We start from the raw sequence: 72,089 nt of genomic DNA, 5'->3' as shown, positions 1-72,089 counted from the left end.
TTGAGTATTATGTGAATGAAGTTTCTCTCTACAATTCTCTTACTCTGCATTTCATTTTGCCTGTTATATTCATAAACCTATCAGAGTCAAATTTGGATGTATGCGAAAGCTTCTAGGAGTCAACGACTTATGCAAACAAGTTTAGATTACGGGTGAATTTGTTGGCAAGTAATCTAAACTTATTTGTATTTTGTATTTGAATTATTAGTTTTTATTAGTGTGTGTATATGAAAGGCTTAAAAATAGTTATATGAATAAGTCAGCTGATAGTTTAGAGTGTTTTTAGGATCGTGGAATCATGAGTGGAGTCGTAGAGGTCATTCATGAGTGCCTGTTTTAGTTGGTCCTAGTTAGTCACTTCCAGTTTTTTGGATAGCTTATTTACTTCGATAGTTTTTCAGTTAATAGTATCATACTTTCTACGCATTTATTTTTCTATCAACATCACATATAAACACAGATAAGGTTACTAGATTCAGCTTATTTCATCAAATACTTATAACAATTCCCATGAGTTGTAGCACAATTTTTTCGATAGACATCTTCACACATGCATCTAGATCATTTTGAAGTTCTTCTGGCATATCTTTCCCTATAATATAGTTGAATGCCTTTCGTTAACATTTTATATAAAAGCAGTTTCTACATAATATTGTAATTAATCCATTAAGGTATCTATTTGAAAGGAAAACTTATATAAGTATTTTCCTAGTTGTTTCCTTTTTAGTCTTTGAACGAGATGATGGCTAAGACTATCTGTCTACTTCCTCTCATCCAGTAAAATAACTGGTGGCGTAATCAGAGGGGTCGGGAGCGGCTTGAGATCCCCCTGAGCTCAAAAACACCGTGAAAATGAAATTTTTATTTACACTTAATTACACATCAGCACCCTCCGAAAAAAATAGAAAATACATATATTATATATATAAAAGTCATAACATACTCATCTTAAATTTCATAATAAGATACGAAAAGGGACTTTTGGGTTTTATTTTGTGGTATAGAAATCACGAAATGAAAGTAAACTATAAGTTTAAGGTCTGATACAGATTTTCAGGTTTACATTAAAACATATCCGATCATCGGTACCCTTGTCAATTTTTCCAAATAACCAAATTTTTTTTTTTAATGTTTTCTTTTATCCACATAAATTTTGACATTCTTTCTTCACAAAACACTCCGCTGATTGGCTGTAACACCCCAGTCACACATCGAGCAGATTTGGAACTTCTGTTTTGTATATAAGGCAAAGTACTACTACTAAGTGCACCAACAAATCATGATCTTTTGGGGGCCAGTGGTGGGCTAGTCGTTACCCAAGTTGGCTGTATTTGGGACAGTAGGCTTCGGTTTATTTCAGACTTGGAATCGGGACTTGACCCAGTTTTAGAAAAATGCTCGGGATTTAATCCGGGTTGTCATATATGGTATCAGAGCCGACTCTTGAAAATTTGATGCGTCAAGTTGCCGAAGGTGGGGACACGAAAGCTGATTGTATTATCCCAAAATGGATAGAGGTCCGAAGGTGAGGACACAAAACCAACTGGTATTATCCCACAATGGCTAAAGAGGTACGATCTTGGTCCTATAAACTGTCTGTTCTAGCCTGCCGAGGACGTGAGAAGTTTAAGTTGGGGAGTTTGTAACACGCTAGTCCCACATTTAGGAGATTTGAGACTTTTGTTCTATATATAAGTCAAAGTACTACTACTAAGTGCACTAACAAACCATGGTCTTTTGGGAGCATGTGTTGGGTTAGTCGCTACCCAAGTTGGCTGCATTTGGGACAGTAGCCTTCAGCTTATTTTGGACTCAGAATCAGGATTTGACCTGGGTTGTCACATTTTTTATTATATCTAAGACCACAACCGAATGCATACCGGACCCAACAACCTACCACAAATCGGTCCAAAAACATAGCGATTTGGTACACATTAGTTGTTGACTTGTATCTCTATAAACGCTCCAAACACTCTTATTTTTATCGATGTGGGGTGTTACAAACACTCCCTCTTATAGGATCGACGTCCTCGTGGATCTCACAAACACACATACGAAATTCGGGCAATGCCTCTGCACTTCCGGCAGGGCAGATCTCTTATACCATTTATAACATTCAAGCACACAACCGAATGCGTAAACAACCCGCCACAGATCGGTCCGAAGAAACTAACGATTTGATACACATTATTTATTGACATGTATCTATATAAAGGCCCCAAACACACTTATTCTTATCGATGTGAGATGTTACATTGGCACCCCTAGATTCGAGTTTCAAAAACTTAAAATGCAAAAGATAAAAATAGTAGACATATAGGTTATGTCTGTTAAAAAAATGTAGTGTTGTTGGAAAAGTGGGTGTAAAAATCAGATAAATATTTGGTAATATTTTTTATACGTATATGTTTTGATGTAAAAATTTAAAAAAATACTTTTTCTGAGGTTTGATAACAAAATCAACAAGTGCTTCCCATAAAAACTAAAAAGCAGTTTTTTCCAGAAATATGGGGGACGGCATGCTTTCTCTGAGAGCAACTTCTAGGCAAAAACACTTTTCCAAAAAGTATCTTTTAAATCTTACCAAATAACTTTTTAACTATTTTTCAGCAAAAAACTGTTATTGATGTCTGCAACAGCAATACCAAATATACCCATAATTTTGACGATAATGGGGGTGCCAATGCCATTTTTTTGCACCTTATGGCAACTTACTTGACATCCAAATGATATTCCAACAACTCTAATGGAGTGCGAACAAGGGTGTCAAGCCACGTAGTGTCACATAACGTTGGTTCTTACACGTCAAGAAAATACTTTTAATATATAATATGTTCATGTAAAGATTTACATTTGTATATAAAAAGTATACATATTTACATTTTTTTTAAAAAATTGCGTGTATACATTTTTTTTCATGTATCTCAGTACAAATTTACATGAAAGTTCATAAAATACCCTACTCATGTTTTATAAAATTATACTAGCAGTTACAGAGAGGACTTTTAAGACTTTAGATTTATACTCTATAATTTCACTTCTGAGAAAAGTGAAATAAAGGGTTTTTCATTGATGTCATCTCTATAATTTACAGAAAGATGTTTTTATTATTAAAAACATCTTTCTATTTCCACTTTTGTCTTTTTGTAAATTCAAGATGTTTTTAATATTAAAAAATAGATTAAGGAGTCAATTTAAATAGTATTGTTGGAGATGAGGACATATTAAATCATTACGAATCAATAATTTATATTCTTTATAAAGAGTGAGCTAATAGTCTATTGAAAATGCTCTTAAGTTGTTTATGATATTGTTTACTTTGTTTTAAATACATTTTTCTTCTCGAAACGTTGCTAATGTAATACAGATTAGTTTTTTGATTACATATTTCTGTGTATAACTTTTACTTCTTTTTCGAGGCAATGAGACCTTTCATCTCATATTACAAACATTTGATAAAGGAATTGCAGTCTCTTGACCTGGTCATTCTTGCTAAAAATAAGTATGCAAATTTATTCAGGTAATTTTAGTGAAAAGAAGGCATATGAAAGATCGTTCTTATGCTTCAATATATTTATGTTTTGTAGGGCTTAAAACAAGCCCTACATGAACGGTATAACAATATATATAAGTATTTTGTGAATGAGGTATTCAAGAAATTTCCATTTGAACATACACTTTACATCGAGGAGAACAAATGTAAAATTTTTATCATTGACTTATACGTGAATGATTTGATCTCACGGTAAATAATTTAGATGATTTTAAAGAGATCAAGAAAAATATCACCCAAGAATTTGAGATTACAGATTTGCATTTACTTTACTAATTTCTTGGTATTCAGGTAAAACAAGATGAAAAATGATTTTTTTATCTCTCAAGAAAAGTATGTAAAGGATTTGATGAAAAAATTTCGAATGGGAGAAGCGAGATCATGTTGTACACCCGTTGAAATTGGCTTGAAACTAAGGATGATGATTCTAAATATGTTGATTTTGCATAATGTAGAAGTCTTGTTGGGAGTTTGATGTATTTGATCGCCACTCGGTCGGATACCATATACGATGTTAGTTTGATTAGCAGATTCATGGAACAATCAAAGAAGACACATTACCATACCAGAAAAAGAGGTGGAGATGGACTTTATTATCAAAATGCAAATGACACTAAAGTGCTTTGGTATTATGATAGTAATTGGGCCGGAAGTGTTGATGATAGTAAAAGTACTTCAGGAAATGTTTCCTTCATTGGCTCTAGTGCAATCACGGAGAAATCGAAGAAATAACAAATGATCCTCAACGGTTGAGGCGGAATATATTTTTTTATCATTAGCTAGTTGTCAAGCTCTATGATTCACTTGGGTGTTGTACGATCTCAAGCATGTCACGGAAGAAAGTTCAATCATATATTATGAGAGCAAGTCCGCTATAACACTCACGAAAAATTCCGTATTTCATTGGAAAAGCAAGCATATAAGAATAAAATATTATTTTATTTGGGACTTGGTGAAAAAAGTTGAAGTGGTGGTCAATTGCAACACTCAGCATTAGAAAAAGTATAGTTTAAGGAGGTTGTTAAAATAATTATAAGTTAAAGTTTGATTATTATTTTAATCATATAGAATGTTCTTAAAGACACCTAAAATAGACCTTTGAAATTCTAGAGTTTTGTGTTCATGACATTTTATATTGTTAAAATAATAATCAAAGTTAAGCTTATAATTTTTTTTCACACTTATTCCATGGAGTTAAAGATGACATCAATGAAAAACCCTGCTAACTAATGGAAAATGTTTTATGGACATTCTCAGAAGTGAAATTATAGAGTATAAATCTAAAGTCTTAAAAGTCCTATCTGTAACTGCTAGTATAATTTTATAAAACATGAGTAGGGAACTAGCCAGTAAACTAATTTACAATGTAATATATTTATACTAAACCAAAAAATTAATATAGATCAGATAAATATTGGAGTTATATCAAAATATAAAAGTTTAGAGATAGTAGTGTACACAAATGGTCTTGATGTCATGACACTTATGGTGCATCTGTTATATATTTAACTTATGATCTGTGATTTACGATACTTATTATTAAGGTACCCAAGATACTTATGGACATTTCGTTATATTACTACGTTGGTGATTAGGGTACATATGGTCTTGAGTCATAATACACACATAAAGTTTAATCTATACTCATGCACATCAAGTTATTGTACTTATGGTATGTATGGTCTTAATAGCATGTTTCTAATACTTAACACTATAAGGTATAAATCAATTCAAAATGTGTCATGTACTTTATGCTAAAGAAGATATAAATAAGTAACAATTTTGCATTAGTGAGAACATGTATTTACACTAGTGATACAACCCTAATATTCTAGCAGAAGCTGTACAATAAATGTAATTGATGTACTAAGGTACAATATATATATAATACAGAGCAGTAATTTAGGAGTAATTATAGGAAGATAATATTTTAAAAATTGTGAAGATCACAATTAGAATGCTGACTGATCACTCCTTATCATATGAGTCGTACTTTATGAACTTTCATGTAAATTTGTTCTGAGATACATGAAAAAAAATGTATACACGCAATTTTTTAAAAAATTTGTAAATATGTATACTTTTTATATACAAATGTAAATCTTTACATGAACATATTATATATTAAAAGTATTTTCTTGACGTGTAAGAACAACCAACGTTATGTGACACTATGTGGCTTGACACCCTTGTTCCACTACAAGAAATTTCATTATTACCAACGCCAAATTCGGTTGGCAAATCAAGCAAATCCGTAGGTAAAAGACATTCCTAACGGAAAGCCCACTGAACTAGACCGTTGGAGGAAACGTCGTTGGGAAGCACCTTACTAACCGACTGAGTGTCCGTTACTAAATTAGTAACAGATTAATAACAAACTAATAAAACACCACCTCTTTAGAAACTAACAAAATAAACACCATAAACTAACAGAATATTTCGGTTGCTAAATCTAGCAACAGAATTCTAATGGAAATCTGTTATTAAAATTAGTAACAAAATACTATCGGAATGACTGTTGTTAAATTTAGTAAGAAAATAAAAACCAATATATTGGTTGCTAAATCTAATAACAAAATTCTAATGAAAATCTGTTGTTAAATTCAGTAACAAAATGCTATCGAAGCATCTATTGTTAAATTTAGTAACAAAATAAACACCAATATTTTGGTTGCTAAATCTAGCAACAAAATTCTAATGAAAAATCTGTTATTAAATTCAATAACAAAATAGTATCTAATGGAAATCAGTTGTTAAATTTAGTAACAAAATACCCAACAAAGAATTAACAGGCTATCCGTCGTTAAATTTGGTTAAAAAGAACCAAACAAAACGTATGTTAGTAAATTTACAAACACACAACAGTTTCCCAACAAAATAAATACCAAAAGAAACACTTCGCTAATATCGAAATTCCAAATTGGGGTTAAGAGGTTAGTTATCTCAACCCCTTGGACTAGTACAACAACATATCCAAAAGCAGCCTTTAATTCTGAGGCTTGAGGTACTAGTTATACTATCACAATTCACAACCAATTGTTCACCCTTGCAGCACTATTATAGTGTCATACAACAAAATACAGTCAAGTGCACAAAATGTAGTCAAGTGCACCATGAAAAGTCTAAACTAGTTACTTAACATACTAAACTAGTTACTCGTCATCATTCTCGCTTTCCAGATCAGCGTTAGGAGTGGTAGGGGACTGAACAACTTGAGCAGAAGTAGCCTCGAGAATTTTGGCTATTTGATTCACCATTTCTTTCATTTTATCCTTCATCAATTTTTAATTCCTCTTGCAATTTCTGATTTTCTGCTTTGGGAAAGGATGAACTGCAAGTAGGAGTAATCTTCGACCCATAAAAGATACTTTGCGATGAACCAACTCCATAGACCCTCTTCTTCTTGTCAACGCCTCCTGCTGCCTCAAGAAATATAGCATTCTTATCAACAGGCTCTCCAGCTTTCTCATGGAGCTCACAAAGTCTCACACTACAAAAAAACAAGGCTAAATACAACCGCGTAAATACAACCGGAGTCAAATTCAACCGATTTTGGTTGAAATTAAGGGCGCGGCTAAATACGATCGAAAACGGTAGTATACAACACCGGTGGTATTTAGCGCGGTCGTATTTAGCAATAAATTCGACCGCCTGTAGTTAAATTTAGCCGTGCTCGTAAATTCGACCGTATGTTGGTTGAATTTACCCTTGCCAAAAAAATAGAGGGAATTTTCCTGCCTGTTAAATTATTGGGCACTCCTAAATACAATCGATTTCGGTTGAATTTAGTATTTCCCGCACTTTCCAATTTTGGGGGCCAAAATAGGCTGAATGTTCCCGGTTTTTTGTAAAACACATGCTCCTAAATTCAACCGAATGCAGTTGGTTTTAAGGTCACGTCATTGACGTACGTCAGCAATTATAAATACAACCGGTAGCAGTAGAAAATAATTTACAACCGTCCGTGGTAGAAAATTAAATACGACCATGTGTCTTAAATTATAATTGTGATATGTAGGAAGTTTCTTGCGGGAAATTTTTGGCTTTTAAAAAAATTAGTTGCAAAAGTGAGGGGAAGTTTCCCGCCTTCCTGAAAATTATATTTTTTGTAAAAAATAGTTGTATTTGTCTATTATAACTGCATTTGATTATATTTATTATTTTCAGAATTTATTTATTTTTAAAAAAAAATAATTGAGTAACCTGGTAACTTTGTACTCCAACTGTTGGATCAAAATGAGTGCACAAAAATTTCATTAGAGTTGTTCGTAAACCGAGCTGTTTGGGAAACATATATTAAAATCTATATATTCTAGTGATATGATAAAGAAAATAGAAAAAAATAAATAAATTTAGTTTGCTATATTAATAATTAATCAGTAGTTTGACTAATACTTCTTACTAGTAAAAAGTCCCTATAAATGATCCACCCTTACAGATGCAATATCTATATATTTAGTGATATGATAAAAAATTTAGAAAAAAATAAATGTATTTGGTTTGATATTTTAACAGTCAACTAGTATTTTAACCACTACCTAGTGTTAGTCCAATATCGATGTTTCGATTTTTCTTAAAAATGTTTATGAAACATCTAACCATACAGATGTTAATATTTATATATTTTATTGATATTATAAAAATTTTAGAAAAAAATAAATGTATTTTCTTTGATATTTTAACAGTCAACTAGTAGTTTGACCATTACTTCTTACTAGTGTTAGTCCAATATCGATGTTTTGATTTTTTTTTAAATGTTTATGAATGATCCAACCTTATAGATTTTAATATCAATATATTTTACTGATATTATAAAAATTTTATAAAAAAATAAATGTATTTAGTTTACTATTTTAAAGGTCAAATAGTACTTTGGCTAATACTTCTTACTAGTGTTAGTTCAATATCGATGTTTCGATTTTTTAAAAAATGTTTATGAATGATCCAACCTTATAGATGTGAATATCTATATATTTTGGTGATATAATAAAAATTTTAGAAAAAAATTAATGTATTTGGTTTGATATTTTAACAGTCAACTAGTAGTTTGACCAGTACTTCTTACCAGTGTTAGTTCAATATCGATGTTTCGATTTTTTAAAAAATGTTCATGAATGATCCAACCTTATAGATGTGAATATTTATATATTTTAGTAAATTAATTAAAATTTTAGAAAAAAATTAATGTATTTGGTTTGATATTTTAACAGTCAACTAGTAGTTTGACAGTACTTCTCACTAATGTTAGTCCAATATTGATGTTTCGATTTTTTGAAAAATATTAATGAATGATTCAACCTTATAGATGTTAATATATATATATATATGTATATATATACTGATATGATAAAAAAATTAGAAAAAAATAAATATATTTAGTTTACTATTTTAACAATCAAATGTACTTCTTACTAGTGTGAGTCCAATATCGATGTTTCGATTTTTTGAAAATGTTTATGAATGATCCAACCTTATAAATGTCAATATTTATATATTTTAGTGATATGATAAAAAAATTAGAAAAAAATAAATGTTTTTGGTTTGCTATTTTAACAGTCAACTAGTAGTTTGACCAGTACTCTCACTAGTGTTAGTTCAATATCGATGTTTCAATTTTTTAAAAAAATGTTCATGAATGAATAAACCTTATAGATGTGAATATTTATATATTTTGGTAAATTAATAAAAAATTTAGAAAAAAATTAATGTGTTTGGTTTGATATTTTAGCAGTCAACTAGTAGTTTGACAATACTTCTCACTAGTGTTAGTCCAATACTGATGTTTCGATTTTTTGAAAAACATTTATGAATGATCTAACCTTATAGATGTTAATATATATATATTACTGTTATGATAGAAATTTTAGAAAAAAATAAATGTATTTAGTTTACTATTTTAACAGTTAAATGTACTTCTTACTAGTGTGAGTCCAATATCGATGTTTCAATTTTTTAAAAATATTTATGAATGATCCAACCGTATAGATGTCAATATTTATATATTTTAGTGATATGATAAAAAATTTAGAAAAAAATAAATGTATTTAGTTTGCTATTTTAACAGTCAACTAGTAGTTTGATGAGTACTTCTCACTAGTGTTAGTCAAATATCAATATTTCAATTTTTAAAAAAATATTTATGAATGATTCAACCTCATAGATATTAATATCTATATATTTTACTGATAAGATAGTTATAATTTTAGAAAAAAAATATACTTAGTTTACTATTTTTAAACTAAAATAGTACTTTGACCGGTACTTCTTACTAGTGTTAGTCTAATATCGATGTTTCGATATTTTACAAAATGTTTATGAATGATCCAACCTTACAGATGTCAAGATCTATATATTTTAGTGATATGATAAAAAATTTAGAAAAAAATAAATGAATTTTAATTATTAGATCTCAATTATTTTAACAAATAAAATATAATTAAACATAATTCTAAATTTCACCGCACACTCTTGTTAATGGAATTTATAATAAAATCAATCAAAATCACAATTTTAATTTTTTATTAAAATAATGAGTTTTTAAAATAAATTATAGTATTATAAGAAAAAAATTAACAAATTACAATATCTTTGTATATAAATTATCAGAATTTTAATTTTCATAACAGAAAATACTTAATATTAATTGACACTCCTAAATTCAACCGAATGTGGTAGAATTTAGCCTTGCCACATCAGCGATCCACATGACTTAGATCCAACGTACCAAATTCAAGTACTAAAATAAAATCCAACGGTTAGTTTTTGATTTTTTAAAAAGACTAAAAAATCAATATTTTTAACATAAAATCACCCCACCCCATCCCACCCCACCCTTCCTCCTCCTCCTCCCCCGCTCCCCTGTCCCTCCACTCAACCGCCCTCCCCTGCTACAATGGTACCAGTGATTATGTACTAACCCCAATCTATTAGTCAATATATCAAACACCTGCTAGTTTAAAAAAATAGGTTTCGCGTGTTTGGGTTTAAGCGTGTCACTCCCTCGTTTATTTGCTTCCTACGTTTGCCCTTGGTGTGAAATGTGGTGTCGCGGTTCGTTCAGGCATTTTATCGAATAAGGAGAGTGTGTTGACGGAAGTGGCGTTTTCAGGTAATTGCCAGTTATGCAAATACTAAGCTTGTTTGAGTATGTCACAATTGTTACATGACCAACTCTACCTATTTAAAAACCAGAACATGTAGTAATATTGCATATTCTGAACACTAAACTGATATATCATCTGCAGCAGGCAAAGCCCACAAAAATGGGACGAAAAAGATGCAGGCCTCAATAGAAACATGGAGGGAATGGATGGAAGCTGAAGGCAGGGCCTGACGGAAGCGATACATCCCAATACTTCACCATGGATTATTCTCGTGTGAGAAGACGAGGTCCTATACATAACAAATCGGAATGAAAATGATTTAGACTGATTTGTTGTGTGAAATTGAACCGAAAACCCCACATTTTTTGTAACATCGGATTTATCGGAATGGTTGCCGGATTTTTTGAAACTCACCGGAATCTGAGAATTTTCCGGCGAGTTTTTTTCTTTAAAATTTGGTGCTCGTAAATTCGACCGCATTCGGTTGAATTTAGAACAAAAATTTTAACCATATACGGTCGAATTTATATTTTAGGCAGACTTTTCAAATTTTTTCAAAAATTCAGGTTTTTGGGCGGGATTTTCAAATTTTAGGTGAAAAACAAATACACCGCTTTCGGTCGAATTTAAGCAGTCGAATTTAGTCGCTCGTTTACTAAATACGACCGATTTACTAAATATGACTCGAGCGAATGCGATCGGTCCAAAAACCGGTAATACGACCGAAAACGGTCGTATTTAACTAAATACGATCGGTTTTTGGACCGGTCGTATTTACCCGTTTTTCTTGTAGTGTCAGGAATGTTTCCTGCACCCATCCACAATATTACCGGCTATTGAACATAAAGTTGATAAAATTACTTGTAACCAAAGAAACAACATATCCTTCCTACATAAGCACATTTCCCCATTACAATAATCTTCATAACATACCCAAGGTCAGGTATAAAACCGCAATTCTAAGAAATCACAACATGCATAAAAATTCATACCAACTTAAAAAATATGCCAAAATTAGACCAAATTACCTTTACTGCTATCTGTCTCAAATTGTCTTTCATATGTCGGGTATTTCATTTTTTTCATGTTTAAGTGACTATGTTGTATCTCCTACACTTTCTTTCATTTAATTAATAATTTTTTTATCAAACTAGCAATCTTATTATTATTATTATGTTGTATTATGATAATTGTTGGACTCTAATATTTTAAAAAAACCGATATAGAAGTGATCAATAATGATTCTAAAAATTTAATCCTAAGGAAATCTAAATATTTCTAAAAATATCAAAGGTTAAATTTAAAGATTCGACCAAAATATGTTAAACATATAAATCACAACATAAAGAATCTGGTTGCATGTACAGTAATATCAAATAGATGATGATTTAATAATTATTGGTCACATTGAATTCAAATAATTGGTAGAAAAATATGCATCCCCTTCACGCAACAACAAAATGGTCAAAAAGCGGAAGAAACACATAAGATGATACTGACATAAAAAAATAATTAGGCGGAGGAAAGGAGGAAAGAACTGAAACTACTAATTTATCTTGTACTTATAATTTATCTTGTACTTGTAATGTTTTACCATTTTTGTATGTGTCTCCGACCTAAATTCTCACATGTCCCTGCTTTTATATTTTTTATAAAATATAATTAAACTATTGTACTTGAGAATATGTGCACTACTATTTTGATTATATAAATATATATATATATAAGTATTTTGATTATAACTCAAAATATTAGATCAAATATTCAGAAAAAATTTACATACTCGATAGGCGGAAAAATTTATTCGAATGAATCACTGTTATTATCTTCACAAGTATTACTACTATTTTCGGTATTTTCGGTTGTTGAAGATTCGTCTTCTTCGGATCCATGTTCCATTTCTTCTTCCAGAGTTTCATCACCATCATCTAAATCTATTTCAATCCCACTTTCGTCATTTAGATTTAGATGTATTGGAATATCATCCGTACTAATATCATTTAGATGCGTAAGAATTTCATCTTGGAACGGTTCTTGATGCGATGTCGAGTTTTAAGGAAGTTCAACAAGTGACCGAGCCTTTAATTTGCATACAACTAGCCAATCAATCTTGTCTCGTTTAAGACTTGGATAATTACAAAAGTACACTTGCATGGCCTACATTGCTAGTACAAATGGTTCATACACGCAATTTCTTTTTTTATTGACCTCAATTATGTTATAACGTGGATGAACTCTTGTTCCAACATTGGGTGTAGGATTGAACCATTGACACTTAAACAAAATTGTTTTCTTTATCGGTGAACGTGGATATTCGACAATCAAAATCTCTTCAACCATTCCAAATTAATCATTAAAAGCCTCGCTATAATTCGATCCCTTGATACATACGCCACTGTTGAACGTTGACCTATCAGCCCCATATTCTCGTGTATGAAATTTATACCCATTCACATAGTAAATTGGTACCGACTTAACCAAACGAAGAGGTCCCAATGAAATATCGCGAACATATTCATTTGGTACCAGTGATGAATTTTGAGCCTAAAAAAATATAATGACGACTATTAGAATACGGAAAAAATAGTTCACAATTATATAATATTAAATATAAAAGTATCAATTTAACTTACATAAGCTTTAAACCACATCGCAAAATCACTTTCCAAGCACCGGTCAATTTTAACACTAGTTATTTGTGGATTATGTTCACGAAGCTTATTTATGAAAATCCTGATTACACGAAAATAAACTAATCAGATAATAGGGATTAACGGGGGAATATAAGTGTGTGATTATAGCAAATTAACTTACTAGATATATGGTGCAACCTCAGGGCAGTTAAACAAGATATAGTTGTGAGCTACCATGTACTCTCGATCATCAAAATAAGGAATGCTGACACTCCCATGTGAACATCCAGGATGAGAAAATATAGAAATATTTCGTCCAAAACTCTCCCCACCTCCACTAGGATCGTTTCTTGGAACTTTTCTATGTTTTGTTTGAACATGGGGCTTAAAATAGTGTGAGCAAAAAGTGGAAGCTTCCTCAACCAAAAAAGCATTGCATATTGATCCTTCAACCCGAGCTTTATTTTTCACATTACTTTTCAAGTGACGTAAAAATCTTTCAAAAGGGTACATCCAACGATACTTTACAGGACCTGCAATGCGTGCTTCATATGGCAAGTGCACTAAAAGATGTTCCATGGAGTCGAACAATGACGGTGGAAATATACGCTCTAATTTGCAGAGTATAACATGAATTTGTTCTTCAAGTCTACGCATTTCACTTGTCCTCAAAGTAGCTGAAGTGAGATCTCTAAAGAAAAGGCTTAATTCTGTCACAGCCTCCCAAACATTATTCGGAAGAAATTCTCGAAAAGCAATCGGAAGAAGTCGTTGCATAAACACGTGGCAATCATGACTCTTCATCCCAAATAAATTTTTTTCTTCATGTTAATACAACGCCCCATATTTGACACATATCCATCAGGAAATTTCAGATCTTTCAGCCATTCACACACTTTTTGCTTTTGCTTTTTGTCTAAGCTATAACATGCTTTCAGATACTTTCGTGTCAATTCATCAATTGCTAACTCTGGTCTTCGACAAATCATTGCAATATCATCTCTTGCCTTAGAATTATCTTTTATTTTTCCTTCAATGGCCATGATAGTGTTGAAGATATTTTCAAAGACATTTTTCTCAACATGCATGACATCAAGATTATGTCTAATCGATAATGTCCTCCAATATGGTAAATCCCAAAAGATGCTTCTCTTTTTCCATCCATAGTTTTAAGTTTTAATGACTTTACCATTGTGCTCAGCACCTCCCAATTCCTGTAATTTTCATCAAACCAAGTGGCTGAATTTCTTGAAACACATCTTCACCTGTTTGGACCGGAGGGGCAGATTCAGTCACTATATTTCCCTTTGTAAACTAGTTTTTGTTCTTTCGATCAAACCATGTAATCTTTTCACCATGTGAAAGATTATATGCATCATGATCGTGAGCACAATGAGGACAAGCTAAATGGCCAGCATTTTTCCATCCAGACAACATTGAATAAGCAGGGAAGTCACTAATAGTCCATATCAATTCAACTCGCATACGAAAATTTTGTTTCAAAGAATTATCCCATGTCTCCACACCAACTTCCCACAACATTTTCAACTCAGCAATCAGTGGTTGAAGAAAAACATCTATCTTCTGTTTTGGATTTTTTGGTCCGGACACAAGTACAGCCAGAAACAAGTATTGCTCTTTTGAACACATCCACGGAGGAAAATTGTATGGGGTCACTATAATTGGCCAAGAAGAATATTATTTACCTGTTGCGCCAAATGGTTGAAATCCATCAGCAGAAAGCCCCAATCTAACATTTCTCGTCTCTGAGGAAAATGAGGGATGTGCTCTATCAAATTGTTTCCACTTCTCCGAGTCTGAACAGTGACGCATCACACCTTCTTCTTGATTATGTTCAGCATGTCATCTCATATGGGTTGCTATCGTAGGTGAAGCATACAACCTTTGTAATCTCGGTGCCAATGGAAAATAGATCATCCTACTAAAGGGCACTTTCTTTCTCTCCTTCTTGGATCTGTTAAGTCTTGTTTTGTATCTCGCATGTGAACAAAATTTACATGACTCCATATTGATGTCTTCACCCCAGTATATCATGCATCCATTAACACAACAATCAATATGCTCGGAAGGAATCCCCAATTCTTCCATATACTTCTTCGTGTTGTAAAAGCTATCCAGAAACATATTAACTTGGGGCAAGATGCCTTTGAAGAACTATGACGTCTGATCATAACATGTCTCTGACCAATGATGATCAGATTTTAAACTTAACATCTGAGCCATGGCGGACAACTGAGAAGTTTCACAACCTTCATATTACTCTCTCTCAGAAGACTTTAGAATATCATACAACTTTTGTGCCTCTATATTTGGAATCTCCGGATCAAAACTTGGACCAGCAGCATCCATCACCATGTTATACATTAGGTTGACATCATCTCTTTCACCTTGGGTATTGGAATGATGTGTGGAGGACTGTTCTCCACTTTGTCTAGCAACATATGGCTCTCCATGTCGGTTCCACACATAATACCCCTCACAAATCCTTTTTTTAGTATATGTAATTTCACGGTCTCCGCATTTCAGAATTAACGATTCTCACACTTGAAACATGGACATTGAATACTTGTCCCATTCATGGACTCTTCTCGAGAAATAACATATTGCATAAAATTTTCCAACCCATTAATAAAATTCCGGGTTAAAAATCCCCGACTATCTTTTCTTTGATACATCCAATCCCGATCATTATTCATTTTAAACGTTTAGTAACCTGCAAAAAAATATCAAATAATTATACGTACATACAATTTAAGAAAAATAGAACATATGTTAATTAAAACCCACATTCACCAAATATATAAAGCTTAAAGTACATGTTTCATTTTTTAACAACATAACATATCAATGTACTGGGTAACTAGCAAGATAAATGAAATATCTATTGAAATTTACAATAATAAGAAAATTTAGAAATTCCTAAATGAGCGGATTAATTAACATATACGGTATTTTAATGCATAAAATTAACAAAAACTATAATTCATTTCATTATTGCTAACAACCTATTCCGTTGGCGAGTAGAAAATCGGTTGGTAAAATATATTCGTAACAGAATGACCACAGAATTGCCACCAGAACATCGTGTAAACTTTGTCAAAAGACTTGCAAGCTATAACAATTATAATGCATAATATATAGCAACATCAGTAAAAATTTGTAAACCAGCTACTGAAAAAATTAATTAATAACGCAAAACACAGTTTAATTAGTGAAGTTAAAGAAAAATACTGACCTTAATTTGATTTTCATATGAGAAGAAGAATGTTGTGAATGTTGAGGTGCCGTTTATATTTTCAGATGAGAAGAAGAAAATAATTAAAGTAAATCTGAACTCAAAATTTAGAAAGGTTGGTTGAGAAGGTAAGTGCTGGCATTAAATTTAATTATTACATTTACTAACGGAACAATAACGGATATAACGTCAACCGATCTACATTTATAACAAATTAGTAACGGAATACTAACGGAATACAGTTTATCATTTTTGTGAGCAAACTGTTAGCTTTTGTTACTAATTAGTTGCTATTCCGTTACTAATTCGTAGCCAAAATTCTGATTGTAATCCATTGGCAATTCTGTTGGCAGGTTTTGGCGGGCTTTTTTGGCGCCTATTTTTCCCACGAAAAATTCCGTCAGTAAATAATTTCTTGGTGTTCAATTGGGTTTCCGTTGTTATTCTACTGATTTTTTAAAATCTTAAATTCTGTTGGCAATTTGTTAGTAACTACCAACGGAATGTTATCTGCTGTTAATTTTCGTTGGCATTATCAGGAATTCTTGTAGTGATTGTCAAGAATTTATAATAAAATAATAGTTAAGATCATCTCCAACAAACTCTCTAAACAAGCTCCTAAGTTAAAAAAATAGAAAGTTTTTGTATAATTAGATGCCCAATAAACTCTTAGACCCTCTTCAAAACCTTAAGAGCATCTTGTTTCTCCTCTCTTTTAATGGCCTACTACTTGCTCTTAAGTCATATTTTATTACAAAGTAATAAAAGCACCTATTTTCTCTCAACTTTGTATTGTACTTCTATTTAATAAAAATAATTTAATATTGAGCACGGTTGAATATCTCAAGTAGTTAAAAGTTTATACTATGACATCTCAGATCATGTATTTGACATGAATGTACATTAAATTACTAAGAGTCAATATTTTATATTATCATTAAAAAGTGACTTTAAAGACCATTGGAGATGATCTAGGAGTAAATTTTGGCTCTTAAAATTGAATAGAGAAATTAGACTCTTAAAATTAATAGTGAATATAAAGAATATGAAGCAACATCTTAATTCTTCCTTTCAATTTTTAAGTTAAGAGGTTGAATATAAAGTGTGTTGGAGATGCTCTTCACATTGTAAACCCACACTACAAGGAAACAGGGTAAAACCGACCGGACATAACCGACCGACGTCGATTTGTTCACCTTAAAACCGACCGACGTCAGTGGTCGGTTATATGTCAACCAAACGACACCGTATCGATGACATGGCACACATAAAACCGACCATAGACAGGTGGTCAGTTTTACTGAAAAAGAACGACACTGTTTTGCTGATATGTCACTTTTAAAACCAACCACCTACACGTGGTCGGTTATATCCACAAATTCTGCAGGTTAAAGCCGACCATATATGGTGGTCGGTTTTGTAGAATAATAAAAAATTAATTTAAAGTACAAAAAATAGTACCCGTTACAGAGAAAACGGTGTCGTTTTATTCTTCTGCCTAAAACCTATTTTTTTAAAATTTTTTGTTATATCCCTCATTTCTTGATTTTGGGCAAAAAATTAAAAAACAGAGGATTGAAGTGGAGGTGTTTCAGAAAATTGTAAGTTATTTCCATATTTTTTAATAGTGTGTGTGTGTGTGTTTATGTCGGTGGTGTATGTATTAAATGTTGTTGTATGTATTTAATGTTTTTATTTTTTTATATAATGTTTGTTGTGAGAATTGAAGTTTGGTAGTAGATAATTTGTAAGTTAGTTTCATTTAGTGTAATTATAGTGTGTGTGTGTGTGTGTGTGTGTTTTATGAAATACATGAATAATGATGAGATTAATGATAAATTATTTGTTAAATATATTTTTTTTTAATTTTAAAAAATAATTTTGTAGATGGAAACCATTGATCGAAGTTAGATTGGTAATCAATTGCAAAGGAATAAAATTTTATTGACCCCGGAATATAGAATTGGTGTAGAAATTTTTTAAAAATTTGCTAGCGAAAATGGAATGGAAGATGGTACAATGAAGTGCTCGTGTAAACGTTGTAAAAATTTGAATTGGTTAAAGATTGATGATGTTAGATTTCATTTGCTCGCTAAAGGGATGCTTGAGGGTTATACCGTGTGGACGTCGCACGGTGAAAAAATAGGAAGAAAACGTAGTCGAACATCACATCACCGTTATTGTGTTCGGGAACCTTCGAGAGTAGAAGAACCGGTAGATTTGAATGCGATGTTACATGATTTAGCCAGTGAAAATTATCAATTTTATGAAACTACGGATACGGGAACTATGAATGTAGAAGAAGCTCCAAATGATAGTGTTAAAAAATTGTACGAGGTTATTGTTGAAAATGGAGTACCTATTTATCCCGGCAATACAAAGTACACAAGATTAAGCTTTACCACCAAATTATTGGAATTCAAAAATAACTCGCATTGTAGTAATAAAGCTTTTGATAGTTTGCTTAAACTTCTTACGGATGTGTTACCAAAAAAACATACATTAGCCGAAAGTTATTATGCAATGAAAAGAATTATGAAGGATTTGAGGGTTGAATATGAAAAAATTGATTTATATGAGAATGATTGTATGTTATTTTATGGAGATGACAAGGATAAAGTTGTGTGTGATATATGTGGTGAAGATCGTTATCGGGATGTTTCTAGGAAAGACGGTTAAAAAATAGCAAAAAAATCTTCAGACACTTTCCTTTGATCCCGCGGATGGAGAAGAGTGGAAAAATTTTGACCGTCGGTATCCTTCATTTGCTCAAGAGATTCGTAACATAAGGCTCGGTCTTGCGACCGATGGTTTCAACCCTTTTGGCCCTACCAGGAAAAAAACATATAGTGTATGGCCCGTGGTGATAGTTGTCTACAATCTTCCACCATCGATGTGTATGAAAAAGCCTTATATGTTCATGACCGATATAGTTCCGGGTCCAAATAGCATTGGAAAAGATATTAACGTTTGTCTAAGGCCTCTCATCGATGAATTGAAGATATTGTGGAATACCAGGGTGAAGACATACGACCAATCTTTGAAACAAAATTTTATAATGAGAGCGGCTATTATGTGGACAATTAGTGACTATCCCGCTATGAGTATGATAAGTGGGTGGTCGGGCAAAGGAAAGATTGGATGTCAAGTGTGTCTTGGAAGCGTGCAAGGATTTCAATTAAAATATTATGGAAAATGTAGTTTCTATGGCACGAACCGAATATTCCTTGAATCAAATGATCCACTCCGTCAAAAAAGTAATTTGTTTGATAACGAAGAAAGAAGATTGTTTCGTGGTCGTTTGTCCGGTGAGGGTGTTAAGGAATTACTTGATGGTTTAGTTTTTTCACCTCCCGGAAAGACTAATTTGAAGGCAAGAAGTGTCGGATACGGGGAAGAGCATCATTGGACTCATGTCTCAATCTTTTACGAACTCCCTTGTTGGTCATCACATAGTTTACGATATTCAATTGACATCATGCATACGGAAAAAAATGTTTTTGAAAACATTTTTTTTTACTATTGTCAATGCGGCAAAGTCAAAAGATCATAAAAAAGTAAGAGCGGATTGCAAGCATTTTGGGGTGTTACCACATTTGTGGATCGATGAGAAAGGAAAGTCACCTAAAGCACCTTATTTCCTTACTAGAAAACAACGTAAACTTTTGTGTGAATGGATTAGTTCACTAAAACTTCCTGATGGTTATTCCTCAAATATATCACGTTGTCAAATCGCACGATTGTCACATTTTTCTTCAAAAATTATTGCCTCTCGCAATTCGTGAACTTCTACCGGCGCCTATTGCCGATGCAATCACGACAATTTCTAACTTTTTCCAAGATTTATGTTCATCCGTGGTTACAAAAACCGACTTGGAAATAATGGAAAAATCGGTTATCAAAGCGTTGTGTTTGTTGGAAACGATTTTTCCTCAAAGTTGGTTTGATTCGAAGGAACACTTGGTTGTACATTTAGCCGAAGAAATTAGACTTGCTGGACCTGCTTATTGGCATTGGATGTATCTAATTGAGCGTTTGTTGGGCAAATTAAAACAAAAAGTCGGTAATAAAGCAAGGGTTGAGGGGTCAATTGCCGAACGATATGTGGAGGAGGAGATTCTTAATATTTGTTCCTTTTATTTTTCCTCTGACACGATCCATAATAAGGTACGTCGTAACGACGTTTTGTTTGATGTGCAAAATTCGGAGAATTTAGAAGTGTTCAAATATCCAATTCAATCTCTTGGAAAGGAAGGAACTCGATACATGAGTGATGATGAACGAGAGTTAGTGGAAGAATATGTTCTTTTAAACTCTCCTGAAGTTCAACCTTATCTAAGGTACCAAAATCTTACTTTAAAAATATGCGTAATAATTTTTGTTAATGACACATGCATGATTTTTGTTAATTTCTAATTATATTTAAGGAAGTACCAAGATCGTGTTATGCGACAACGCCCAGAAACAACACCTCAAGATTTAGATCGTATTGTCAAAAGTCGATTTAAAACTTGGTTTAAACAGAAGGTATTTATCTATTTTTAATTTGCATGATTTGTTTTTGTTTTAAATTCTTATAATTACAATGTCTCATCAATTTGAATTGTTTTTAGGTTGATAAAGATGAGGTGGAAGGACCTCATTTTATGGACTTACTTGAAGGGCCGGTAGTAAAAGTTATGACTTTTGAGACTTGTCAAGTTAATGGTATAAATTTTCAACAAAATCTGCATTCGGTTCTGGTATTGTTGTTAAAGGAAATTTGCACAGAAATAATCTTGATTATTATGGTCAACTATAAGAAATTATTAGACTTATTTATCAAGGATGCAATCATGTATATTTGTTCAAATGTATATGGTTTGATAGTGTTGATAATGGTGTGAGGATTGATAAGAATCGTGTGATTACAGTTTATATGACTTCAAGATTGAAGTCAAATGAGATTTTTATTTTAGCTAGTCAAGCCTCACAAGTATATTATGCTCCTACTGTATTGGATCTAAAAGCAAAAATATATACGGTGGTCAAATCTAAAAGTCGCCCAATTGATGAATCTATCGTTGCGCAAAATGATATAGAGTACACTTTTCAGGAAGATAGATCTAATGCATCGACCTCGTTTTCGCTCTTTGTCGATTTTGCACAATACGGACAAATATCGTTTATTCGGCGTGAAGAAGAAGACGAAGAAGATGATTTGAAGGATGACGAAGATGAAAATGAAGGAGAAGAAGAAATAAGTGAAGGTGACAATGAGGATGATGATGATGATGACGAAGATGATGATGGTTTTGACGATTTTGAATAACGTCATTTGTATTTTAAAGATGATTTTTAGTAAATTTTGTAATGATTAGGATACTTTATTTATAAGTTATAGTAAATTTTTAATGGGTTTGTGAATTTTTGGTTTTAATGCTAAATTTTTATGTGTTTACGTCCGGTTAGGGCCAAAAAATCATAATATTTGACCGTAATATTTCCCAGAAAACCGACCATCTCCTTGCCTAAATCCGACCACCTTCTTGATAAAACCAACCAGCTTCTTGATAAAACCGACCGTCTCCTTAAAGGGTCGGTCGATTTTAAGGTGGTCGGTTACTTCTGGTGTAAAACCGACCACTTTGGACATTTGACCTCGGTCGATTTTAGCAGTCTTGGTCAAAGTACATTTTTAATACTTATTTTCAACGATCGAACCGTACAGATGTTAACTTCATGTCAAAATATGCTTATGCACAAAAAAATAGCACTTTTGAACGAGTATCGTTACGTTTTTATAAGTAAATTAACAAATTTAATTTAAAATTAAAAAAAAATGAATTCGATGTGAAAAGTATAATTTTAAAAGGTATATTTAACGATCGAACCATACGGATGTTAAATTCATGTCAAAATATGCTTATGCACAAAAACAAATAGCACATTTTAACGAGTACCATTACGTTTTTATAAGTAAATTAGCAAATTTAATTAAAAATTAAAAAAAATGAAAAATATAAAATACACAGGATCGAACCGTATGGATGGACTGAAGCGGTGAAAACGAACAAATGTGCCAAAAATTAGGCTATTTGAAAAATATTATAATCAAAATCATATGGAATATAATTATTTCAGTAAGCATGTCGGCATTCTGTAGACAGAATAAGTTGAACATACCATTCGATACTATAAGTATAACTTTAAAATTTATATTTAACAATCGAACTGTACGGATGTTAACTCCATGTCAAAATATGTTAATGCACAAAAAATTAGCACATTTGAACGATCACAAATATGTTTTTATAAGAAAATTAGCAATTTTGATAAAAAAAATGAAATAATTAATAAAAAAATAAAAAATATGAAATACACATGATCGAACCGTACGGATGGACCGACGCGGTAAAAACGAGCAAATGTACCAAAAATTAAGCTATTTAAATAATAATAATCATGTTTTTATAAGATTTTTTTAAATATAGGGGTTTTTAACCCCTAAACCCTAAAATTATAAAATAATTAAAAAAATAAATTCTATAAAACCGACCACTTTGGGTCATAACCGACCACCAAAAAAATGCGGGTTTTTTTGCGAAAAATTAAAAACCCCGCCTTGAGCAAAACGACACCGTTTTGCATGTTGCACAGGGTTCAAGGTTAAAACTGACCGACCCGGTGGTCGGTTTTAAGGGCCAGACGGTCGGTTTTAAGTCTCTTATAAATAAAAAAAATGGTTCACTTTTCTTTTCTCTATTTTTTTCTCAATCTCTCTATTCTCTCTATCTCTCTTACGATCAAAACTTCACTAAAATACTTCGATTCAATGGCATTTAATTCACAAAGGAGCCCCAAATCATCTCTCATTGCCTCCGGTTTCACTCTCGATGTAAGATTTTCTTACGTAAGCTATTTTTTTACTCGATTGCATATATGTGTGTATGTGTATGTATTTTTTGTGTTTATATATATGATTCGAAGTTAATTATATGTTTTTTGTGTTTGTTAAAGTATTATTCTCACTTAAATTGATGTGTTTCACTTCAAATCAAACTTCATTGATTTTTCAGTTTTTACGTAAAGTTTTGCATGTAAAACATTCGTCGGTTATGTCAATTTGTTGAATATAGGTTAAAGTCATAATTTTTGGGTGTTTCGTCGGTCTGTTTACTCTTTTTAGAAGTATACATGTATTTTTAGGTTTAATTTTTAGGGGTTTGCTCTCGTTAACACATAAAAGTACTCGAAATGGATAATTCTCACTTTAATTGAATTTTTTCACTTCCAATTGAAGTTCATATGATTTTTCAGTTTTCATGTAAAATTTTGCATGTAAAAGATTCGTCGGTTTTGTCAATTTGTTGAATATATGTATAAGTATAAATTTTAGGTTTTTTGTCGGTTTGTTTACGTTTAAGTAGAAGTATAAATGTATTTTTAGGGTTAATTTGTAGGGGTTTGCTCTTGTAAACATGATTCGTACTCGAAAATGGATAAATATTGCACTTTATATGTGAGTTTGGAACTTTAATTTGTTGTATATATAGATTAAGTTGATTTAATGGTTTAATTTACGTAATTAAACAATGCTCTAATTAGTTGTGTTTATGTTTATAGTTAATTTGTGAAATGGATACGTTTATATGCATTTTATATGCATTTTATGTGATTTTAAATGCTTTTTTATGTGATTTTAAAATCATTTTCATGTAATGTGATTTACTAGCATATGTTTAATATGTAATGTGTTTTAATATGCATTTTATGTGATTTTATATACATTTTTTATGTGATTTTAAATGTATCGTTAATATGTGAATTTATATGTATCTCTAAGTGATTTTAAATGCATTTTGATGTAATGTGATTTTAAATACATTTTGATGTAATGTGATTTTAAATACATATTGGCTAATATATTCTTATTGTTTATTTTAGGATATTTTTGCTTTGACGTTGATGATGATTAGCCTCGTTGTTTTGGCAATGGCGAGGAAAGGGAAGGGAAAGGATGTTGAGAAGGATAAGGGGAAGAAGGACAAGGGCAAGGGCAAGGCCAAAGCCACTAGTACTACAAAGGGCAAGGGTAAGGCCAAGGCCAAGGGTAAGGGCAAATGTAGCGTGAATTTGCGGAATGAGCTGACGGATTCGGATTCGGACCCGAATGATCCGACTCAGCACATGACAAATGCGGAGGAGCGAGAATGGCGAGGAAGGCGACCTCGATCACATTCGAGTGGCATATATGCAGAGAAACCGCCATTGAAGCCATATCGCATTGATATCTCCGATGGACAGTAAGTTAAAAAGTTTTTAAATTGCATTATTCTATATGTTTATATTTTTGGTTCATTGTTCAATATTGTTATGTGAATTGTTAATGTTTATTGTTTTCTTTTGTTTAAATATAGTATTGAAGATGATACGGCTAAGAAAACGCTTTTGGCCATGATTCGGGAGAAGTGGCCTCTTAGGCGTTACACTTATACCGATATCGAAGAACGTCACCGGGTTGGTTGAATGCAAGAGTCGAGGAGTTTAAAGTAAGTTAATTTTTTTTTGTATTTCTCATTTATTTCTTGATTGTATGATGCATTTATCCTCTTTTTCTTTTTTTTGCAATTTTAGAAATATTATAGGCATCTTAAGGGGCAAAGACGTTCAAAGTCCCGAAAAATTGTGGAAGATCACATTAAAGTGACGATAAAAAGGACTTTGAACAAGCTTAAGAAGAGGGTGGAGCGAAAAGTAAGGGAGGAGGGCGTGAGCAAGTTGTCTTTGAAGCCGCCTTATTGGTCCGTTCGTTTTTGGAAGGTTCTTTTGGAGTATTGGGAGAAGAACGAAGGACACTTGCACCGGTCATCGGTTGGATCCACCAACCGACAACAAGTTGAAAGATTGCATAGTGCCGGTGCAAGGTCATTTAATAAAGTTTGGGAGGTAATATTATTATATTCCATCACACACACATACATACATGTTCACCATATTTAATATAATCAACTAATTATTAGGACATGCTAATATAAGTTGTTTAATATTTTGAAAGGTAATGACGAACAAAAACAAGAAAAAGCCGTCGAGACTCGAGGTGTGGAATAAATGTCATAGGAAAGTTGGATCCGATCCGGAAAATCCCGTCTACACTACACCGGCCGCCATGCGTATTGCGGTAATTTTTATGTGCTTTTATGACCATTTTATGTGATTTTAAAATCTCTAATAAGTGAATTTATATGTATATTCATGTGATTTTAAATGCATTTTTATTTATTTTTATATGCATTTTTATGTGATTTTAAATGCATCTTTAATAAGTGATTTTATATGTATTTTAATGTGATTTTAAATGCATTTTTATGTGATTTTATATGCATCTTTAATATGTGATTTTATATGTATTTTAATGTGATTTTAAATGCATTTTTATGTGATTTTATATGCATTTTTATGTGATTTTAAATTAAGGTTAATATGTCATTTTATATGTATTTATGTGATTTTAAATGCATTTTTATATGTGATTTTATATGCATTTTTATGTGATTTTAAATGCATCGTTAATATGTGAGTTTATATGTATTTATGTGATTTTAAATGCATTTTTATATGTGATTTTATATGTATTTTTATTTGATTTTAAATGCATCGTTAATTGTTTTAAATGAATTTGTAGGAACGATATGCCACCATTCTCGAGTGCATGCCTGTGGAGGTTACACAAACGGGTGATCGGGATGAGCCGTGGGATTGGTGGATGGAAGCCTTGGAGGTCCCCCAAGGTACAAAGCCGAAAAAAAATTATGTGGTGGAGTTCCCCAATGCTCGGGCCACCGATCTCTTGCCTACACTTCCTACCCGGTACCGAGATTCCACACGGAATGAAGCCGGCTCATCCTCATCCGCTCCGAGATAACGTGAAGCCATCCCCGACAATGTATATCTTGTCATCGTGAGAAATGTGCTTACGGAGATCCGTGCTAATCCAAATCGGTTTGCTCGCCAACTTTCCGATGCGGAAATAGCTACATTCGCACGTACCGCTCTCGAGGCCTCGGATCCATCCTCCGATCCTAGCCAAAGGTTGCAATGGAATAACCTTATCGGTGGCGAGATCATGCATATCGTGGGCTCCTTGATTGAAGATATCGTCCTAAAGACAGAAACTCGTGTTGCGGAGGTATAATTTTTAACCTTGTTTATTTATTTGTTTGCATTCACATGTAAATTTTGTTTCTTCTTTTTATCTAGTTTAATTAAATTTGTGTATCTAGGAAAACAATCGGCGTGCTATGGAAGTCGATAAGGATTACACGTCCGAGGATGAGACCTTTGATGATGAGGACTTTGATGATGGTGGCGGTGATGGCGGTGTTGATGACGGCGGTGATGGCGGTGAATCGTCCGATGTTGATTTGTCGAATTAGATTACATTGATCGGTTTTAAGACTATTGTAATTTGATGGTTATGGGATGTAATATAATACGTTGTGATGATTTGATACTTTGTCGGTTATTTAGAATTGCTTATAATGATGTAATGATACGGTTTAATCCTCCGGTTATCGGAGTTTGTGAATGTTTGCGTTGGATTTAATTACTATGGTTTAATTGTGAAATTTACTAGTTTTTGCGAATGATTTTGAGTAGTATAGTTTAATGATTATCATTGTTGTTTGTTTTGGTTGTAATTGGATTAGATTTGTGTATTGATTTGGTTTGGTATACAGGGACTGCAGAAAAACCAGCAATTTTTTTTTAAATCAGACCTTAAAACCGACCGATAATAGGCATAACCGACCTCTTTTGACCATTAAAAAACCCAGAAAACCGATCGTCAGGTGACATCACGGACCACCTTCTTCATAAAACCGACCGTCTCCTTTAGAGGGCGGTCGGTTTTAGGACAGTCGGTTATGACATTTAAGTCAGCTTCTGGTGTAAAACCGACCGATGTGAACACTTTGACCACGGTCGGTTATGAGTTCCAGTCAACATTTTAAAAATAGACATAATCGACCACCAACGGTCGGTTATGACGGTTATGACTCAGTGACGTGGCGACACGTGTACACAGTTACCCCACATTTCAGTAAAATGCCCAGGCACTTAACCGACCACAGTGTTGATCGGTTATGAGAGTTAAACCCGACCAAAAGTCATAACCGACCAGGCTAAAACCAGGTTAAAACCGACCACCCCCTGTGGTCAGTTATGACCCTTTAACCGACCGTTTTTAACGGTCGGTTTTGTCCTGTTTTCTTGCCATGCCAGCCATATGATGCAGTAAACTAAAGTAAATTTGTTTTCATTAATCTTGAACCCCGACCACGAAAATACAACCAAAAGAACATGTACGTATAAAAGTCTGTTACAGGTCATTATCACTCAAAAAGAGCAATGTCACATAAAAGTAAGGATCACGAACTTGTTAAAACTCGTACAAAACGTAAAATTCAATTTCAGGGCATCCTTCAAAACAAGATCGTTAATCTAATGCCAGTTGACTAGCGGAGTTTACTATCCAAAAAAGCTGCCGACTATTGGCGTCGGCATAGCAATTACCAGAGAAGCACTGGAGTATGGTCTTGAGTTCAGGGTCACCACCCAAAGCACCACAACATGACAATTCTGACTGTAATCATTTACTTAGAAAAGGTATAATAGAATGAAACTGTAAAGTTACTGATTCTCCTGAAATCTCAAGGTGTTCGGAGCTGGGCTCACCAGGAATACTCTCAGAACATATCATAAGCGTGAAACAAAATTAGTTGCAATTTACAGCATAATGGTTAACATAAGAAGATAAACTAATTTAGCATGTTCACAACGTTAGCAGTTCAGTATATGCTGCCAAGCAGAAATTTAGTTCCTAAAATACTGACATCGAAACTCAGATAGGATACTGAAAGCATATCTAATCATAAAATTGAAATTTCTAACAATAGTTTCTGCTTCCGGCTTTCATGTGACTCATGCAGTGTATTTATTCTTAGCATTTCTGTTGAGTCTGATTGCATCATCCTACAATAGAATGGAACATCTATTTCAATACCGAAATTTAAAGAAATCAAAGGAAAAAATCAACAGATTTAGAATTATAGAACATGAATGCCGATTATAGAAATAAGAATGTAATTGTACATACATGGAATATGAATCCTATCTGCTCATTGTAGTCAAGAAACTCCTTCCACTGTTTCCCAATACTTAACTGTTAAAAACAAGAAAACATAATAAAATTTTCATAAGCCAAGGAGGGTGGAGTTCATTACAGACGCCATAGTACACAGTAATTTGACCATATCAAGCTGAGCGCAGCTGGGTAAAACATGCTCAAGCTCACATTTTAATATATAAGCCAAGCCTGAGGTCAAATCTGTTCGTGCACACTTACAAATGAAAACAATTTGACCTTGATACAAAGATTTTGTAAGGTTCGAGGTCATGTAAATAATAAAATTATATGAACTGTTTTGGAGCCTGATATCATACAGAAACTGCTGCAAAAGTGAGGCAATATCACTAGGTTCACCAACAATTTGTTTATCCTAAAAGTAGTAAAATACAGACTTCACAATCCTGAACCTGTAACAATATTTACAGTAACTCGATTTAAGCGAAGAGAAAAACCAGCACTTACAATAATACATTAAAAAGAAAAAAAAAATCTAATATAACATTCAAAAAAGAACAAAATTAGAATATGGCAATAGAAAAGCAGAAGAATCACTCTCTGACTATCCTTGGAGATGTTAATACAGTCTTAACAACCGTATTTCTATATCTTCTAATACTTAATCCATGCAAAATTGAGCAAAGGCCATAAAACACGTGCTTAAGCTAAAAAAATTAATTTGAAGACCAGACTGCAACAACTACATAAATAGATAAACAAGCCAAGCTCAACTATTTGTCTCACTCCACTGGTCAAATTTATTAATGGAGATAGTCAAACAGGTATTACTTTTAGCTTTAGACTGATTTTTTGTCTGAGGCCGGGGACATTATGTAGGAGAATTTGATTCACATTTTTCCAGAAATGCTAATTAGCCTTAATTCGCATTATCACCCCTCATATCTTCATGTTTGAAAGATCATATAGAATACGTGAACAAAATCAGCCATTTAACAAGGCAGCCAAACTGCACAGGACTCTATACGCATCTATCTCTATAATCCTAGATATGCATATACGCAGGGTCGCAACGGAACGAGGAATAGTATAATCAATAATCAGGAAGGGTAAACAAATTGATAAGTCTCGTATTAAATGGTCCTTGGTCCTTGTAACATATTTATTAAAAAGAATAAATTGTTCCCAAGTCCCTATTTTGTTAACCTAAATTGGAAAGAGGTAACAGCCTAGTGCATAATACGCTTACAAAAACATCCCAACATATATGTATCACAAATCTATTCAAGTATCCTGCACCTGACTAAAATATTACATACTACAATATTGTGACCACCCTAAAATTTATGCCCTTCTTAAAAATCAAGACCTTCTAGCATTACAACGCCCTGTCTTCCATTTTCAACTTCGCTTAAAAATCAATTTCTTATTTTTTATGGATTATTATAATTTTCCCCTTACAAGTAAGAATAAAATATATTTGCTTAAACATGATAGGTACCAAAACATATAAGTAATTCAAGTATATGGATGAACAGAGTGAAGAAATATAAAACACGCTGCACCAACCTCGTATATGCATCGGAATTCAAAGCTCTTTTTTGACACAAGATAACATGATTATGGAGAATCATCGAGTGTCTAAGTAGCTCCTAGTGCTATTAAATGTCAAGAGTCCGTTTCCCTTCGCCCCCCTCCCCCCCCCCCCCCTCATACTATATACATAATAAATTAATTCCATACAAAACAAAACAATCTTCTCACTTGCTAAATTAGAACAGCACTTGAACAATAACATTTAAGTCTGGCCTAAAACATTTATAGGTGAAGTTGAAGCGGTTACCTGAGCTGCTTCATTTGCAGCATTCTTGGTCCATAAAGATATTTTTTCCTGCCTGGCTCTGACACTGACTACTGCTCCACAGATTTCATCTCCATGATCAAATTGCTCCCCAATCATTGCTAGCAGCTATAAATCAATAATGTAAATAGTTAAAAACCGAAACATAAGCTTCTCTTAAAAAATTATGCTACACTTACCGAGGACATCCAGGCATTGTCAGATTTCCCCTTCTGAAAGGTAGCAGCCCACTTTCCTCCATTAGCACAAATAGGGTCCTCCCACTTTGGCTCAATATGATTCTTAAAACAGTACAGATCTGCCACAGGGGTCAGCTTGCTTGGATGGTGTATATTGTTGTAGAGGCTTCAAAGAAAGTAAAAGGCACACTCATTCAGATATAAAAGCTAATCTAGAGATGATAAATCATAAGTTAAAGACCAAGCACTTATTCTTCCAACCGAGATAATTTGCAAAATAGTTAAATCATTTTCAAAATTAAGTAAGAAACCAATAGATACTTTAATCAAGATTAACAAACAAAATTAACAATTGAGAATATTTTCTACTCAAATAAGTTCTTCAAAAATGCATTCATGTTAAATTTTTAACAGTTGAGTCATGAGTGTAAAACTTGCATAGTTCAAGACAAATTATATCATTAGTTGAATATACCAAATACTATAAATTTTTAGCATGACTCTCCCTCTGAATCTCTCTTTGGCATATCAGGCAAGGTTGAATTGATCTATTTGAGAAACTAGCACCAGTCAAAACCCATACAGCACAAGGGCCTTTTTTGCAAACTTGTCGTTAATAGATGATATTTGCCACATAAGCAACTTGGCCAGATAATTCTTTGTGCTCCAATTTTTTTTCAATTTCGAATAATCAAAGCTAGTAGTTAATTCCGTGTACACCCCTAGCCTAGTACCATCTTCTAGTACACTCAACTTAATTCAGCTTATTCCACTCTAACAAGAACAAAACTAACGTAATTTCCTCTCCTATTCAAATGTCCTTATCTATCCCTTATCTCGTATTTAGTAAATAAAACACTGTAAAATCCCAAACAACACAATCTCTGTATTCAACAAAACACACTAGACTACTACAGATTACTCAATAATCATCACTCACCTAAGAAGCAGGGACACTTGGGTCGTTGCCGAGTCCCTGTGTCGGATTCTCGGACACACGTAACCCCGTATCGGACACACGGATTCTTCGATGATACTAATATGAAATTTTATCTTTAGAAATTGTAGTTAAAATCTATTTCAGCAAACTACAGTTACAAAATTAAGTATCCATGTCTATTATATACTACATAAGTATTGATTATCGTATTCATTCTTGCATAAACTAAAAGATTTTACTTGTATTTTTGTGTTTTAGATTAATAAATGATGCATTTGATTCATTTTTCAAGGAATTTCTGGTTTTGTTAGTAAATTTTATTATGTTTAACATGAAATATATACGAATTTTTTCTTTATCTTTCCCGTGTCCCACCGCGCCCGTATCCCCATATTTTTATATTTGTCGAATTCCGTATCCCCGCACTACTCACTCGCACTCCCGCACCCGTGTCCTTGCTTCCTAGTCACTCACATATTTTTAACCAAACTTCTCATTCTCACTTTAATCTCAATCAATAACATAAAGCATACACATATACAACTAAATCTCCTACATAATCACTCGTCACACATCAAATTTAACCGAACACCTCATTATCAACATTTACTTGAACAACGTAGCTCAAACTCCTCAATAAAATCCCAATCACATAAAATACTAATTACTAATTTATCGAGAACCTCTATAAACTATTAAAGCTAACCAATAAATCTATCAAAACATGGAGATTACTAGTTTTATATTATACCTCGGTAAAATTTTAAAGCTATTATACCCCGAACCCCCAACACAACATCTAAATAACATATTATCAGGTATACGAAATTAAAACATCCAAACACAAATTTATCAATACAATCCATTTCTCGAGAACACGAAATATTAAAACATCAAAAAACCTAATTCTCCAAGATTACACGAAATACTAAAACACCAAAATAACAAATGTATCGAGATTATACGTTCACCAAGAACACGAAATATAAAACATCGTAAAACCTAATTCTATTCATTTATCGAGAACACGAAATGTTAAAACACCAAAATAACAAACTTATCGAGGTTATTCATTTATCAAGAACATGAATCATAAAAACGCCAAAATCACTAATTTATCGAGAATACGACATCGAAATAACAAATTATACGTTCATCCAGAACACGAAATATTAAAACATCGTAAAACCTAATTCTAGTCATTCATGGAGAACGCGAAATGCTAAAACTCTGAAATAACAAACTTATCGAGAGTATTAATTTATCGAAAACACGAAACATAAAAACATAAAAATGACTAATTTATCGAGATTATTCATTTATCGAGATTAAAAATACCTCCAAAACACTTCAGCATGAGAGAAAGTGTAAATAGGGCGCATAGAGCTTCCCCAAGCAGCTTGTCTCGACTTAGCCGAGAGATTATCAAACCAAAACGTCCAGGAATGTTCTAGAGGATGCATTTCAGCTTCTAAAGCCTTCGTTGATGACGAAACGTCGTCGTTTCCACCGACCTCGCCTTCTTCGAGATCGTCTTTGTCAGCGTCATCGTTTAGAGTTCTAGATTTGACGGCGTTGTTTTGATTTGTTTGCTCGATTTCGAGCTCTTCCATCTGTTCCGCCATTTTGGGGGTTACGAAAGTGAAGTGTGTGTATTTGTGTGTTTATTGAATGGGTTAGAGGCCTGTTATGGTGTGGGCCGGACAAGAATGTGAAGACACCAGGGCTACTCTGGGCGTTTCATTTTTAAAAATACAACTAGCGTAATAACCCGTGCGAGTCACGAGTCATTTTCTAGATTTTTTTGTACATCATACAATTAGATTAGTAAAATTTTTGATCGTTTTCTTATTGATAAATATTGTATAACGTCTAAAACATATTAAATACAAGTTGAGTATCAACCAATATGTATGATTTTCATGTAAAACATTAATAACGTTCCTAACGTTTTTAATATATCTCATTAATTGTAATACTTATTTTCTTATTTGTGTCGTTTAATTTGTATTTACTAAATAAATATAAGCTGGGTAGTCACTGTACGTGTAAAAGAAAAAGATTGTAGTTAATCCATCAAATATTGTCAATATGTGTATAAAAAGAAACGAAAAAATAACATATATGTATATTGCAGAGTCGAGTAAATTCTTTGAGTTTTAATCAAATAAACCTGGAGTAATGAGATATTTTATTACTAAAGTCATTACTAATTTACAATTATCTTACTTAATTTAAAATGATTAGTAATGCATAATTAAAGTGGTCAAGACCTGCAATCGTAATATTCAATAAAGTAGAATTTACACTTCAATTAATATAAGTTTATTTTTTAAGAAAAATGTTATTTCTTTAATTCAATGTTTATGTTGATTTAATATCATTGCTAATGTCTTAATTCATTAACTAAACTTGATCTCCGCCATGTATTTAGTTTTTAATCATCTCTATTATACAAAGTTAATTTTATAAGATGTCATATTATTGCCAATTCATAAATTAAAATTGACATAATCTATTTAGTTTTTAGCACATTGAAAAAAAACTTAAATTTAATTTATCATTCTTATTTTCATAACATAAAAGATTTTTATTATTTTTTTCTAGTATATATATCAATAACTCTGAAATATACCATCAAAGTTGAATCTCTTAATATTGATAAAGATAAAGTCACAAGTGTGTGTATGTTTGTAAATTATTATTTATTATATTTTTGAGTAAATTATGTTGGTCTCGTTTATTTATATGTTAGATATCTTGGTCATGTATATATGTAATTGTTATTCAGTAAATTACTCAAATAACATGTCTTTATGATTATTCAAAAATTGTAATTATCTAATAAATAAATTACAATTATTTATATATCGTAGTAGTAGTAACACTGACAATCAAATAATGTCTACTTTTACTCAACAGAGCATCAGTCATGGATCTGACATAAAAATAATTCATATATCGTCAAGACTAACTACTGATATTCCGAAGTTTTTTTTTCAAAAATCTGAAGATAAATTTGTACTAATATTATCATTCAAATCATTTTAAAGTTTCTTTAATTTATGATTCTAATATTTCTATTTATGATAACTTGATAACATTGTATATTATTTTTCTAAAATTAAATGTTTTCAATTTGATGAATTTTTTAAAATATTAGATGAACTTGTTAATCCTTTCAAAATATCGACTAATATTATTTTTTTATTTAAATAGCATAACATGGATTAAATCAAATAGTAAATACATTATAGTTTTAACCTTTTTTCAAATAATTTAAAATAGTTGTACAATCCAACATTAAATATTTTATTTTATAAATTTATTATTGCTAATTTTATTTTTTTCTTCAAAATATTGAATTCTATAATTTTTCAAATTTCTTATATATATATATATATATATATGAGTTAAGTTCTATTGAGTCATAGTTTTTAGTTCAGTACGGGAGTTCATATATGTTCTGCAAGTAAAATAGTATAAATTTTTTTATAAAACGTATTATAAAGTGAATCATGTTATACAAATATCACAATTTTAATAAATATCTTGCAAATCTTATACATTTGACAAGTTAAACATTTCATAACATATGATTTTATAGAACACGATCAGTTTGAAGAATATACGTATTCACGTTATAGAACACGTAAATATTCAACTTGATGAACATTAATGATATAACACCATAACACACGTTTATATCATGTAGTTTATTGTTTTAGTATTTAAATTATTAGAAACATAAAATCTTAACCATTAGATTGGATTGTAATATAAAGTTAGGATTTTGAACTCCAAAACTCCACAAAAAAATACGGACTTTATGTACATGATTACTTATAATAACCATGTCAAATTGAATAATATAAAATTTAGGATTTGTCTTACAAATATTTGAATGTAATATATCTTTAATTAAATAATTTAATAATTTAATAAATAAATTTTTTTTTATGAAAAAGCATCAAATGTCTTACCATTTTTCAAATAACATGTTAATGAAAGTTATTAATTTTACTTTGTAGTTGTAGTTTAATTTTTTCTAAAGAGAATAAAAAATAAGACTTTAGGAGCACCTCTTTATAAATTCACTATCATTGAATAATATTTTAAACCTAATTTTTTTAATGTGAAACATTAATAAATAAATCGTTTTAGTATATCTTCGTAGTTTTAACGGAGTTTGTGACATCTCATGTCAAATTTTAAATATATTTAAATATTGGGTCAAATTCCAGATGTAATAATGTAAAACCAGTCAGTTAATAATTTTGATACATAATATCAATTGACTTGATCGTACAAAGACCTCAAAATATTATTTTTTTAGTAATATAAGATATTATAAAATTTATCCTTATTGGTAAGATATTCTCGTCGAGCTCGTAATTTAAATTTATTAAACCTAGATAGTGATGATGTATTTTCGGCTCGGCCATGTAGTCAAATTTCAAGTATTTTTTCAAAATTTCGAGTATTTTGAAGCTAGTAATTTTGATACATAATATCAATTGACTTGATTCTATAAAGATTTCAAAGATATTAATTTTTACCAACATAACATATCACAAAAAAAAAATTTGTTGGTAAAATTTTCTAGTCAAACTCGTAATTCAAATTAAACCAAGGTAGTGACGTGGTATTAACGGGCAGGTAGTTTAGTTAAATTTCGAGTATTTTTTGAAAAATTGGTCAAGTTCTAATTTTGAATTCGAATAAATCGAATATATGTTATACACATATATTATTTATATAAGTGTATCTCTTTTCAACATATAAAAAAATTATTTATATGTACAATTTATTTTTTATTAAAAAGTATATATTGAAAATGTATGAGACATACTTTTCAAATTAAAAATTATTTAATAAATAAGGGAATGATTCGTTTATATACTATACTTAACTTTATATCTCAAATTCAATTGTTCAAAACCAACTCTACAAATATTTTAGTAATCATGTTTAAAGTTAAATAAATTGTCATTATTTACGACACTCACATATTATGTGTATGCTAAAAAAACTTAAGTAACAGTGTGGTGTAGTGGTAAGGTGATGTGCTTGTGAATGTAAAGTCTCGGGTTCAATCCCTCCCAAAAACAACCTCTTTTATATTAATTTAAAATACAGGGGTAAATTAGTCATTTCAATGAGACTTTTTAATCTCATCAATATTATCACCATGTTCTCTTATTATATATAGAAGAGATTTGCAACTTCTACGTCATGTTATGCCACTTTTTTCTTAAGTTGATATTAAAGTTGATTCGGTTGTAAATTTGAAAAGCAACTGATGTAACTTTAAGATCAACATTTTCAAAATTTGAAATTATGTTGCATAACAAGGTTATGGAAGTTGCATATTGTATTTTTCAAAATGAAACTTAAAAAATTGTATTTTTGAAAATAACTTTGAATTTTTAAAATAAGTTTAAAAACATAGGTATTTTAGGTAATTTCCCCAAAAATAAAATATTAAAATTTTTGTCGGAAATTATAATTTAGTCATAAGATTATGATATAATTATTTAACAATATTTATTTATGGTTTCAAAAAAATATTTATTGATTAATTTTTTTAAAAAAATGAATTTTATCAAAACAATTACACAAATGCACGCATATTGGCGAGTAACAAACAGTTCCGAAATATCTGATTAAATAGAAAATTTTATCCTACAAAAAACAAATTTTTCCGAGTCTGCATTCATGATATTCTTATTCATGATCTTATGCACTCTCCTTAGAAACTCAATAGCATCAGAAGTCAGGAATTCAAATGTGTCAAACGCAAATTAATTGGCATTGGTCGAATTAAAACCGAACACGTTTAAACAATTAAGATTGGAAGTTATTCGAAATTAAACTGGTAAACTCATCTATATATATCACATGCAGTTGATGATCTATTTAACACTAGATATGGACACATCTACATACAATACGACATAGATTGCATCCTGCAACCCTTGATCTTGGGGTTGCAAAGAAAAGTGTAATAGTAGCATTCTAAACAAATATCTATCGCAACCGCTCATTTTTGATGTTGTGGTATAGTTACAATATGTTACCAAAATGACATATATATAAAGATGTTTTTTTTGTTAATTTAACTAATTAATAATTGTTTACATATAAATTAAATAATAATTAAAATATATGTTTTATTTATTTTTAGAATTTAATAATATTATTGTAGTTATTTACAATATTATTGTAGTGATTTACAATATTATATTGATAAAATAACACCGTTTCTAATAATTTGAAAACAATAAAAACTATTAAAATATAATATATATATATATATTACTAAAATATTAAAAATAATAATTATTTTAAGTAATAATGAATATAGTGTAAAAATTATTTTTATGTTCTGAAAAATAACAGTTCACTAATAGATTGATTCAAGATATATTTTATGTAATAATTTATGATTCATAATTAAGATTAAAATGATCAAGGTTATTAAAATATTAATAATTTAATGCAAATATATGAAAATGATATAGAATCCAGGAGCGGGTAGTGAAATTTTAGTAGCGGCAAAATTACCGCGTCCCTCAGCTCAATAATTTTAACCAAAAAGATAAAGGAACCGCTCGAGTCTCATACTCTCTAACAAACAGTTAGCTCTCACCCTCTCTCTCTCTCTCAAATATCATTCAAGGGTTCAAGATTTGAGGGGTTTTCGGGATTTTGCAAATTGGTTTAGAATATTTTCGGCTTTCTCCAATTAGGGTTTTTATTGGGGGTTTCAATTGAAAAAAAGATTCGTGAATATTTTGAGGTTAATTTGATGTTCAAGGATTCAATTAGGTAAGAGGTTTGATTCAGATTTAAATAATTTTTGGTTAGAGCTTGGTTTCGGTTCAAAATATATGGAAACTTGATTTTTGGTTACAGCTTGATTATGAATAACAATATATAACGTGTTTGACCAAGTAATTATATTTTTATTGAAACAGATATTAGGCCCAGGTTGACAAGAATTGGTATATTTTTCTCATGTTTATTTTGGGCATTATTTTTTCTTTGATAAAGGACTTAAAGCAATGAGCAATGTAAGTTTAACCTTATATTTTTATGGCTGGATATTTGGAATTTTTGTTATATATATATATATATATATATATAAATTTCTAACATTATTTTCTTTTTATGGTACTGAATTAGATTCTATTTGTTTTTGGGGCAATGTATGACTAATTAATTTTACATCATTATTAGCATTCAGTGTGTAGGATTATCAAACAAATTTCTCGAATAAACAATGCATTCTGGTAAATCATTAATGTTCGTAGAAATGTTAATGCTGAAGTAGTGGATTACGGGTTCAAGATCCGATTTTGTTTTTAATACATATGTAGACTTTAGAATGAGAACTGATTTCATGGTGGTTTGACTCTAGCATGTAAGCTGCCTATTGTATCTGTATTAGAGTTTTATACATGAAGCTCTGGGTTATAAAATTTTATCTGTTCATATTTGTGGATGTTAGTTATGGTTTTTCTCACCGAGAGTTGCGTGTAGGTTGTTGATGTATTGAACCATATGGCCCGAGAATACAAATCCATTGGCACAGTTAAAAAGGAACTTGCAGAGCTTCAACAAGAGCTTGCACAAGTACACAGAAAGGTCTGTAAACTTCTGGCTTTTCAGTGCCTTCCTTTTATTCTGATGTTGTTAAGGGACAAGCACATTGAACACTGAGCAGCGAGGAAAAGTCTCAGTTGACTCTTATATAAACTACTGTTAAATAATTCCTTAATTATGTAGGGAATTTATCATCTCTTATCATTAATAATGGAAGGTCCATATATTTGAAGCTCGGGTTTGTGCTACAGTAGATAAGCTGTAATATCTAGGATATATCGTATAATTATTTTTGCTAATTAATATTATGCATATTCAGTATTTATCCTGTGAATTATTTGTTAAGTGGTATATGTGTTTGGATGTTTAAAAATAATATAAATTGAGTATTTTAATTTTTATATGTCCAAAATAAAATATAGATAATTTTCATATCTTCCTGATTATTTTTATGATGATTTATGATTTTATAGAAAATTTATGGATTTAATAATTTCTTTTTCCGAGTATTTATAAACTATTTTATATATCGGGAACCAGCCGACCTCACCCGTTTTTACGTTTTTATAACCCGAAACTCTTCCGAAAACTCCTTCCTAACCTAATTGCAATATTCCGAGCATTTTCCATGTTTCGACTTTTTCGATCCGGCGTACGGTTTCTCTTGTGCGGGTCTCGGCACAATATTTTCGATACAAAATTCGTTTCGGTAATCAATAAAACTCGTATTTTCGATAAACGGGATCTTTTTATTAAACTAATATAATTATCACCTCGTAAAACGTGTAACCTGGCACTGAGACCAAGACCGCAGTACAAATTGTACAGATTTGGATAATTATCCCGAAAACCGGTACCGTTTGGATCTGTTTTTATAAATAAACGTACTATTTTATATCCGGAATGATCCAACGGGATACTAATTTTCCGTAAATATAAATAGCCTTGACCGTAATTATTTCCGTACCGAAAAATATTTGCAAACCAGTAAAATCTTTATAAAACAGAGAAAATACTATATCTATATTTCGTTCTTCATAATCAAACTCAAATTCGGAGGCGTTACAGATATCAGATTTTGGCGTGCATATACTCAAAACGAAGCTATTGAAATCTAGAATCCAAATTTTCTATCAGTTTCACTGCAGATTTCAAAGGTATTTTCTGATTTAATTATTTATATTCGAATTTCTTGAAATTAAAATTAGGATTTTGAGTTCGAGCAACTGTTTGTATGATTTGATGATTGCATGTTGTAGATCTTCTCTTCCTGATGATTTTGGTATGTCATATGATCAATTTAGAGTTCAATAACATGTTCAAATTAGGGTTTGATTCTCGAATTTAAAAATTAGGGTTTATGTTCATATGAATGTTCTTGATTAATTTTTAGGGGTTTCTTATTTAGGGATTAACAGACGTTGAGAGTTAGTGGGTTTTGTTCCCCTTGGAATTTAGAATCGATTCATGTATAGCTTGTTAATAGACGATTCCTGGTTTGAACGGAGTTGTCTTTTAAAGTTTTCGCCGGATTTTATATAAACTCGCCGGTGGCGATTTTCCACGGATTATTACGGTTGATTTATGGCTTGTTTGATGGATTGAATTGCATAAATAACGGTAGACGAGCATCCCAGTTTCCCTTAATAACCGAACCACATATTCCTAACATAATTGCTATTGTTTAAATTGTCCTTCTACCTTGACCCTTCGTCTGAGGATGATAGGCAGTACTCATTTCCAACTTGGCTTCCAAACATTCGGAAACCTCTTACTCATTGCCATCAGTTAAGGTCGGAGAGTAATTTTATATATTTGCTTCTTATCACCTTCTGGTACTCAAGTTTAATTTTTCCAACTTTTCCAATTCCTTTGTCAACTTCTCAGCAATCTTAATGATATTCAATCTTTCTTTTCTACTTAAGACATCTGTCCCTAAATAGACCTTGCATGGGCGGCAGTTAATCAAACAATTGTAGCTCATAATCAATTTTGACCAGAATTCATACTTCTGAAGCTTAGAATGCAGTTGCTACTTTTCAACCCTTCGCAGACATATCTTCAGGTGTTTGACTCGGTCTTCCTTAGTCTTTGAATGGGCGAGGATGTTATCAATAAATACAATTACACTATCCAAGTACTCCTTATACACTGTGTTCATTAAATCCTTATAGGTGGCTAATGCATTTGCTAGTCCAGCTAATATCACCAGAAACTCACAATGTCCTTATTTTGTTTTACACTCAGTCTTTGATATGATCTCAGGCTTCATCTTTAACTGTTGGTAGCCTAATCTTAGGTCAACCTTCGAGAACCAACATACTCCTTTACTGAGATCACATAAGTAATCAATTCTAAGTAGGGTTATTTATTCATATTTGTCAACTTATTAAACTTCTGAAAACCAATACATAAGTTCATACTTTAATTCTTCTTTTCCATAAATAACACTGGTGTCTCCCAAAGGGATACATTTTGTATGATCACATCTCTTTCCAAACAACTCTTATAGCTGCTTAACTAATTATTTCATTTCCGCTGGCCATACAACATAAAGTCTTTAACACTGGTTTGGCTCAGGTTACTATATCAATGAGAAATTCTATCCCATAATCTAGCATAATCTTAGTGATTCATCCGGAGAGACTTCGGGTGTTCATTTACTACTCAAATTTCTTCCAACTTAAGCACTTTCTTCTTTGTATATCTACATATGGTAGATCTGCCTTATATCCTTGGCTTATCAACTCCTTTTTCTCGTATGATTGGAAGGACTTCTTATCTTGCTTCTGCCCTTAGAAACTTACCTTACTATTGGCTTCTGTACACTTTACAATTCGCTTAATCTGAAAATCAATATTTTCCTTATAACAGGACAACCAATCCGTTACTAAAATCTCATCGAACTCTTGTAGCTCGAAGGGTATCAGATCAGCTGAAAAAGAATGCTCGAGGATTTCTAGTTAACAGTTAAGACAGAGGTGACTCACTGGAAGTCCATCTTGATTGACCACTTTTATTGTTAAAGGCTCGCCTAAGTCTTCTAATATCAAATTCGTTTTACTTACACATTTCTTTGGTACAAAAGGCTTAGAGGCTTCTGAATCAAATAAAACTTTAGCAGGTATGAAGTTGAGAGAAAATGCACCTGCAACTACGTCTGAGTCCTAGGCGTTCGATCTCTTGGTCACTTTGAAGGTTCTGCCTCTAGTTGTGCTGGATGTTGGCCCCTGGGATGTAGTACCTTGAGTAACTGTTCCACAACTGCTTGCAATATGCCCAACCTTCTCACAATTATAACAAGTAACTCCTGGATTTTCTAGATTGCCTTTCGACGCATAATGACCTGGCCTGGGAGAAACTCTGTCTCCTAAATCTTTGATTCTTGTTCTGGCTAAACCGTTTCTAGAACTCCTGACTAGATTCTCCTTGATCCATTTTATCGATAACACCCTCATACTTCCTCTTCTTATTACCATTTTCCCTAACGGCCAACTTCTAATCACTTTCAGTTACCAGGGCGGCCTGAACTACGGAAGAATATGTTTTGAGCTGCAATGCCACAACTCCATCGCGAATTTCAGGCTTCAACCCTTGTTGGAATCTCCTCGATTTCTGGGTCTCCGTACTTACATACTCAGGAACTAATCGGGGCAATTTCCGTAAACTTGGCCTCATACTCCAACATACTTCCTTCACCTTGTTTCAATTCTAAAAACTCGACTTCCAACTGATTCCTTATACACTCTGGAAAATACTTCTCCAAGAACAATTTTGTAAATCTCGTCCAAGAAACAGGCCCTTCTCTTTCCAACGCAAGAGTGGATTCCTACCAATAATTTCTTCAGTCTTAAGAAAATAGCTCGCATAATCTGTCTTAAGATCATCACTTACTTGAGTGAGGGTAAATGCCTTTACCTTAAGCCAATTTCTGGCAACAACAGGGTCCACTTCGCCCTTAAACTATGGGGGCTTAACAGACTGAAACGATTTGAAACTAGTAGTTTGGTTTGGCTCTCTTTGCTGATGTTGTTGCTACTGAACCTATTGGATTGACTACAACTGTTGTTGCTGCTGCTGGCGCAACAAATCTAGAATTTCATTTATAGCGGGACCCTCCGCAAAACTACTACTATTTTCTTTAGACTGGGTAACTTTCTTGGGTGGCATTTTCTTGAAATATAAAGAAAAGTTTATTCAAATCATAACAAGAATGCTTGACAGAGGATATCACCGTTTAAACGGTGCACCTGTATGAGGATAATGCTCCCCAACCAGGATATCCCTGTCTTTAATATCAGGGTCCATTTATAAAAGAGATCTAGATTAACAGCACTAGCAACAATAGCAACAATGATAGTAGCAGAATCAACAACAGTACAGGGACACTGAAATATAAAGAAACTAAACACCGTAGCATGGCTCCTCCATATAACAGCAACTGACTAACTTCCCACCACTATTCTAATACCACAACTAAACCAATCTAATATACAACAAGACTTGGCTGGCTATATCAGCCACAACCTACATGGAGTAACCTGGTAAGTCAAGTCAAACTTAAGGAATGCTGAACTCTACTAGGCACCCTTGTCCAAATTTCAACCAACCATTCCTTCCCTGAATTAACTTTTCTAAACTGCAACCTTCGATACTGCATCCTGAATCCTCTCTACTATCTTCATTTCTGAAGTAGCAACCAGATATAAAGCTTCTATCCCTTCTAACAGTCAACTTTGGTTTATTAGGACTGTCTAACTATAGAGGTTACTGACAAACTTACTGCCATGGGATTTCAAAATCAAGGAATCAATCATAAAGGAAGGAAAGATGAAGAAGATATAAATGTGACTGAGAGCAACCATACAAGTACATAAGATGGCCAGTCTTAGTACCGCATAATGTACAACACATAATTTAGTGGCGTCCCACCAGACCCTTTGTCACACAGACAAATAGTCTGATCATATGCATTGTTTTCCCCAATCACCCGATAGAATCACTAAGGGAAGAAACAATGTTTAGATTGAAAATTCACAAACAGGAAGGGAAAATAAATCAACAGAACCTTAAGTTGCTAGCTTCGAGTTTGAATTTCTTACAGAAAAATAAACAACTTATTAGATGGTAAACAATTACTCTGGAACCCAAAGGTGTCCCAAGAAATACATAAAAGGGCTCAAGATATAAAGAACAGTACTGATCCACATACATTACGAAACTTGGTTGTCATAGTTGCCGCTGGCTACTATCATTCCCTCTGAATTCACCGAGGTCGCATACTCGGTCCCGCAATATTCCTTGACACAGAAAATGCAATCTTTAGGGATAATATGGTTGTCTCTTCAGCCGACACATCAAGGGTCTGCTCATAAACTGAACTTTCACGATCAAACTCACTTTCTCAAGAGAGAAAACTAGAAACCTCTACCGAATATTACCATTAATACATATTTACGAGGGAGATATACTAAAAGCTAGGGCAGTTCCAGCCAGTCCTCAATAAATGTCAGGGTTACGCCATCGAAACCCTACGGATCTCTTAGACTCTCTCCTCTCTGATTGAGTTGCTGACTCACACCTTTATATAAACCTTTCAACACTCTTTTGACTCTATCCCTAACCAAAATCAGGGACTCAAACCTGTAGCTCTGATACCAACTGTGACGGCCTCAACCCCGGGGTCAGGAATTGACGTCATCAACATCAACAACAATAATAAATATAATATAATCCACTGCAATAGTAAACCGTAAACACGAACCCTTTACCAAGATCTTTCCAGGTTTAAGTATGACTTAGATTACAATTATCACAAAACCAACTTACTACAAACGATCTGAACAATACTATCTTAATACAGCAATTTAACGAACCATTTTTGGTTTGACACAACTACCTCAGAGGAGTCTGGTACGAAAGGAACTGGAACTCTGCCCTGACGACGACGGAAGAGTCTCCTACGAATCTGTAATACATATATATAAAACATTCTGCAAGGGTGAGCAATCAATTGCTCAGCAATACCACTATATGAATAACAAGTAAAATAATTTACGATAAAACAATTATCGGAACAGAAATTATAACTTGTTACAAAATAAGCAAAAACATATATAAACTGGATATCAACAACTAGCATGCTTTGTAAAATAATAACATCAGTTGTGTGCTTTGTATAAATACCAGAGTCCAGTTTTAGCATGCTATTTTCATTTCCAATCCACTGTATAAGTTACTTGTTCCGCCACGGGAACCACAAAACCAAATCAGATACGTAATGGATATGTGAAGACAGCTGATCAGGCTATCAACACCAGACGGCTCCAACTGCCATCCCATACACCTGTTCCGGAACTCAGAGACTAGCTAGGTCTCTGACCTGCTGGATTAATTGGTTATGAAATGCGCGCAACCGAGTTAGCCTCTTACGCAACCTCACTAGGCCCCCTGGCCCTTATGTATCCCATATCTGATCGTTTTATCCAGTTTTCAAAATACTTGTACCTATCTTATTTCAAAACCATTCATTTTAACAGCACACATAAAACTGGTTCACAAATTATTTTCATTAGAGATAGGTACCTTTCGAAGTTACTTTTCCCTAAAACAGGTTTAAAACAGTGATTTATAACTACGGGGGATACGTAACTTAAAACATTTTTGTTCCATTACGAGATTAAAACATTAGCTATTTATACGTACTAAACCATAAAAGAATGGTCAGGGGTAATTGCCTTGCAGAGCTTTACAACTATCACTGATTGATTTTGGATTGACTCGGACGTTCGGACTTTATCACCTAATTAGTAGACTGCCCTAGATCCGACTTCAACGCTCGTGTCCTTCGCTTGGAACCTCGTTGCGCAGGTCGACTGGTCACTAGGTTAACCTTAGTCCAACGTCAACTTTCAGGCCTTCCGATTAGAACCTACAGAGTCGAACTACTCTATATTAGACATCCAGGTATGCTTGACATATCCTCGGTAACACTTCTACCCAACGATAACAATTCCCGACTCGTAAATACACGTATTATAATAACACACGCAACAATTAGGGTTCGCGCATTCAAGACTCGGTTCTGTACTCATATTCGGAAAATACATATACCCGTCGCTTCGAGAATATAGGGTTGCTAATCATTTATCACAATATGAAAGTAGGGTCATACGATATTTATTTATAATTATAAAAGTATATATGTTGACTGACATTCCCGATTTTTTATAGGATTCATTCCCGAATTTTGAAAATAGTTTTCTCGAAAATCGGGCAACGTCTCCTTTTTTTTATCGGACTACCCGTCGAAACAATTTGACGTCAAATCACAACCAACAACCAATCGATCACAGTTCAAACCAATCACTCAATCTAAATAATCCCGAAAATAAATATTTATCCGCTACCTTTATTTTTGAGAATTATAAAATAAAATTTATAAATTTATTATTTATTTATTTGTATTAAATTAACACTCAGAATCGCGTCATCACAGTCCACCGTCGGCTAGCCGAGGCTCATCGCCGACGGCGGCAAAATTTATTGGTGTCCGATTATATTCGGGTTTTCTAATAAATTTCGCATATAAATAATAATTTCCCGCTTGCATCAAAAATAATTTCATCAAAATAATCAATTATTATTTTTATTTTCAGCAGAAATTTAAGAAATAGCCAAACAACACACGCACGGCCTGTCGGCCGGAAAAAACAGCAGCAGCCAGAAAGTAAACAAATCAAGCGACACAGGAACACAATCGGACACATGCACATACAACATGCAACAATATAGAATAAGTAAACCCAACCATCACACGTATACATACACATAAGCGCATATATATATATATATACCGGGACAACCAGGAGGCAAACAGCGGCGATTCGCCGGAAACCGCAGCACCACCGCAGAGAAACATGGAATAGATACAAGAAGGAATAAGGGAGAATCGCAGGGGAGCAACGAGGAAAGGAAGGACAAGAAGAAGGAAATCCATCCAGGACCTTCCAATTAAGCACCCCCCCCCGATTGCAAACCCCCTATCTATACTCTGTGCTTTTGTTGCTTTTTATTCCCCTCATTCTCTTTTTTTTAATCTGATATCGAATGGTATAAAAAGTCGACACGTATACTTCCTACCCGAATTGCCTAATTTCTGATCCGCGTTACGAAATTCAACGAACAGACTTACGGTTGAATAAGCCTCGAATAATTACCAAAATATTTTTAAAATATCACAAATAATTCAAAATTATTATAAATAAATTTTTCATAATTTTCAACTTATTTTTGAATTGCACTTTATACCCGCGATTTATGATTAAACGAATCAAGGCGCGGGTGAAATTAATCTCAAAAATTTCCAAAATAATTTTAAAATTCTCAGAATAATCCAAATTTAATAAAATATAAGTTTCATGATTTTTGAGGTATTTCTAAATTTAATACTGAATTTACACTAATATACAATCAGAAAATCATTCAGGGCTAAATAATAATGGAATATTGATTTCAAAATTTTATAAAATCCCAAAAATAATAAATAAAATTATAAAAAAATAAAAATAATTTTAGAGATAACCCAAGTATTTATGAAAATAAATCTTGAATAAAATCACCTTTAAATATAAAAACAAAGCAGCACAGCTTTACAACGAATGATACAAATGATACTCGAACACCAACGATCACACATAACTAATAATAAACATCGCAAAATTGCCAAAACCAATAAACATATTTTATTTAATTAATTATTCAACAATTACACATTTAAATAATACAAAAATATACGAGTCGTTATAGTAATGGTAGATAAATGTGTTTTCTTTAATTTTTATTTGCAAACATAAATTAAATTTATTAAAATTAAAATTTATAATTTACCTTTTAAAATTTAAAAGAAATAACATTATGTTGATCATAAACAGTTAGTTTACAAGGATAAAAATAAAATAAAAATACAATAATCTTTCAATCATCTCCACTTTCAAATTTATTAGTCGTCTCAATGTTCCATCTTCGCACCAGTGCTGCATATAGGATTCAAAGCACCAAATATTGATCAGTTAGAGGTGTCACACTGCCCGCTATTGGCCCCATGAAATTTTAGAACCATATCTTGATAGCTAGTTTGGTCAATCAGATATAAACTAGCATAATACCCGTGCGAGCATTTTCTAGAATTTTTTTATACACCACACAATTATAATATTTTTAAGAGCAATTCCAACAATATCCTTTTGAGTCAAATTTTGAAGAAATGGTGATAAACTTTCTCTCCAACAAGCTTCATGTCCCCTCTATAACATTAAAAGTTTCGAATATTTCCTCAGTTTAAGAAATGAATATCTCATCAACTATTATTATATTATATTTTTCTTACCCGTTATTTTATATTTAAAGAATGAATATAAACAGGTAAGTTGATAAAAAACACATGTGACAATATGGTGTAGTGGTAAGAGGTTGTATAATTGAATGAAATAACTTGAGTTCGATTCCCATAAACCACATCTTTTATATAAATATTAAAAATGGGGGTAATTTAGTCTTTTAAATAAGACTTTTTAGTCTCATGAAATTATATTCATTCTTTAAATTACCTGTTTATATTCATTCATTAAATATAAAATAACAGGTAGGAAAAATATAATATAATAATAGTTGAGGGGATTCCCTCCTAAAAGTGAGGAAACATTCGAAGCTCCTAATGTTATAGAGGGGGACATGGAGCTTGTTGAAGAGAAATTTTATCTCCATTTTTCAAAATTTGACTCAAGAGCCTATATACAGATATTGTTAGAGTTGTTTTACAAATATTATAATTGTATAATGCATAAAAAAACTCGACCCATGTGAATTATTAAAGATACAACTGTAGGATGCATAAATACATCTATAATAATGCCCGTATAGTGCAAGGTAGATAATGCAGAATTAGATAAAAGCTATTGTACAACATAGGAAATTACAGATTGCAAGAAAATAAAAGCTAAATATTGTATGCAGCTTGCAGGTTATAGTGAACACTATGCAAAATAAAACACTTGCATTCTTCTTTTAAAAAAACAATCAATTAATGAGGAAAAAACAGATAAACTTGATACCGTTAAAAGTTCTAGTTGGATTTTCTCATGGACTTTCCACCTTAAATAATTGGTCAAAGCATGTCTGGAGTATAAATATTTCATGTGCCTTGCTCAGTTTTATATTCAATGAACTGTAAAAGAAAGCAATATATAAGCAAAACACAGCAATGATTGAAGGAAAAGAAACTATAAGGTGACATCAAAATGATTTAAGCCTTACTTCTTAATATCTAAAGTTACTCAACTAAAAGAATGCAGAGTTTTCAAACATGGGTTCTTTTAACATGTACCCAGGACCCTTGACAATAATTTGAACGAACAAAGGTAAAATTTTGCATGGTAATTCAAAGACACATAAGCTCATTCATGGGCGGACCGTGGGTTAGGGTTGACTCCACCCCAGGTCAAATTTTCTCGGTACATCTAATATCTAATACTACTTCCGGCCTGTTATGCATGTAGCCCAGATAAATTTTTAATAAGCCCCACTTATATACATGTTAAGCCCAACAAATTTAAGAAAATAGCCTTGCACAATTGGACCCATTACATATATTAAATCAAAGCCAATATACACGTGATTATCGCTAATGCTCTTGGTTCTAGAAGAAAAACAATCCCGTTAATATCAATGTAAGTTTGTTAATTATATTATCAATTGGGATTGTTTAGTTTCTTTGTAATTATTAAGTTTTGTTTATAATTACATATGGGAAAATTTTAGTACAAGTAGTTGATTGTAATTGTCAATACTTAATTAAATTAAACATGTCCATATTAAATATGAATGCATAATTTTATTAATTTGGATATGGTGTCAGTGTGAAAAGAGTGACACACGACAGTAAAAAATTATTTTAAATTCTGGATGTGGAAGTACTAAACCCAAAAAATTACATAAAGGAACATATAGTTTTTGTCCCTCTCTTTTAAATTTTAAAGATATTGAATTTATATCATTGCTAGTTTTAGCTTAACTTTGTGATTTTGATTTAAAATCTTGTTTAGGGGAGATTATCAATTCACATAAACCGTAAAAACTACGCGCACCCCTCCACACCGTATCACAAAATGCGGTTTTAAGTTTTTATGATATGAATGCAGTTTGAGTGATCCATTTATTATTTATTATAGTTTTGTGTTATAAATGTTAGTTTACGTACTACAAATTGTCCACATATTTTATTTTCAACCAAAAACATTTTATTTTTAGTTTTTTTATTAGCTAAATTTTTATTATATTTATATGTAAATATTATTTTTTATCAAATAAATAAACCGGAAAAACCACACCGATTTTTAGGTTACATGATGCGGATGCGGTTTGAAAATTTGATCAAACTTTATATATGATTTAGTTTGCGGTTTGAGAAAAAAGTCGAACCGCCCGCATCGCGATCACCCTTATGCTAGTTTATTCGCTTATCTTTTCATTGAAATCACGTTAATTTTTTTTTATCCCATCTCCAATAAATTTAAAATCCCGGGTCCGCCCCTCAGCTCATTAATCATTGAAGCCGACAGCCTAGCACCTACAAAGTACAAAAAAGCATTTTTGGAAATGAGAAGCTGAGTATGAATTTAGTATCTATAAAAATGTATATGTAGTATATAAATATACCTTCAGTTACTAATCTAACATACTTAATTTCGGTCATATGCCACACTTCATTATTTGATATTCAAGTAGAAACTTTTTTACCAATTCTATGCGTTAAAAAAATAATTGCATTTTATGCGTCAGTATGTATGGCACCGGATGATAGGTAAAAAGTTCTTAAGCTCTGCTGCAACTGCAATCACCTATATGGCCACTTACAACAAGCTCCAACACTAACAAATAACACAAGCTCGCACATGACAAGTGCTTATATAATGCACGAGATAAATACACAAACTAACCCAATCTACTTAATCATACACTTATTCTAATCAAAAAATAACATATCCATGATCCATCAACAAGATATAATATTCACAAACTCAAGTAGTTCATTTAGTCTACAAACCCTAATTAAAAAGCTGCAAACCAACAATATAGTTAGCTTTTAACACAATATGCGCCTAATGTAACTAACCTTACACCAATTTTCCGAACTTGACCTAACCATAAACAAACTACGTTTTAATCAACAGAATAATTAACAGCTTAAAATTACTGAAATCGAAGAAATAGTGAGAGGGAAGTAGGAGGGGGATTTGGAGGAGGGGGAGAGAGAGAGAGAGCGTTTGTCTAGCGATGCTCTGGTTCTCTTGATACGAAGAATCGCCAGGTTGAGGACTTTATATCTTTTTAATCCAAAACCTTGAAACAGAGATCAGCTACAGTGATATATATTAAATATATAGAAAGAGAGGCTACAAATAGCTACTCCCTCCGTTCCATCAGGATCTTTACATCTCTGGTGAAATGCATGTAAAGTGATGAAAAGTGGTTAAAGTAGTGGGAGCTATCAATATTTAATAATAGATTTGAGAGAGTGGAGGAAGTTAGTGGGTGTAATAGTGTTTAATATTATTAAAGTTTACTATTTTTGGAATGTAAAGAAATGGATGAGACGACCCAAAATAGTAATTGTAAAGAAATGGATGAGACCGAGGGAGTATACAAGATTGAAAAGAAGGGTATTTCTTCAAAAGATACTAAATTCATGGATCCCTCCTTATGATATAAATGAGGGCAAGTGCAAAAATTGGGAGACGGCCATCGAACAGTATCAAATTTTACTCCCTCTGTCCCCCATTTGTTTGTTGAAAATTAATCTAACTTATTTGATTTGTTTTAGTTGTTTTATTTATTTATGTTTTGTGTTTTTGAATAATGGCGGTTGTTAAGCCGTGCTATTAGCTTTAGATTAAGTCTTCCAGTGTTTTTAGGAGAGTCAAGGGACGATAGGGGTGTTAGAGACTTTCCAGGAGATAGTTGCATGGTTATACCTACCTTAGTTTGATTATTTCCTTATATATATGTAAGTAATCAGTTCAATTTTAGCAAGAGAATAACACAAATCATTCCAGTACTTACAAACTTTGAGTATTAGGTCATTCTGTGTGTGCATAAATAGTTTATATAAGTCTTTATTCTCTTCATTTGGTATCAGAGCTCCCCAGGTTCGAAGGTCCTGTTTATGCCAAAGTATCAACCACGACACACATCAGAATCCATGGAGACACCAAGAACAAAGGAAGGTGTTGTGGCTGTGAACTACCCTATGCTAACCAAGAGCAACTACATTGCCTGGTCCCTAAAAATGTAGGTCTTCATAAAGGCACAAGGTGTTTGGGGTGCTATTGAACAGAAAGAACCCAGGGCTGCAGTAGATGAAAGGACTGTGTAGATGGCTCTTGCAGCCTATCAAGGTGTGCCTGAGGATGTGTTGTTGGCCATTGCAGAAAAGGAAACAGCAAAGGAGGCTTGGGAGGCAATCAAGACAATGTGTATGGGGGTGGAACGAGTACAGGAGGCTAGGGTGCAGACATTAAAGGGAGAATTCGAGTCTCTCATGATGAAAGAATCAGAGAAGATAGAAGATTTCTGCTTGAAACTAAGTGGCATTGTGACTAACATTCGAGTTCTTGGAGAGGCTATGGAAGAATCCAATGTTGTAAGGAAGATTCTACGAGTTGTGCCTGATAAGTTCCTCCAAATAGCTTCAAACATTGAACAATTTGGAGATGTTAAAGTCATGTCAGTTGAAGAACTGGTGGGACGTCTCAAGGCCCATGAAGAAAGAATGAAAGGTAGGAGTGAGCAAAGTGAGCAACAACAGCTTCTCTTAGCTCAGAAATGGAAGGGCAGACTGGACAAGAGCAAGATAAAATGTTTCAGTTGCAACATTTATGGTCACTTCGCCTCATAGTGTGACAAACCTCGACGAAAGAAAGAACACTGTCAAGAAGCAAATCTAGCACAGCTTCATGACGACGAACCGGCATTGCTGTAGAGGCCATATGGGCCAACAAAGACAAGCCATACGGGCTTGTGAATAATAGCCATAAGGGCTGTGAAATGGATGCCATATGGGCAGGAAATAAATTGCCATACGGGCAAATAAGAAATCCAAAAGGAGCTGTGATCAGTGGTGCCATATGGGCACAGAAAGGCCACACGGGCTGGATCAATGTATTTGCCATACGGGCATGAAGAAGTTGTTTCAGTTCAAGGCATGCCATACGGGCTATGTTAAGAATCTGCAGAAACAAGTTTAGATTAAGGGGAAGATTATTGGAAATTAATCTAACTTGTTTTATTTGTTTTAGTTGTTTTATTTATTTATGTTTTGTGTTTTTGAATAATGGTTGTTGTTAAGCCGTGCTATTAGCTTTAGACTAAGTCTTCCCGTGTTTTTAGGAGAGTCATGGGACGATAGGGGTGTTAGAGACTTTCCAGGAGATAGTTGCATGGTTATACCCACCTTAGTTAGATTATTTCCTTATATATATGTATGTACTCAATTCAATTTTAGCAAGAGAATAACACAAATCATTCCAGTACTTACAAACTTTGAGTATTAGGTCATTATGTGTGTGCATAAATAGTTTATATAAGTCTTTATTCTCTTCATTGTTTACATTTTCCTTTTTGGGATGTCCCTTCCAATTATTTACATTTCAAAATTTTCCAAAAATAGTAAAGTTTTTATAATTTTTAAAATAACTAAATCCACTATTTCTCTCCACTATACCTACTTTATACATATAATATTAATCGGTTCCACCACTTTACTCACTTTTTTAACTTTACTCCACTACTTTATCATTTTTCTTAAACTCCGTGCCCAACCCAAATGGAAACATTTGGGAGGGACGGAGGGAGTAATTTTGTAGGAGTAACAGAAATCGGTAGGCTGTACGCGGTAGGGACATGATGAATGTATTGCTTGGATCCAGCGCACTTAAACACAACTGTCAAGCAAAACTATATGAAAGGGGTGAACTCTCCTATTAGCCTTATCTGCTGGTATACCGCTAAATTGAATATTTTGGAAAATTTAGCCGAGATATTAGAAATTTTCATTGAGCGCATCTAACATTATGTCTAGGGATGACAACGGGTCGGGTTCGGATCGGTGATTGTAAAATCCAAATCCAAATCCAAATATTTTCGGGTTATCCAAATCCAAATCCGTCGGGTTTCGGATCGGATCGGGTATTTTTCGAGTATCCAAAATTACGAATAATTTAGTCAAATTTAATATTATTTATACATACAGACATTATTAATCACATTTATATTATAGCTAAAATTAAAATATACAAACTATAAGTAGTTAAACACATTATATTGCACGGGTTTACATGTTGAGTAATTTCTAAAATATGTTGATAACATAATATATAGTATTTTATCACAAATTATTATTTTTATAAATATATACAAAGTATATCTTACATAATAAAAGGTGATTTTGATATTAAAAGTTATAATTTACTAAATAAGTGTTGACAGTCTTGATAATAATCTATTATTACACGAATAATAAGAAAACTATGTAAATTATATGTATTACATTTAAAACATTACATATAATTTATAAAAAATGTGTCGGGTTTTGATCGGGTTTCGGGTTTGGATTGGATTTCGGATTTCGGATCGGGTATCTGTTCGGTATAGTTTAAATCCAAATCCAAATCCAAATCCAAAACTTCGGGTTCGGTATATCCAAAATTTCGGGTTTCGGATCGAATATCCGTCGAATCGGATTATTTTGTCATCCCTAATTATGTCACGGTATTGAGGCATAAATTAAAATTAAATTTAAATTTTCTAATAAGGATGTTGGTGCGGTGATAGAACTTTTATATCCCTTGCGGAGATTTAAGAGTTTGAAAGAGTCCCTCCCAAAATAACTGAAAATAACATGTATTGTAAAGTGTAACAAAAAAGAAATTTTCATATATTTTTTTTCAAAATTTCTTTTATGGAATTAAATTTAAAATTGTTATTTTATTTTAAAAAGAGAATTTCAAATAAAAATTCGGAAAAGTCTTTTTTAACCTTAAAACACGTCCTAAAAATCAAAGCTAACTCTTTTTTTTGCGAGGATAAGTATTTTAGAACCCAATAAATCTGACAAATGGTAAATGAAATAAATTGACTAATTCATTTAGGAAAAAAATTTAACGAATGAATTTTTTTTACCAATAATAAGAAATTTATTTACAGTTAGTATCTTTTGAGATGATTTTAATATTAATATGTTTATTTTTTTTCGAGCAACAATTAATAGTTTTGAAAAAATGAATTTTATTGGAAGTTTTAGACTTTTAATATATACAACATGTCCTAATTATATTTTATAACAAATTATTCATTCTCATCTCTAAATAGTTCAAAATTTAAAATATATATATATATATTTATTATAAATGTTAATATTAAATTATAATATTTTTTATATCGATCGAGTCGTGTACTTTAAGGAAAAATACAAAAACGACACTAAATATCGGTCTTGTACTTTCGTGTTCGTGTAATTTTTGTGTCATGTATTAAAAAGGCAAACGCAAATTCTAAATTTTCGTGACGTTTCACGTCGTGTAAGTCGTGTCGTGTCCAAAATATTTTTAATTATACTGCTGTACTAAGCATTATGTATCATGCATTTTTTTTTGAAAGCTTATATTCTAAGATAATTTCAAATGAGTCTGAATCGAATTGCGGACAATTTACTTGTGAATGCGACCATCAAATTAGGCTCAATAGCAAATGCCAATTTTAATTGATTTTGTATTCTAAAATAAAGAACTTTTTTCTTGATACATCGAGAGCATTCTGATTGTACTCGCAATCATGGTAATAATAAATAAAATTATTTCCATGTATTAATGTTCAATATTGGAGCCCAGGCATTTTGTTAAAACTATTTTTTGCCATTTTATAATGTTATCTTCTTTATCCCCTGTTATTTACGGTGCCAATCTCCTTGCACATGCAACTAATTTAGAAATTGGTATAAATATTATTTTCGACATGTCAGCAATGAGAATATTATCTTTAAAACAAAGTAAACAATATCATTTTCAATATATTATTAGCTCACTCTTTATAAAGAATATAAATTACTGATTCTTAATGATTTAATATGTCCTCATCTTCAACAATATTATTTAAATTGACTCCTTAATCTATCTTTATTATTAAAAACATCTTGAATTTAAAAAAAGACAAAAGTGGAAATAGAAAGATAGTGTTGTCAAGAATTTATTATAAAATAATAGTTAAGATCATCCCCAACAAACTCTCTAAACAAGCTCTTAAGTTAAAAAAATAGAAAGTTTTCGTAAAAATAGATGCCCAATAAACTTTTAGACCCTCTTCAAAACCTTAAGAGCATCCACAGCCCTTGGGGTCAACTCCCCCGGGACACTTACGCATTCCCCGCCACGTCATCCGAAATGACCCCATAAAAAAGGTGACCCCAATCTATCCAATATTAAGCCCACTTCCCACATTTGTGTAGCACTCTTGTATTATTATTATATTATATATTTAATAATTATTTTTATTATTTGATTTTAATTTTAATTTATTAGTATAAAAGTTTTAATAATAAAATTAAAGTAATTATTTTTTTTAAAAATGTCAGTAAAATAAAAAATATGACCCGTAATTAAAATGCATTATATTATTAAAAACATGAAATTGAAAACAACATACAAGAAAACATAAAATTTAAACGTTACAATATAACGATTCTCGTTGAACTGCACAGTTTTAACAAAAGATGGATGAAAAATATATTAAAAAACTGAACTGTCCCAGCCCGGGGAAGAGGGACTGGGCTAGTTTTTTTTATTTCCCACAATGCTGTCCGGTGCCTTTATCTGATGAAAGGGTCATTTCACGCGTTTCGAGGTGCAAAGCAACCCCGCGCTGCACATGCTCTAAGAGCATCTTGTTTCTCCTCTCTTTTAATAGCCTACTACTTACTCTTAAGTTATATTTTATTATAAAATAATACGAGCACCTATTTTCTCTCAACTTTGTATTATACTTCTATTTAATAAAAATAATTTAATATTGTGCACGGTTTAATAGTTCAAGTGGTTCAAAATTTATATTCTGACATCTCATCTGAGATCATGTATTTGACATGAATGTACATTAAATTACTAAGAATCAATATTTTATATTATCATTAAAAAGTGACTTTAGAGACCATTGGAGATGATCTAGGAGTAAAATTTGGCTCTTAAAATTGAATAGAGAAATTAGACTCTTAAAATTAAGAGTGAATTTAAAGAGTATTGGAGCAACATCTTAATTCTTCCTCTCAATTTTTGATTTGAGAGGCTGAATAATATAAAGTGTGTTGGAGATGCTCTCCACATTGTAAACCCAGCGGTATGATGCAGTAAACTAAAGTAAATTTGTTTTCATTAATCTTGAACCCCGACCACGAAAATATTTGTTTTCATTAATCTTGAACCCCGACCACGAAAATACAACCAAAAGAACATGTATAAAAGTCTGTTACAGGTCATTAGCACTCCAAAAGAGCAATGTCACATAAAAGTAAGGATCACGAACTTGTTAAAACTCGTACAAAACGTAAAATTCAATTTCAAGGGCATCCTTCAATACAAGATCGTTAATCTAATGCCAGTTGACTAGCGGAGTTTACTATCTATCCAAAAAAGCTGCCAACTATTGGCGTCGGCATAGCAATTACCAGAGAAGCACTGGAGTATGGTCTTGAGTTCAGGGTCACCACCCAAAGCACCACAACATGACAATTCTGACTAGGTAATTATTTACTTAGAAAAGGTATAATAGAATGAAACTGTAAAGTTACCGATTCTCCTGAAATCTCAAGGTGTTCGGAGCTGGGCTCACCAGGATAATATATTTTCTACCGGAGTATTAATTTCACTCCCCCACATTTCCCCATTTGCCCAGTTAAAATCTAAGTTTGTATAGAAATGGAACGGACACAGGTATCGTAAGTTGGTGGGTTACTTGGGCTCGATTGACCACAGTTAGTATGACATCCTCCAGGACTTCTATTAACTACTATGTCTGAAATCTTCTAAAATTTTTACATTCAGACTGATACAGACTCTTCGATTTCCAGAACAGTCAGGTTTACTATTATCACATTTCAATATCATAAAATGCATTAAGAGTGTTTTATATTCTAATCGAATGAAATTCGACTAGTTACTCTAATTACCTATCCAAGTCCTCTTAACTGTAACTACTATAATATACAATGTCATGCATTTCGAATTTAAGTTTACACATATGGCATGGTGGCAACTGACTGAAAACGCGAAGGCAGCAGGTTTCCGACAAGGAAATACTCTCAGAACATATCATAAGCGTGAAACAAAATTAGTTGCAATTTACAGCATAATGGTTAACATAAGAAGATAAACTAATTTAGCATGTTCACAACGTTAGCAGTTCAGTATATACTGCCAAGCAGAAATTTAGTTCCTAAAATACTGACATCGAAACTCAGATAGGATACTGAAAGCATATCTAATCATAAAATTGAAATTTCTAACAATAGTTTCTGCTTCCAGCTTTCATGTGACTCATGCAGTGTATTTATTCTTAGCATTTTTTTCGAGTCTCTTTGCATCATCCTACAATAGAATGGAACATCTATTTCAATACCGAAATTTAAAGAAATCAAAGGAAAAAATCAACAGATTTAAAATTATAGAACATGAATGCCGATTATAGAAATAAGAATGTAATTGTACATACATGGAATATGAATCCTATCTGCTCATTGTAGTCAAGAAACATCTTCCACTGTTTCCCAATGCTTAACTGTTTAAAACAAGAAAACATAATAAAATTTTCATAAGCCAAGGAGGGTGGAGTTCATTACAGACATCATAATACACAGTAATTTGACCATATCAAGCTGAGCACAGCTGGGTAAAACATGCTCAAGCTCACATTTTAATATATAAGCCAAGCCTGAGGTCAAATCTGTTTGTGCACACTTACAAATGAAAACAGTTTGACCTTGATACAAAGTTTTTGTAAGGCTGGAGGTCATGTAAATAAGAAAATTATATGAACTGTTTTGGAGCCTGATATCATACAGAAACTGCTGCAAAAGTAAGGCAATTTCACTAGGTTCACCAACAATTTGTTTATCCCTAAAAGTAGTAAAATACAGACTTGCGTGAACAAAATCAGCCATTAAACAAGGCAGCCATACTGCACAGGACTCTATACGCATCTATCTCTATAATCCTAGATGTGCATATACGCAGGGTCGCAACGGAACAAGGAATAGTATAATCAATAATCAGGAAGGGTAAACAAATAAATAAGTTTTGTATTAAATGGTCCTTCGTCCTTGTAACATATTTATTAAAAAGAATAAATTGTTCCCATGTCCCTATTTTGTTAACCTAAATTGAAAAGAGGTACCAGCCTAGTGCATGATATGCTTACAAAAACATCCCAATATATATGTATCACAAATCTATTCAAGTATCCTGCACCTGACTAAAATACTACTACTACAATATTGTAACCACCCTAAAATTTATACCCTTCTTAAAAATCAAGAGCTTCTAGAATTACAACGCCATGTCTTCCATTTTCAACTTCGCTTAAAGATCAATTTCTTATTTTTTATGGGTTATTACAATTGTCCCCTTACAAATAAGTATACAACATATGTGCTTAAACATGATAGGTACCAAAATATATAAGTAATTCAAGTATAGGGATGAACAGAGTGAAGAAATATAAAACACGCTGCACCAACCTCGTATATGCATCTAGATTTAAAGGTCTTTTTTGACACAAGATAACATGATTATGGAGAATCATCGAGTGTCTAAGTAGACACTAGTGCCATTAAATGTCAAGAGTCCATTTCTCTTTGCCCCCTCCCCCCCTCCTCATACTATATACGTAATAAATTAACTCCATACAGAACAAAACAATATTCTCACTTGCTAAATTAGAACAACAGCACTTGAACAATAACATTTAAGTCTGGACTAAAACATTTATAGGTGAAGTTGAAGCGATTACCTGAGCTGCTTCATTTGCAGCATTCTTGGTCCATAAGGATATTTTTTCCTGCCTGGCTCTGACATTGACTACTGCTCCACAGATTTCATCTCCATGATCAAATTGCTCCCCAATCATTGCTAGCAACTATAAATCAATAATGTAAATAGTTAAAAACCAATGCATAAGCTTCTCTTAAAAAATTATGCTACACTTACCGAGGACATCCAGGCATTGTCAGATTTCCCCTTCTGAAAGGTAGCAGTCCACTTCCCTCCGTTAGCACAAATAGGGTCCTCCCACTTTGGCTCAATATGATCCTTAAAACAGTACAGATCTGCTCCAGTAGTCAGCTTGCTTGGATGGTGTATATTGTTGTAGAGGCTTCAAAGAAAGTAAAAGGCACACACATTCAGATATAAAAGATAATCTAGAGATGATAAATCATAAGATAAAGACCAAGCAATTATTCTCCCAACTGAGATAATTTGGAAAATAGTTAAAACATTTTCAAAATTAAGTAAGAAACCTGTAGATACTTTAATCAAGATTAACAAACAAAATTAACAATTGAGAATCTTCTACTCAAATAAGTTCTTGAAAAATGCATTCATGTTATATTTTCAACAATTGAGTACTTGAGTTATGAGTGTAAAACTTGCATAGTTTAAGACAAATTATATCATTAGTTGAATACACCAAATACTACAAATTTTTAGCATGACTCTCCCTCTGAATCTCTCTTTGGCATATCAGGGCAGGTTGAGTTGATCTATCTGAGAAACTAGCACCTGTCAAAACCCTTACAGCACAAGAAAGGGCCTTTTTTGCAAACTTTTCGTTAAATAGATAATATTTGCCACATAAGCAACTTGGCAAGATAATTCTTTAAGCTCCATTTTTTTCAATTTCAAATAATCAAAGCCAGTACCATCTTCTAGTTCACTCAACTTAATTCAGCTTATTCCATTCTAACAAAAACAAAACTAACATAATTTCCTCTACTATTCAAATGTCCTTAGCTATCCCTTATCTCGTATTTAGTAAATAAAACACAGAAAAATCCCAAACAAAACAGTCTCTGTATTCAACAAAACACACTAGACTACTAGAGATTACTCAATAATCATCACTCACATATTTTTAACCAAACTTCTCGTTCTCACTTTGATCTCAATCAATAACATAAAGCATACACATATACAACTAAATCTCCTACATAATCACTCGTCACACATCAAATTAAACCTAAAACCTCATTATCAACATTACTTGAACAACATAGCTCAAACTCCTCAATGCAATCCCAATCACATAAATACACACTTAAACTTCCATAAAGTATTAGCCTCGGCCCTCGGGACAGAATTTCATCAATCTACCAATTCCAGCAATTCCTCTATGTTATACATACACTTACCTATCAAACATCGAGATATAATATATCGAGATTCTATATTTCGGTTCCTTCACAAAACCATTAAAACTATTAAAATGTAACCGATTAAAGATATAAAAAATCAAGATTATAAATTTATCGAGAACCTCCAGAAGACTATCAAAGCTAACCGGTAATCACATTTACACATCGAGATTACTAATTTGTCAAGAACCTCTAGAAGACTATTAAACCTAACCAATAATTACATCAAAACTTCGAGATTACTAATTTATCAAGAACCTCTATAAACTATTAAAGCTAACCAATAAATCTATCAAAACATGGAGATTACTAGTTTTATATTATACATATTATACCTCGGTAAAATTTTAAAGCTATTATACCCCGAACCACCAATACAACATCTAAATAACATATTATCAGGAATGCGAAATATTAAAACATCCAAAACACAAATTTATCAATACTATCCATTTCTCGAGAACACGAAATATTAAAATATCAAAAAACCTAATTCTCCAAGATTACACGAAATACTAAAACACCGAAATAACAAATTTATCGAGATTATACGTTCACCGAGAACACGAAATATTAAAACATCGTAAAACCTAATTCTATTCATTTATCGAGAACATGAAATGTTAAAACACCAAAATAACAAACTTATCGAGGTTATTCATTTATCAAGGACACGAAACATAAAAACGCCGAAATCACTAATTTATTAAGAGTCGGAGATCGAAATAACAAATTTACCGAGATTATATTTATACGTTCATCGTGAACATGAAATATTAAAACATCATAAAACCTTATTCTATTCATTTATGGAGAACGCGAAATGTTAAAACACCGAAATAACAAACTTATCGAGATTAAAAACATCGAAATCACAAATTTATTGAGATTATTCATTTATCGAGATTAAAAATACCTCCAAAACAATTCAACATGAGAGAAAGTGTAAATAGGGCGCATAGAGCTTCCCCAATCAGTTTGTCTCGACTTAGCCGAGGGACCGTCATACCAAAACGTCCAGGAATGTTCTAGAGGATGCATTACAGCTTCTAGAGCCTTCGTTGATGACGAAACGTCGTCGTTTCCTGCGATCTCGCCTTCTTCGAGATCGTCGTTGTCAGCGTCATCGTTTAGAGTTCTAGATTTGACGGCGTCATTTTGATTTGTTTGCTCGATTTCGAGCTTTTCCGTCTGTTCCGCCATTTTGGGGTTACGAAAGTGAAGTGTGTGTAGTTGTGTGTGTTTATTGAATGGGTTAGAGCCTTAGAGCCTTAGAGCCTTAGAGGCCTGTTACGGTGTGGGCCGGATAAGAATGGGAAGACACCAGGGCTACTATGGTCGTTTCATTTCTAAAAATACAATTTGCAACTTCTACACCATGTTATGCCCTTTTTTCTTTAGTTGATATTAAAGTTGATTCGGTTGTAAATTTGAAAGGCAACGGATATAATTTTAAAATCAATATTTTCAAAATTTGAAATTAAGTTGCATCACAGGTTGTGGAGGTTGCAAATCGTATTTTTCAAAATGAAATTTAAAAAATTTTATTTTCAAAATTAACTTTGAATTTTTAAAATAAGTTTGAAAAACATAGGTATTTTAGGTAATTTCCCAAAAAATAAAATGTTAAAATTTTCGTCGGAAATTATAATTTAGTTATTAGATTATGGTATACATATTTAATAATATTTATTTATGGTTTCAAAAAAATATTTATTAAAATTTTTTTTAAAAAAATGAATTTTATCAAAACAAATACACAAATGCACGCATATTGGCGAGTAACAAACAGTTCCGAAATATCGGATTAAATAGAAAATTTTATCCTACAAAAAATATATTTAGTCGAGTCTGCATTCATAATATTCTTATTCATGATCTTATGCATTATCCTAATAAACTCAACAGCATCAGAAGTTAGGAATTCAAATGTGTTAAATGCAAATTAATTGGCATTGGTCGAATTAAAACCGAACACGTTTAAACAATTAAGATTGGAAGTTATTCGAAATTAAACCGGTAAACTCGTCTATATATATATATATCACATGCAGTTGACGATCTATTTAACACTAGATATGGACACAGCTACATACAATACACCATAGATTTCATAGTACAACCCTTGATCCTGGGGTTTCGAAGAAAATTGTAATAGTAGCATTCTAAACAAATATTTATCGCAACTACTCCTTTTTGATGTTGCAGTATATTTACAATGTGTTACCAAAATTACATATATATAAAGATGATTTTTTTGTTAATTTAACTAATTAATAATTGTTTACATAGAAATGAAATAATAATTACAATATATATTTTATTTATTTTAGAATTTAATAATATTATTGTAGTGATTTACAATATTATATTGATAAAAATAACATTGTTTCTAATAATTTGAAAGCAATAAAAACTATTAAAATGTAATATATATATATATATTACTAAAATATTAAAAATAATAGTTATTTAAGTAATAATAAATATATAGTGTAAAAAGTATTTTTATGTTCTAAAAAATAACAGTTCACTAATAGAGTGATTCAAGATATATTTTATGAAATAATTTATGATTCATAATTAAGATTAAAATGATCAAGGTTATTAAAATATTAATAATTTAATGCAGTTATATGAAAATGATAGAGAATTCTGGAGCGGGTAGTGAAATTTTAGTAGCAGCAAAATTGTCGCGTCCCTCAGCTCAATAATTTTAACCAAAAAGACAAAGGAACTGCTCGAGTGTCATACTCTCTAACGAACGTAGCTCTCACCCTCTCTCTCTCAAATATCATTCAAGGGTTCAAGATTTGGGGGGTTTTCGAGATTTTGCAAATTGGTTTATAATATTTTCGGCTTTCTCTAATTAGGGTTTATATTGGGGGGTTTCAATATTTGAAAAGACTTCTTGAAAATTTGAGGTTAATTTGGTGTTCAAGGATTCAATTAGTTAAGAGGTTTGATTTGGATTTAAATAATTTTTCGTTAGAGCTTGGTTTCGGTTCAAAATATGTAGAAACTTGATTTTTGGTTACAGCTTGATTATTAATAACAATATATAACGTGTTTGACCAAGTAATTACATTTTTATTGAAACAGATTTCAGGCCCAGGTTGACAAGAATTGTTATCTTTTTTTCATGTTTATTTTGGGCATTATTTTTTCTTTGATAAAAGACTTAAAGCAAAGAGCAATGTAAGTTTAATTTTATATTTTTATAGTTGGATATTTGCAATTTTTGTTATATATATATATATCAATTTCTAACATTATTTTCTTTTTATGGTACTGAATTATATTCTATTTGTTTCTAGGGTAATGTACGACTCATTAATTTGACATCATGATTACCTTTCAGTGTGTTGGATTATCAAACTAATTTCTTGAATGAACAACATAGTCTGATAAATCATTGATGTTCGTAGAAATGTTAATGCTGAAGTAGTGGATTACATGTTCAAGATCCGACTTTGTTTTTAATATATATATGTAGACTTTAGAATGGGAACTGATTTCATGGTGGCTTGACTCTAGCATGTAAGCTCCATGTTGTATCTGTATTAGAGTTTTATACATGAAGCTTCGGTTTATAAAATTTAATCTGTTCATATTTATGGATGTTAGTTAAGGTCTAAGGTCTTTCTCACCGAGAGTTGCGTGTAGGTTATTGATGTATTGAACCCTCTGGCCCGAGAATACAAATCCATTGGCACTGTTAAAATGGAACTTGCAGAGTTTCAACAAGAGCTTGCACAAGTACATAGAAAGGTCAGTAAAATTCAGGCTTTTCAGTGCCTTCCTTTTATTCTCATATTGTTAAGGAACAAGCACATTGAGCACTGAGTAGCGAGGAAAAGTCTCAGTTGACTCTTATATAAACTACTGTTAAATAATTCCTTAATTATGTAGGGAATTTATCATCTCTTATCATTAATAATGGTAGGTCCATATATTTGAAGCTCGGGTTTGTGCTATAGTAGATAATGTTATTCCAAAATAATCTAAACAAGAATTACAGAAGGTGGGGGCGGGGTTGAATGTAATTCTGACTCCTTTTCAAATTTCATGAACTGTTCTTCTATAAATATATATTTGTGTTTGATTTAGCAAGGTGCGGAATGGAAGTAATATTAACATCAAAGCACAAAGTAAATAAATACAAGTATTTAAAAATTTTCTGGTGGATTAAACTTTTGCACCAGAGATATATATATTAAGTTGAGAACTATGTGTAACAAAATTGTTCACCGCTGCTTACAAGTTGAGAATACAAGAACAGAGAAATTCTTAATAGATTTTACATTATCTATTTCTCTGGTAAAATTGCTCACTAACTTGGATATTTTTCAACTTGCTACTCTTGATTTATATATCACCAAGTTACATGATAAAAAGACAAGATAATAAGACAAACTATATCTAGTCTAACTTCATGTTGCTACACTTCTCTTTCCAGCATCTTTAAATATCATCTGTTTAGCATGGAAATGAAAATGCTTCTTTGTTCTCTAAAACCTTCAAACAGGCTGCCACATTCCATTTGTATACAACCAACGCATGTGACTGTCAAGTCACTATCAACTGCTCTTTTGAGTTTGAACATCCGTTGGAACTTAGATTGATCATTCGTTGGAACTTTGGTTGATCATCTGTCGAGACTTATTTTGATCATCCATTGGAGTTTTGTGAATCATCCGTTGAGACTATCTTTTTGGTAGTTAACTCTATTTCATTTATACAAGATTATAATGTATCTAATATTTACAATTCACCATCATATCTTGCATATCAATCTAGTAGTTAACATGACTTGAACAATCTACAACATCTAGTTCACTAAGTCATTCAAGTATACAGAATTGTGCTACTAGTCTTATTGTTACATAAGCTACTCTTTCAACGGATGTTGAAAATGATCATCCGTTGAAAGCTACAAAATCACTTAACTAAAATCTACTAAGTGTTTTGTTCAAGTTATCATCAAGTACACAACATATTCCTAACAATCTCCCCCAAATTATGTCTATTAGAATTGTAGCCATATATTAAGAGAAACTTGATGATAACAAAACACTTTATGAATACAGAATGAAATACAGTAGATTAAAATTTCAAGTGCTGCAGTTTATTAAAAATTCTCATAGAGAAAGATTTGTAGAGTGTCTTATAGATCATTTTCCGGGTGCTCCTCTAGACTGAGCAAATTAAGATCATTTCCTTGATTGCCATGGCTTCTTTCCCAGCTTTACATCTTTCTCTTCAATCTGGTTTTGGAGTTGTCTGTAAAATTTTGATTCTTCATTATTTGTTAGATCCAGCTTTTCTTGCATTTTTTTTAGAGTTTCATTGCTTGAAATCTTTAGTTGATCTTCCAATCTGAAAAAATCTTCTAATGTTCTTTTCATCCTTGAACTCCATGATCCAGTATGGCCTCAAATGCACCCTCTCTCCAGTGAAAGGAATAGATAATACTCTTGGGAGTGCATTTGGTCCTCTCCAGCTATTTCTTATCTCCTCAATCTTGTTTAGAACCATTTTCTTTTCTACTATGTTGAATCCAAAAATTTTCTTTATTGAGGAGAAGACAATCACTAGAGTTGAATAACCTTCATTGAGAATTCTGTGAAGTGGCCATGTAAATTCTTTACCACCCTTGTATCTAAAGACTAGTCTCTCAGGAAGGTGCTTGTAGGCATCAATAGATCTGACTTCTTAAAGTTCATCCATATAGAGATTTATGTCTGAAAATTCTTTGATGTCACATATGAAGAGTTGATCTCATTTGTTGACATTAGGTTTGGGTTTGGCCACTTGCTTGGATTTGAGCTTGGTAGACTTGACTGTTTTGACTACTCTTTCTTTTGTCTTCCTTTGTTTATCAGAGATGGGAAGGTTTAGATCAGGAAGAGGCAAGCTGTCCCAATCTATAGGCTCATCCTTTGGAACAACAGGATCACCATGAAAGGTGATGTTGGGATCAACCTTAAACTCAGCCTCTTTCACAGTAGGTATGGCTGATTGGCTTGAGGTTGTAGATTGGGCTGACATGTAGTCTTCCTTGTCTTCATCAAAATTTATCTTCCTCTTTGCATGCATCTTGTATCTAAACTTTCTTTTTATCTGCTTTGGTTCTTCTTTCTTTCCTTCACCCAGATTTTCAGATGTCACAACATGCAATGTAATTTCTGTGGTTGCAGGCTTTTTGGCTGGGTTCTTGGCTTCTAAAGCAGCTTGCTTTTGTTGTTGTTTAAGCCTTACCTTTTCTTCTTTCTTAGCTTCTGCAAACTGTGGATGTCCAGCCACCACACAGATTAGTTTACCATTCTTGTAGATCTTAGAAATTCTGTTCTTTGACACTGTATCTCTGGGATCTTTGGATAAGGCAATAGACCTTGCAAGCAGCTTCTTTTCATCTGGCCTAGGGGTTTCATAAGATAGGTCTAGTGGATTTTTGTCTGAATTCTTTGGATAATTCCTTTTTGGTTGAAAAATCACACTGGCCTTTGGAGACTTGATTGATGAGGGTTGGCCCCTTTCCATGTCCCTAGGCACATTTCATTAGCTGAAATTTGTCTCAATTTGCAGAAGTGAGAAAAGACATTGTCTTGCTTCTCAATTGGGCCAAATTTCTTCTTGATGTTTTCATCAAGTTTCCTCCATTTTGCATCCAGCTCTAGCTCAACTGCTACAACATCAATTTTTTTAGATTTCTTATTTGATTACAACTTAGCAGATGCTATCTTGATCAGATCAATGCTGTCCAAGGATGGTGGCTTAAAAAAGCAATTGCCGACATAATTACTTTATTAACTTGAATGTTTAGTACTTTCTCCCCCTCACTTGTTGACTCCCATTTGCTAATTGGAACAATAGAGTCTTTCTCCCCCTTTTTGTTAGCATCAAGTTGAGTAGAGGAAGAAGTCTGTGCAACCACCAGTTTTTGAAATAACTGAGTTTGTTGGGCTTGATGTATATAGATTGCAGTTATTGAAGCTTCCAGGGTTTTGAGTCTTGTGTCCAAGGAGTCCACCTTGCTGGCTAGATCAAAATTTTTCCTTAGTTGTCTGTTGATGTCAAGCATGGTTGTGTTGGGAAACTTGGCATCTAGTCTTTCAGTAACATCCTTCTTGACTTGATCAATTTCTGTCTTTAGCTTATTGACATCAATATTTTATTTGAGAGATTGAATTTGATGTAGTTGGAGAGAGTTTAGGTGAGCTTGTAGAAGTCTCTTGGTGTTGGCATTAGTAGTAGTTTGAAGAGTTGTCTGGGTTTGTTGAATGATATGAGACAGAGTAGACTTGAAATGATGTTCATCACATGTTTTGGAAAACACCCAAGATGGCATGCTTGATCTTGAGCTAGGGCCTGCTTCTCCCCCAATGTCCATGGACTCTTCTTCATCATCATCTTCATCCCCAAAAATATCCTCAGAACAACTAGTTCCATAATCAATATCATCACTAGTTGTGGGTGGCATGGCTGTGATGGCATCTTTATCCCTTTGCATAGAGGCAGTAGTGTGCACCAAGTTGAGTAGCTTCACGGCCTCCCCATTGCCCTGTCTAGCCAAAAGTTGATATGCTGTAACAGGATGAGTAAATGTCTCAGCATCCAAAGAGATTGAATATATGACAACTTGATATTCTTGTTGAAACAGTTTCTCTTTTTATGCATCATTGACATTCATTGACTCACTAGCAATGGTTTCCATCATTATCTCTCCTGTACCTGCCTTTCTCTCATGTTCTCTCTATTTTTGCATCAAGGTCTCCCCTTGGCTTCCCACCCTCACACCCTCACCTTCACCTACTAAGGTAGGACTCCACTCACTCACTTTTGCCAAGTTGGAAGAAATAGCTTGCAGTTTATCACACTTTTTCCTTTTGCATGAGAGCAACTCAGCCTCTCACTCAATTCACTCCCTTCCCTCAATCCTAAGAGTGATTGCACAATTACTAGATCATCTACACTTGTAATATATGTTGAAGTTTGAAGTGGTGCAGTGATATTCAATGGATGAGGGACATCCTTCAAAATAGTAGTTGAGAGTTTCAACGGATAACTGCTGTTAAGCACATCCGTCGAGATACAATCACTAGTCGATGGATGAACAATATCCGTCGAGATAGAAGAAATGATAGAGTTTGGAGTAGAGACTACTGTTGAATCTCTGGTGATTGATTTAAGATTTTGCACAGATGTTTCAGTAGACTCAGAAAGAAATGGCAAGTAAGCCAACAAATCATCTAAAAGATGATGCTCACTTGCTTGGATTTTTGGCTCCTCCATGAGAGTTAAAGATGGAGAATTAGGAATTGATGTATGAATCATATCTACATCCAGTGAATGTGTGGGTCAGTTTGGTGTGTTTGGTACTTCTATAGTTAAAGATTTTGTCCGTGACTCCACATTTATTGGAGCCACATCAAACTGACTTTGAGAAGTTACATGTATTGAGTTTTTGACTCTAGTAGGCACTGTGTGTGCACCCTGTGTATCCCCAATGTGTTAAGATTTCTTCTTTCTTGCATAAGTTTGGGGTGAGCTTGTGTCCCTTACCCTTTTGGCATGTGCTCTTGGCTGAGAGCTTTGTTCAATAGTTACATCCTTTTGGGAGGATGCAACTAGCAATGAGCTAATGTCCTTATTAATCACTACAGTTTGTTAGGAAACTGTAGTGTGGTTAGGTTGGGATTCACTCACCTCTCCAACCTTATTCTTAGGGATTTTTTGATGTTTACCCTGTCCCTCACCAACCTCACTTCCCTTCACACTCTCCTCTTGGTTTTTAGTGGATTTTACAACTACCTTCTGTTAAGAGAAACTAGAGGGGGATTTCTTTGACTTGGGTTTTGAAACTTTTGGTTTTGTGGCTTGGTTAGGCACATGTTTGGTCACTATCACAGGTGCCATGGCCGCAGTTGATGGCAAAGAAGTAGGTGGTTGAGAAATAGTAGTAGAGACAAAGATATTTACCTCACTTACCTGAGGTAATTCCATGATTGGCATGTAAACTAGGGGGACCTCACTATGATGGTCTGCCCTGTTCAAATCAGCAATAACCCTTCTTTTTTGAACCCAACAATCAAGCTTGTTGGTTGGGTTCTCAATAATAAGATCTTCAGAAACAAAGTTAGCCAATAACATATAGAATCTAGCATAATAAATGTTTTCAGACCTTTTCTTAATGTCTCCTAGCTTATAACCTAATTCAAACAGAACATACTCACTAAAATTATGATACTTATCACTAAGCAGCATATATAACATGTTTACAACTGAATAAGTCAGTGCATCAAAATTACTAATTTTCTCAGAAAATACTTTAATAAAAGAATCACAGAGAAAGCTCAACTCCTTTCTAAGGCCTTTTCTCCTGACATCACCTAGCTTGGTGGGGTCAAAAGCATAGCCCATTAAACTGAACATGAAACTCATATATGTGTCTGTGTGTGGGCTTAGTGTATTATTCTCAGGCAATTGAAAACATGCACGAATTATATCACTGTTTATGCAATAGTTTGTACCTTTGAGAGAAAAGGTAATGGTTTTGTCACTTGAGTTGTAAACAACAGTGGTCCGTATCTCTTCAACCACTTCACATTAGATAACAGGAGACTCTAGCATAGCATACTTCAGTTTACAACTTCGAATGAAGTCCATCACTTTGTGGTAATCATTATAAATAACAATCTCCTTGTTTACTAGTGCAACGAAGTTGTTCTTTCCGTACACAAACCCAGACTGGGACATGATCTTGACTACTGGTGCCATTTCTAAGAATGAGAATAGTTTGCATAGAAATTTTTTTTGCTTTGGAGAAGAAATAGTTAGGGAAGTTTCTTGAGAAGGATAAAAGTAAAGAATAGAAATGAAATTAGCTTTTATACTTACTCAGAAATAAAAATGTCAAAAATTATAAAGTGAAATAAAGTAACCAATCAAATTAGCCCAAAATAGCCGTTTAAAAATGAAGAAAACTGTCAAAATTCTAAGATTATCCATTGAAATATACATACAAGTTGTAAGTAAATTCGACGGATGATGCTCAAAATTAACGGCTAAGATGAAGTACAATTCGACGGATGATGATAAAATTACCCAGAGTAATAATTGATATTTCGACAGATGATATAATTCAACGAATATTCATTTTCAACGGATAATGAACATCCGTCGAGATACAAATTCTGACTTGGTCAAAATTTTGTCTAAGAAAGAAAATATCAACTTTTACTCTGGCTGCATTTCAATCTGCTTAGACATCAAAATAGATTAAGAGTAATTAAGCATACCTAACTCACTTACCAACCTAG

At 32.5% G+C, this 72,089-nt stretch overlaps 3 protein-coding genes across 3 annotated transcripts; 1 reads left to right on the top strand and 2 right to left on the bottom strand.

Moving 5' to 3' along the window:
• Window positions 1-18,549: 18,549 nt before the first annotated feature.
• LOC141696513 (uncharacterized) lies at window positions 18,550-24,503 on the top strand. The gene is made up of 7 exons (XM_074500643.1): window positions 18,550-18,900; window positions 19,247-19,960; window positions 20,500-20,885; window positions 20,973-21,072; window positions 21,159-21,287; window positions 21,641-21,788; window positions 24,472-24,503. Exons 1-7 carry the CDS (start codon window positions 18,550-18,552, stop codon window positions 24,501-24,503), a joined length of 1,860 nt encoding a protein of 619 aa, XP_074356744.1.
• A 3,781-nt stretch (window positions 24,504-28,284) lies between these two features.
• Window positions 28,285-33,351, bottom strand: LOC141697649 (eukaryotic translation initiation factor 4E-2-like). The gene is made up of 5 exons (XM_074502142.1): window positions 32,988-33,351; window positions 30,710-30,875; window positions 30,513-30,638; window positions 28,682-28,747; window positions 28,285-28,557 (listed from the first exon to the last, which is right to left on the bottom strand). The coding sequence occupies exons 1-5, from the start codon at window positions 33,272-33,274 to the stop codon at window positions 28,507-28,509; spliced, it is 696 nt and encodes a 231-aa protein (XP_074358243.1). The 5' UTR covers window positions 33,275-33,351; the 3' UTR covers window positions 28,285-28,506.
• Window positions 33,352-58,710: 25,359 nt separating this feature from the next.
• LOC141697489 (eukaryotic translation initiation factor 4E-1-like) lies at window positions 58,711-63,062 on the bottom strand. The gene is made up of 5 exons (XM_074501894.1): window positions 62,684-63,062; window positions 60,563-60,728; window positions 60,366-60,491; window positions 59,070-59,135; window positions 58,711-58,945 (listed from the first exon to the last, which is right to left on the bottom strand). Exons 1-5 carry the CDS (start codon window positions 62,968-62,970, stop codon window positions 58,895-58,897), a joined length of 696 nt encoding a protein of 231 aa, XP_074357995.1. The 5' UTR covers window positions 62,971-63,062; the 3' UTR covers window positions 58,711-58,894.
• Window positions 63,063-72,089: the final 9,027 nt, after the last annotated feature.

The sequence above is a fragment of the Apium graveolens genome, chromosome 11 (genome assembly GCF_009905375.1).
Source record: "Apium graveolens cultivar Ventura chromosome 11, ASM990537v1, whole genome shotgun sequence".
NCBI lineage: Eukaryota > Viridiplantae > Streptophyta > Magnoliopsida > Apiales > Apiaceae > Apium > Apium graveolens.
The sequence above is the reverse complement of the archived record's forward strand: the minus strand, read 5'-3'. Positions and strand labels throughout refer to the sequence as shown.

Excerpts from the sequence above, each read along its gene's own strand:
- LOC141697489 (XM_074501894.1), bottom strand. The coding sequence starts at position 62,970 with ATGGCGGAACAGACGGAAAAGCTCGAAATCGAGCAAACAAATCAAAAT. Across the intron at positions 60,492-60,562 it reads ACAATGCCTGGATGTCCTCG|TTGCTAGCAATGATTGGGGA; the intron begins GTAAGTGTAGCA and ends ATTGATTTATAG. Across the intron at positions 59,136-60,365 it reads CTGCAAATGAAGCAGCTCAG|TTAAGCATTGGGAAACAGTG; the intron begins GTAATCGCTTCA and ends TGTTTTAAACAG.
- LOC141696513 (XM_074500643.1), top strand. The coding sequence starts at position 18,550 with ATGGAAGATGGTACAATGAAGTGCTCGTGTAAACGTTGTAAAAATTTG. Across the intron at positions 19,961-20,499 it reads AAGAGCATCATTGGACTCAT|GAACACTTGGTTGTACATTT; the intron begins GTCTCAATCTTT and ends TTTGATTCGAAG. Across the intron at positions 21,789-24,471 it reads TGAAGGAGAAGAAGAAATAA|GATATTTTTGCTTTGACGTT; the intron begins GTGAAGGTGACA and ends TGTTTATTTTAG.
- LOC141697649 (XM_074502142.1), bottom strand. The coding sequence starts at position 33,274 with ATGGCGGAACAGATGGAAGAGCTCGAAATCGAGCAAACAAATCAAAAC. Across the intron at positions 30,876-32,987 it reads CATGCTGAAGTGTTTTGGAG|CCTCTACAACAATATACACC; the intron begins GTATTTTTAATC and ends CTTTCTTTGAAG. Across the intron at positions 28,558-28,681 it reads AGATAGGATTCATATTCCAT|GATGATGCAATCAGACTCAA; the intron begins GTATGTACAATT and ends ATTCTATTGTAG.